Genomic DNA, 60,948 nt, shown 5'->3' with positions numbered 1-60,948 from the left:
CAACTTCATCTGAAAATCTTCCTCAGGGTGAGTACGGTGCTTAGGTCAAGTCAGTAAATTTATAAGTAGGTTATTTATATATTACTATTATTTGCAAAATATTGTGAAATTTGAAATTTAACGTTTATTATATTTTATTGATCCGGAATCAGTGCATATTTTAATCACAACCTTTGGTAAGCGATTACAAATCCTAGCGCCATCTATTGAAAGTGATCTGAAATAAGGATTCCCATACAAAATGATTTATTTTTATATTATCGATTTTTTAGCTGATGACAAAAAATAAATAGTCATAATCAGAAGTAAGAATGAAGTCAGGTCATTCATTCAATCGTGATTACTTCACTAGGAATTAACCACGATGCTTGCCGGGCACGATAGCTACGAGGAGGAACCACGTGGCGGTCGACCTAACATACCTAAAAGTCAATTAATGGGACCACTAATTATCATTACTAACAGTATTAACCTCTTCCGCTTCCCCCTTAATGCTACATATTGGTATTGGCTATGGTGCGATTACATCGTCAGAGTCAGTTGTTAATAATGGGGTAATTAATACCCATTGTTATCAACTGTCAGGTCGGCCTCCACGCGGTCACCCCCTAGTACCCGTCGTAGTCAAATTCTTATCCATTAAGTAACCGTTATTGGCACATATAACCTTCTTAAATTTGTATTGTTTAGCTCTGTGTATAAACAAATAAAACATAAATAATAAAAAATATATAAATAAAAATTAATCCACATTAATATAATATAGCGAGGTATCTGTTTGAACGCGCTAACGTCTATACCTACGGATTTGATATTTTTTTTTAGAAAGGTTATTCAATATCTCGATACTACCACGAGCGAAGCAGCTAGTACAAAATACGAAGTAAACTACGCACTTTTTCTGATCTGTTTTTTTAATTACACCGAAAATTCACGTCTCGATGACTTATGATGATTAGATTTACACGAGACATATATGATAGATCTATTCAAATAGTTTATCACAAAAATTCATATCTATAAAGTAACACCTAATTTATTATAATTTAATTCAAACTTAATTACCTGAGTCCCTTAATTTTAAGCTCTAAATACGTTTATTAGGTTACTAATTAATCTGTAAAGCCTTTAAGGGCTAAAACATTAAATATATACAGGATTTAATGGTTTAGTCCTTATGACGTTAATTTCTTATAATAAAAATATTATTAGTACTATTTATCGGATTATAATTAATCAAATCGATACATTTAATTCAACAAAACTACTAAACTAATTTCTCCGACAAACTTACGTTATCTTACAAATTTAATTAGCAACTTCAAAAGTTACTTACCATTTGAATTATTCGGGCGTTTGCTATCGGAGTGTCCGTTTTCATATATAGTTGAACAGTTAATTAAATTCTCATTTATAATATGTAAAATATAACAGTTTCAAAGGATTCACGATTTGGTTTTTTTTTTGTGCAATTTTCAACGTTTCACGTTTTTATTAGCAAGCAGGAGCGCGGCGCGACCGTGGTTGCTATGGTCATCGCGAGCGGCTTGTGTCGGTGGCTGACTGTAGACCAGCGGATTGTGAACTTTTTTATCACTGTTTTCCGCTACATTTTCTATCTTTCGTCAAGTTTTTAACTTAGTTTAAATTTAATTTTGCAAACAGTGTTAGTTGCTTCAGATATTCTTGGAATTTCGCATGTATTTATAGTTCTGGTAACAATATAGGTAATAGACAATATTGTAATATTTATTTAAAGGCCGTCGCCATAGGATAGTAGATGATGTATATTTAATCAATGCTGTTGAAATGGGTATTCAATTAAATAAGGTAACTACAAAATTTTACAATTTTAAAAATAACTGCAGCCACATAAAATCTTGTTGATAAAAATTTAAGATTTAGTTCCACAAAAAAAAAACTAAATGTAGAAAAAACAGTTATTTTCATTTAAAAACTAAACACTGAACCAATTGTGATAAAATTTCTATAAAACTAATCTGACAGTATATCCTTTTAGATAAAGAAAATATTTTTCTAATCGAATTATAAATAACGGAGTTATGAGATAACAAACGAAAAATACATCCGAATTGAGAACCTCCCTTATTGCAGTCGGTTAAAAATATTTCTAAACAAACCTGTTACAATTTAATTTCGTACTGAAATGTTAAATTGTAAACATTGAGATCTAACTTAATAACTTTTAAGCTATTTGCAGTGTAAATGGTATAAACATTTTTAGATTCCACTTATTTTTGAAATAATAATAATAATAATTTATTTGCTCGAAATTTGGTACAAAGGTCTTAAATGGTAATTGAGCCACACATTTCGCCTTATCTAAAGGCATGCAAATTTTGTCAAATGAAATGTTGTTGTTATATAAAATTATTTAAGTATTTGTTAATTAATTTTAAATGAGAAAGTGAATTTGTTTCATTTCACAGGGCTTTGACGTTTTAATCAATCGTTATGAAATTTGGTACATACATATATACGTATAATGTGGGATGCAGAAGGATATAGGCTACTTTTTAACCTGATTAGTAAACATCACGGTCATGCGGACGAAGTCGCTGGTAAAAGCTAATAATAATATTGAAATATAACATAAATACTGTATAATTATAGCTAAATAATATTTTTTACTTATTAAGATGCTATTTTTGAGTAGGCTATGGACACTAGCTCCTGGACCATAAACGCCCTATTGTATAGACATGCGTGATACAGTCGCGCTACGTCGAGACTGGACCTACAACAAGTACTGTTATCGTACAATAGTTAATGGAGTTATCAGTACGGGACACCATGAAATGTACTTCAGGGCTATATAATTTTCATAAATACATAAACAAAATAGATTCTTGTCTAGTAATAATGTACTAATGAATGGATTATTCAAGTTCTACGCTGAAGAGAAACAACAAAGTAAATTTAAAGAAGTATTTTTTTCCGAGACTGGAAATCGTGTATTGATATTCTGATTAGTATTTGTTTTTTTTTTTTATGCAACTTAAAATGGCAAACAAGCTTTTTGCCATTTTTAGTTGCATTGTTTTTTCATTGCTTTATGTAAACAAATATGAAAGGCCTCTTAATGTATATATTGGTTTTTAGAATTTTATTTTTTATTTATTTTTATACAACTTAGAATGGCAAACAAGCTGACGGCCCACCTGATGAAAAGTGGTAACCGTCGCCTACAGACATGTGAAGTACCATCGACATAACAGAGTATATTGTTTCGCCTACGATACCCCCCATGCGCAGCCATTCCTGAGGACTCAGGCGTTATTCCTCTGTACTCTGTTTATAATAAGATTCTATTAACTTACTTATGATTCGTCTTTTAAAGTCATTAAATACTAGCGAGCCCTCTCGGCTTCGCATGGGAAGATAGACAGAAATATAAATTATTATTTTAAATTAACACTTTATTTGGACAAATAGAAGATAACAATACTAAGCATAGTGCTGGTCATTCACACTGCAGCGTATTTCTTAATTTTAGCAATTTTCACCCGACTTCAAAAAAGGACATTTTCAATCCAATGGTATTTTTTCAAGTTTGTTACCTCTGATATGGTGCAGTAAAAACAAATAAAATTTCCATCAAGATCGCCTGAATTAATGACGGTACAATATTGAATGTTTCACGCGTCACTTCCTGCCACGTATTTTTAAAATGTGTAACAAATTACCTCAGCGGCACCTCCTAATAAATACGACGTGGGGACCTTTAAGAAAAATCATATCTTTTTAAAAGGCCGGCAACGCATTGGCGACCCCCTGGTATAGAGATAAGCAACTCGAGTCACTTGACTTAATTAAACTTCTCATACAGTCAAAGCGAATCGCGGGGGCGCTTCGCCGAGTCACCTCGGCGGGGGAGGGGGGGGGGAGAGATTGTTTCTAATGGGATCTAATTGACCTATTGTTAGCAATACATTCTTAATTCACCTTTCGTCGTGTGTGCCCTGGCATAGAATGGACCGCCCCTTCCTTTCCCGTAGCTTTCGTAAGAGACGACAAAGTGAGAGAGAAGGATGGGCAGCGTCCCTCTTAAAACATCTCTAAAAGCCTAACTGCGGTTGCCAACCCGCCTGCTAAGCGTGGCAACTACTAGCAAAAATCCCCCATATGGGGAAAATTTATGTCCAGCAATAGACAGTTAACGGTTGAAATAATAATAATAGCTATACGCCCTATCAGGTCGACCTCCACGCGGCCCGCCCTGGAAACCATTGTGGTTAATTCTAGCGGACTAGTCACGATGGGCTAACTGAATTGCTTTCATCGTTACCTATCATCCCTCACTGATGCCCCGCTAGCATATACTGATAGCGCAGGTGGGCTTACGATTTCATTATCACCCATTAAACAAAAGAGTCAATTCGGGCGTACGCAGTTTCAGCTCCATTATACTATGTTATGGGGAGGTTTATGTTTAGCATTGGATGATTAAAGACTGAAACGATGATGATGATGATACTATGGTACCGAGTTGACCGCCCGACTTGGTAGCTAGTAAATAAACTTGGTAGGTAGAAAAAAAAATAGCTATAAGACATGCAATTATCACACGAGTTTAACTCGATCGACTCGTGATATCTTGTTTCACATTATCGTTAAGTTAAATTACCTAATATTTTTTTTTAGTTTAGTTCTAACCAATGATTTGTAAAATTTATTGCCGATAAGTTATTTTATCCAACGATTTTTTCTTTCTAGCCAATTAGATAGCAGTATTGATATAAATGCCAATACTAAAGGAGACTGAAAGCAATATTTGACCAGAGTCATGTCTTTAAAAATATTTAAAAAAAAAACATATGCATACTCTCACAAATCGCATAGCCGTCTAAATTCTAATAATATAATAAATTTATAAGTAATAAGTACTTGCAATATTATTGTTAGGAACTCCAAACTCCGCACGCCGCTCCACAAGCCGCACTGCGCCGTATGCTCAGTAGACATAACAGCTGCCGGCGCGGCGCCTGATCTGAGTTCGATGTTACCCTGCGCACCTATGGTGATAGCGTTAAATCATAACAATAAATGGTAAAGCCATAATCATTTTGTATACAAATTATCATCAAATTTGATTAGCTACTACAAAATTGGCAAGTACTTTGATTTATATAGAGTGCACTCAAAGGTATCCCTAGTTGGGTATTTTTGTTTACAAGGCCCTTGCTTCTGAAGCGATTTAGCTTAAAAGTTACACTGTACATCACAGCCATATCATCTATCATTGGTGTAAATTTAAGCTATCTAACTGTTTCCGTTGGAGATGTACATTGTTTGAATCAACTGTCGAAAACTGTGTCGAAACTTGACTGGTATCAGTAAACAAATACATTAAATGAAAGAAAAATTATATTTAAATAACCCCTAACCCAAAAAAAAATGTATAAAGTGAAAAAAATAAAATATTTCTCACGGTCTTTTAACTTCATTAGCTTACCGCACTACAAAATTAATCTAGGACTGTATCAACCTCGAGCTTGGATTTGACATGCATAAAATTAATACCAAATTACCTGAAATTGATATTATGCATGGTAGTCTGAATTCCTATAGGAATAAATTGCTTAAACGCTTTGTACAATAATAAGTAATTCTAATTAGAATATATATATTTTAATACCTATATATTAATTTAATTCACTGGATAACCAGTTCTTACTGATATTATTCACAACTTCGGTTATATTTATATAGTTTTGTGAATGTACCCCAAAACTAATAATGTAAATTATAAAATAAGTATTTATAGCATATTATTACCGATTTTTTTAAAATAGTTTATTTCTTGTCATACTTTATAACTATGTTAATGTTGTAAATACCTTTAATAGGCACGTGCATTAATATTGTATTTAATATTAAATTGACATTCTCCGTCGGGTTCTTATCACTGCGGGTAGGCCTGCCATTCTAGCACCTCCTGGTTTCATACGCAACGACGGCAAGAAACCTAACGCGATATCTTTGGTACCTTGGAGAATGGGGCGTCTGCTTGTATGAGACATCACCTGCGTGGGGGGAAAGGGATTGTTGGCAATGGAGTTTGACAGCCCCATTGCCTGGAAACCATCGTGAACAATTCTTGTTCTCGTTGAATTCGTCACGCTGGGCTGACCTGCTTCATCCTCACATATCATCCTTCACTGGTGCACCGCCGGTATATATCGATACCATTCCATTATTACCCATTAAAAAAAACTTCTGCGTCGACACGGTGGCACCGTCTCACCTTCTAAGTCCATCAAAGAAGGCTGGTGCCGCCGTAACATACCAGAAGATTATCAAGCGCCGTAAATATTCACCTATTGAAAATTAATATATTTACGGCGTTTGGAGATGAAACTTTGGGTCCGGGGGGCCACGAGGCAATAAGTCTTTTCAAAGAGATATCACGCTGTTTGGTAGAAACCTGGCCTATACTTTGGTCAACACATCTCCATAGCTATTCAGCGTGGAAATGCAGCAAACTTCCTAGATAACCTACCAGTTGGCTGAAATAAACATAAACGTAACGTATTTTTTTTTATTAAACAACTTAGAACGGCAAACAATTTTAGGGTCCACCTGATGGAAAATGATAACCATCGCCTATAGATATGAGCAGTACCATCGACATAACAGAGTATACTGTTTCGCCCGTGATACTCCGCATGCATTGCCATTCCTGAGGACTTAGATGTTATTCCTCTATACCCTATAAATTCAGTGTCATTCAAACCGAAATACAGCCATGCAAACACAACTGCTTAAGTTAGAAACATGAATGATATATATCTTTTACATACCTAAAACCTAATAAAAATATATGCCATATTGCTAGCCGTATACATAAGTACAAAAATGTTTAGCGAGCTATAGAGAGGGCTATTCTCGGAGTATCGCTGCGTGATAGAATCCGGAATGGGTATATTCGTAGAAGAAACAAAATCTATATTTAATCTAAATAATAAACAAGCTGAAGTGGCAATGGGCCAGCCATATAACTCGATGAGCAAATAACCGATGGAGAAGAAAGGTTCTTGAGTGGCGATCTCGTGCAGGCAAATGAAGTGTAGGACGACCTCCCCCCCCTCCTTAGATGGAAAGACGACCATTCCATCAAATGCATTGCAGTGAGTCAGTGGATGCTGGTGGCTTATGTATTGGTAGCAATAAGACTGTCAAACTCCATTGCTAACAATGCCTCTCCCCCCCTCGCTCCAATTTCTCTTTTTGCACGTCATTACGCTTTAATCATTTATCTACATATATACGATACTCACTACAGAGCAATCAGAAATATTTTGTTCATGAATTGGTAAAAAAAAGCATATTTAATTTAACCCAAATAAAATTATAAATGTGCACGAATTGAAATTAAAGTTACAGCAAATACTAGCGGCCCGTCCCGGCTTCGCACGGGTGGACATTTCTACATTTTAATAAGTGAATATTAAGGCTGCACACGCGACGGAAGCTTAAAAATGGAGTAACTTCTCCCATTTTCCTAACATTTCCCTTCACTGCTCTGCTCCTATTAATCGTAGCGTGATAAAAAGTATACTATAACCAGCTTAGGAATATGAAGAATAATAGTACCAAGTTTCGTTAAAATCCGTCGAGTAGTTTTTGTTTCTATAACGAACATACAGACAGACAGACAAAAATTTTACTGATTGCATTTTTGGCATCAGTATCGATCACTAATCACCCCCTGATAGTTATTTTGGAAATATATTTCATGTACAGAATTGACCTCTCTACAGATTTATTATGCGTATAGAAGATAGATGTAACTTTTTGTTTTTATTAGAACTACCAGAGGGAGACTTTGTACAAAAGTCGATTGCTTGGGTACCTCTGTCCCATTCGTGTTTCTACCGTGAAGCAGTTGTGTTTGCATGGCTGTGTTTCGGTTTGAAGGGTGGGATATGGCGTGAATTTATAGGGTTCAGAGGAATAACACCTGAGTCCTCAGGAATGACAACGCATGGGGATATCATGGGCGAAACAGTATAGTCTGTTATGTCCATGGTACTGCTCATGTCTATAGGTGACGGTTACCACTTTCCATCAGGTGGGCCGTTAGCTTGTTTGCCATTCTAAGTTGTATAAAAAAAAATAGAAAAAATAAAACTTCAGTTGAATATAAATTCGAAACTGTTATATGTGCACATTTACATTATACACACACTAGAGTAACCATATTTTTGTCTCGTTGTTGTGATTACATGCCATTAAACATACGTCGTAATGTAAAAAATGTAAATGGGCTCCCATTTCAGTACTTAGTCTCCCATTTGAGATTACCATATCTATCTTTATAAATATATGTATATATATGTACAGAGAATTTATACACAGTAAATTCGAGAATTTTTTTTATACAACTTAGAATGGCAAACAAGCTGACGGCGAACCTGATGTAAAGTGGTAACCGTCGCCTATAGACATGAACAGTACTATGGACATAACAGTTTCTGACAATACTGTTTCGCCCATGATACCCCCCATGCGTTGCCATTCCTGAGAACTCAGGTGTTATTCCTCTGTACTATGTAAATTCACACCATATCCCACTCCTCAAACCGAAACACAGCCATGCAAACACAACTGTTTCACAAAATAATAAAACATAAAGTTACGCTTACTTATATAATTGACATATTGCAAACAAAAAAGAATTATCTACAAAAACGATGTTCTAGAATATAACGAAAGTTTGAAAATTTTTTTGAATTTTTTTTAATAAATGATAATAGAACACAGAAGGGGTGAATCTACCTTTACAAAACTAAATTATTACATCAATTTAGTGAATATAAAATTTTATTAACCAACTTTAAAATCTTACAAAAACATTGTAAAACTTATAAAATATCAGTGTACTGGGCGTAAAGTACGCTCGGATCTTACGTATGGGAGATATTGATCACCGCTGCTGTAAAAGAAAATAAAAAAAATAAATTTAAAATTATTCCTTACCACAAACCGTCTTGAAAGACATTAATTACATATTGGCCTGAATATGGGCCTGTCTGCTGATATCTAGCAGCAGAAATAAATAACCGATTAACTGATTAAACGTTTCCATTTATTACTAATTTTATTTATAGTGTACTTCTTTCTTTATTGTACACAAACAAAGTAATAACAACATTTCATTTAAAATGTAATGAACAGAGGTGAATTTATCTCTAATAAGAGATATCTTTCAGCAAACATTGTTGTTATAAAATAAAAATAGACAGTCATACAATTTGTGTACATTTTAATAAAAACACTTAAAAATATTAGCATAAACATATTTGTAAAATAAGTAAATACAAAGAATAATATAAACTACATATTAACTACATAAAATACATAAACCTTGTAAATAAATAATATTGGAATAAATAATAGATAAAAAAATATAAATATACACAAATACATATACATATACATATAATAATAAATATAAACATATAATAATAAATATCTATACAGTTAATAAAATTGTAGATTTCAAATGTCCGTACATAAAAAAATGCTAACAACCGAGTCAGGACGATGTTAGACTAATTTTTCTGCGGATACCCACGTAAGGAGATTAGACTACGCCGTGAAATTTTTAACATTATATAATATTTTTTGCCTTTTTCATGGCTTTTTTAGTGACTTAGAGCATCCACATATAGCTAGTAGTTTCTTAGTGTTACGAAAATAAAAATGGTCATATATAGTGCAATTTCAGAGGAGTTTTCTCCCTTGAACGTTCAGGCTGTGCAATAAGCTTCCTGCCAAGGTTTTTCCTAGAGATTCCAGTATGGGATTCTTATAGCATAAAGACTTAAAAGAAGGTTATATATTAAGATTTCTTTAGAATAGGCAATAGTGTTACAGGCGTCCATAGGCTACAACGACCACTTGCTATCAGACAGACTGTACTGTTTACCACTTTCGTGGTATAAAAAAATGTCTTACTAGCAAAACTATGGGAGATAAATTTAATACTTACTTAAAGAAACTTTTGAATAAGAGAACAGGAATATCGAAGTAGACAGCGGTAAGGGACAGCACCACCAATGAGCTGAGTACAGTTATCTTTAAACTCCGTTGATTGCAAACAGTGTGTTTGCTGAAGAGGTTTCCGATACTGGATCTAGCTTTAGAACGTCTGTAATGTAATAATACGAATTGAGGAGTTATAGAAGGAGAAATGTTTTTAGTATATTTCGGTATATCACTATATATATAATATAGCGATAATATAATTGCTACAATTGTTAAAATTATACATCATCTACTATATACTATATACTTTATAAAATGCAGAAAAATAGTTATATATATATCAATTCAAAACTGTGGAAGAAATCCAATAAAGGGACAGATATAAAATCGAGGTTAAATAAAAATGTATTCATTTTGATAATTATGTTTACAACCACAATGATATTATTGAAAATAGAACACTTTAAAAAAAAGAGCAATTGTGTCTCACAAAAAAAAAAAAAACTAAATTCAATTGCGTCAAAACCAGTTATTTATTTATCATAAAATTTCTATGGTACCAATTTATATATATAAATCCTTTTTGATAAAAACAAATATTTTTCAAGTTGACTTATAACTTAAAGAGTTATGAGATATAATTAAAAAAAAATACAACCGAATTAATAACCTCCTTCTTTTTGAAATCAGTTGAAAGTGTTTTCGCTTTGGTACTATGTTAATTTCTTAAGAACTGTTATTTTTATTTAGTGGTTAAAATTCGTTGCTGAGTAAAATCTACTTGATTTAAACTACACGATTCAGAGTTCTAAATTCAAATATTTACAACCGACTTCAGAATTAAGGAAGTTCTCAATTTCGTTTCATTTTTTCTATGTTTGTTACGTCATAACTCCGTCAATTGTAAACCGATTAAGATTTTATTTTATCTGAAAGAATATACGTGTCGTTATCGCTGGGTTTATTCAGAGACTACGAATCGATATTTATTATACACGATTAAAGTTTCTTTTAAAGTTAAAGTAGAGGAGACTTTGTACAAAAGTCGTTTGCTTGGGTACCTCTGTCTCATTCGTGTTTCAACCGTAAAGCAGTTGTGTTTGCATGGCTGTGTTTCGGCTTGAAGGGTGGGTGGGATATGGCGTGAATTTACAGGGTACAAAGAAATAACACCTGAGTCCTCAGTAATGGCAACGCATGGGTGGTAGTAAATTTATTCGTTTTTTTTTACATTTGATTTACTTATGTAAATAAAAACAAACAGCCAGAAGCTAGCGAAATATATAAATATAAATCTAAAATACATTTTTGATATTTAGTTACACAACATAACAATTCGACATAAGAATACGAAATTCATGGAATGTGTTATATTGTCCTTGACTTGAAGCCAGGGAATGTAATAAATGCTTAGGAAAAGTTCTGTTTAAGGAAAGTTAATCTCTTCTTTTTTGGAACACAAATGATGCAAAAGAGAGCCATTAAAAACGTATAAAATTTCGATTGAAATTAATGTCTGCGTGTTTTGTACGCTTTAATGACTAGATAGGTGTACCAATTTGCACAAAACTTGATTCAAATATAACTAAGAGCTAAACAACTTTTTTTTTATATAAATAGTCTTTAGCCACGACTTCGTTCACGTGAACATTGATCACCTTGTAAAAAAACTAGCTCATACACTTCTTTATTCCAAAGTTATAGTATGTATATTCGTAAATTTCGTAAGCTGTTTAAATAAAAGGTAACAAACAATTAAAAAATATTTCATAAAACTTTCACATTTATAACTTGAATAAGTATGAATGCCCCGTTTTCAAGAAAATCAGATATCGGTAGGTTTTGTAATAAAATGTAAATTTTTCAAAACATTAATATTAATATGTTATTATCTGACAACATAGCGGAAGCTGCATCGAGATTCTTGCTACAACCCATTATTATGCTGAGAGAGTATTCTTCAGAACTACTGTTACATAACTAGTAGGTACCTATAACAATGTTCGACAGTTTCTTATTCATATCTAATTATAAATGTCTGCGGAGAAAGTGATTGTTAGTAATGGAGACTAAGAATCTCATTGCTAGCAATATACCCAACCAGGTCGACCTCCTCGCGGTCCCCCCTGGAAACTATCATGGTTTTTTTTATGGTTTGCGGTACATTATTTAAGGCATCCCGTCCTCGCTATTGGATACGAGTGACGGAATTCATATAGAAGAGGGCATATGGTGGGCGCAGTTTAGACCCAATATTTGAGGAGCATTAAACTATCATGGTTAATTCCTGATGAATTCATCATGATGGGCTAACTGGCCTGTTTTCGTAATCATTGATCACCCTTCACTGGTGCTCCGCCAGCGTATCCCGTTAGCGTAGGCGGGGTTACCATACCATTTTCATCTATCAAAAAAAAAAATATAATGTCTAGTTTTTCGAGCAATAATTCAATATTACTTTTCATCATCATCATTATCAGCCAACCACAGTCTACTACTGGATGTAGGCCTCTCCTGAAGTGTACTTTGAACAGTCTTGTTTTTTACGCAACCAATAGTCCCTAACAATTTTACGCAAATCGTCACGCATTCTTGCTAGAGAGCATCCCATATTTCGCCTACCCAGAAACTGCCTACTAGAAGAAACAAGGAATAAATTCGACGTGACATCTATACAGATGTCACGTCCCAGACTCAGTGTATACTAAGTATTACCACTATTCTATTAATAAAATCGATGAATACTCTCTAATAAGAAGGGAGACTTTTTTATATAACTTAGAAAATGGCAAACTAGCTAATTGTCAACTGATTGAAATTGATAACATTTACCTATCGACTTAAAAAGCACCATGGAGACAATAAAGTAATATGTGATGCTCATGGTTTATCTCTAATCCGTTCCTATTTCTGAGGACTATGGTAGTATGGCTATGTTAGGTACATAGCCAACATAGAATTTCAACGTTATATCCTACTCTTCACAACGAAACAGCTATACAAACAAGCTACCCAAAAAAATGACTTTTATACAAAGTCTTCTTGTGTGTGAAGTTAAAAATAAAAAGTTTCTTATATAATTTTATATTTTTTTTTTATTTAGACTTATGGGAATTTAATGCCCCTTAGTGAATATACCATAACAGGCTGCTTTAAATTAAAAAAGAATCGAGTACATTGGTTCAGGTAAAGATGATGGAGGTCCACGCCCTAGTCCAACTGGCATCAAAACAGCCTTCTCTTTCGGTAGCAATATCAATTCAAGATCTATAGCTCCCTGAAAAAGTTAACACAAAATAAATATTATTTGTTTATTTTTACCCACGATCTGCAACAAATTGATTGTTTATATCGAAAAAAGTAGTATATGGTGTTTTTCATTCAAAATATTTCTTCTCGTTTTGGAAAAAGGTCGTGGTAGTTATTGTGCAACCCTTGTACTGTTGTTAAATGCTAAGGGGTTAGAAATAATAAGGGCTTTTTTTAACGCTTATTAACGCTGGCGGGACACCAGTGAGGGATGATAGGTGAGGTTGAAAGCAGATCAGTTAGCCTATCGTGACGAACTCCATTAGAATTAATTACGATGGTTTCCAGGGGGAACAGCGTGGAGGCTGACCTTATAGGGGATATTGCTAGCAATGGGTCAGTTAGATCCCATTACTAACAATCCCTTCCCCCATGAATAAGGGGGTTTGACTATTGTTTGAGTTATTAAAGTGCCAAGTTGTAACAAATCAACACATACCTTTGAATAATAAAGTAGATATGAAATGGAGGGCCAAATTAAAAGTACCCGAAACCGGCGAGCGTGTATGAAAAGACTGATGAATGTGGAAGATGCGAAAGAGGTTTGTTTGAATCGAAGCATTTGGCGTTCCATTGTTTCTGCCTACCCTAATGGGAGACAGAGGTGACTGTATGTATGTATGTAGTTCATGTACATAAATAATAATTTAATATCCATCGAGCAAGCCATCATGCCATAAAATAAGATTCTAAGTATAATTGTTACAAGATAAAATGTAAACTAACAGTTTGAAGATTAATTCCAGTATCTTTGTCAACAAATTGTAAAGGCCACCAAGCTCTGATTGATCTAGACGAGAACAAATTAACTTTTCTAGACTGTTCCAAATTGTCTAAAGTACATTGACGGGCTTGTTTTTCTCCCTTTGGCAGAGCATTCAAGTTAAGAATTACCGATCCTGTAATATTTAAAATAACCGTAAGTTATAAGTGAATGATGATGATAATATCAGCCTTTAACTGTCCATTGCTAAACATAAGCCTATGGGTTTTTTTTATGGGTGAAAATGGTATGGTAACTCCGCCTGCGCTAACGGGATACACTGGCGGAGCACCAGTGAAGGGTGATAGATGAGAATGAAAACAGGCCAGTTAGCCCATCATGATGATAATAGCATTTAGAAAATTAAAAACGACGAGACCTCTTTATTGTATTTTAATATGAAATATACAATTAATAATAACTATTATTGTTATTTCAATTAGAAAATCCGTATCTTCGACCGCAATTATGGCTAGAAACATATTACGCCGACCCCAAATAATAATTGGGATAAGGGTTGATTATGGCTCGAAACTTAATCCCAAAATTAAGTTTATTTTTGGAGATTTTTTTTTTATATAAACTCTCAAACTGCAATAGTAAAATTAATAAAACATTGTTTTATTTTTTTCTTTTAATATTCACGTAAATGAATGAATGAATGAATGAGTATACTTTATTTGCATTATACAATATAGGAAATAAACAAGACAATTTACAAACACAACGATACAATTGTATAAGTACAGTAAGGCGGTCCTTTCAAGACAACCTTAAGTAAATATATATAAATTGTTTTTATTACAAACTTTTCACTTCATAAACTTCGAATATAAGGGAGAGGGCAATGATTTTTCTGACATTTTATTACACAAAATGTATACAGCATAAAAATAAAGATTAAAAAAAAAGTTATATAAAAAAAGCCTTTTTATATTATACCCCGCTTGGACTAGTAAATCCATTTATAAATTTTAAGTACTATTTGTACCTATTTGTATCCCCTGGCAACGGAAATAAAATATTCATTTAGTTATTTCAATTACAATATATGTAAGCTAACAATATGTAAAACTATTCTAAATTTAAAATCGATAACATAAGTAGTTACTGAGATATAGCGCTGTGACAGACAGACGGAGAACGGATGGAGGAAGACTTTGTACAAAAGTCGATTGCTTGGGTACCTCTGTCCCATTCGTGTTTCTACCGAGTATCTGTATTTCGATTTGAAGGGTGAGATATGGCGTGAATTTACAGGGTACAAAGAAATAACACCTGAGTCCTCAGAAATGGCAACGCATGGGGGATATCATGGGCGTCAACTTGCTTGCTATTCTAAGTGGTTTAAAAAAAACGACCATAACGGTTCCTTTCTACCTTTAATCGACTGTTCAAATTGATAGTGTAATCGATAATACGCTATAATCGATTATAATTGAGAAATATTAAAAGCGAGTTTTTTTTTATAACACAGGGGGCAAACGAGCATGCGGCTCACCTGATGGTAAGTGATTACCGCCGCCCATTGTCACCCACAACACCTACGGCATTACAGGTGTGCTGCCGGCCTTTTAAAAAGGAATATGCTCTTTTCTTGAAGGTTATGTTGTTTGGTAAAGGCTATGGCAGAATATCAGAGTGAGTATTAGTAGAGTATTTTTTTATACGGGACCCTAAAACCCGTTCGTTTAATACAATAATAGTTTAAATTGATTCACAAAAGTCGATCATATTGCGTTACATACAAGAAATACAGTTAAAATAAGAACCTCAAAGAAAAACGTTGTTGCAATTAATTTTAATCTATTAATGTATGAAACGTGATGACGTGTATGAAAAATGAGAGAAAGTAAATGCAAAACAAAGCATTTCCTTTTTTGTACCGCACACACGTTTTGATAAAAATAACAATGTCGTTCAACAAGCCACCTCAAGCCTTGTGGAACACACGCCGTGCCACCGTAAGCAAAAACGCCGCGACTTACATACAGGGTTCAGGGCAATACAAATTTCTCCACCGTTTTCGCTGTGGGTGGTCGTCACACAATTGTCCAATGTTGTTATGTACAGCGCAGTACAAATAGTACTGCGCTGTACAAAAAAAGCGGAGTCTATACTTAAATGCTGGAGTTGGACACGTGTGCGAAGCGCCTTATTACTGCATACAACCCTTTTAAGACAAAATAATTAATTACCCAAATAGTCGTCTGGATTGACTGCATCATTGTCTACCACTTGGATCACTAGAATTGGTGGTAGCCGTTCTTCATGCTCCGTGAACGGTCCGCATTCTTTGAACACTAACTGTGAATTATTAACATTTATTTATACAAATATTTTAAAGAGGAAAGTTTTTGAGTGTTTGTTTGTAATGAATGAACTCAAAAACTACTCAACCAATTAAAAAAAATATTTCACTTATTGAATATATATCAGCGAATAACATAAGCTATATATTAATTTCCATTATTAGTATTCTATCTACCCATGGGAAGCCAGATCGGATCGCTAGTAATTTATATAAAACTAGCTATATCCTGCAGATTTGCATACGATCATTAGTGCATATAGTATAAGTATTAATACAGAAGAGATTTCTTACAAAAGTCATCTAAATGGTATCTTTGTCCCATTTGTGTTTTGGTCGAGAAGCAGCTGTACTCGCATCGTCATATTTTCGTTTCAAGGATGAAATATGACAGTGAAATTATAGGGTGCGGAGGAATTATATTATAGTTCTCAGAAATTGCAATAACATGGAAATCATAGTATAAATTAAGTTATGTAAATGGTAAGGCTTATATGCTATTTATGTTTATAGGATATATATATATATATATATATATATATATATATATATATATATATATATATATATATATTAACTATTTACTAGACATCTTATCACAGTAGCTATGTAAAAATTCTTAATCAGCTACTGACAATGTTACCGTTTCATTGGAAGGTAATTTAATCCACCGTATAGCTGAATCTACCTACCTTGTTCCTTCAAATCAGCGGTCAGTAATCAGCGATTTGTAAATGAAAGTTTTATAAACCTAAAATTTTAATTTACAAGAAGTTCATTTATGAAACTTATTATATTGATAACAAGTTCTTAAACAATAAATATTTTTTTTAATAAATATATTTGTGTTCTTTGAACGTCAGGGATGTCCTTCTCCAGAAATCTGTCCGACTCTATAATAATGGCATACGAGTATGCTACCCTGGCCTTCCGAGCCGCTGCAGTGTCTGTCTTTTTCACAACTGCAATGTCCCCCCTTTCCTTTCCCACATAAGTCCTTTATTCCTCTTATTTACCAATTCCCTGTACGCATTTCAAACGTTCCCTTCCTCAATCCTTTCCTCCATACCGTAGGTGGTGAAAACCACCAACAAATGCGTTCCCAACGAGGGTTGACGTCAGGCAGGCGGCTGGTCGTAAAACTATAAGCCAAAATTTTTGTAATATGGATGAATAACATATTACTAAGAGTAGGAAGATAATAATAGTCGTCTTCTTTGAAATTCTCCTATAAGTTTATAATTTATTTTTTCTCATTTTTCAAACAAAATGTTTTCGCATTTATATTACCACCAATATAGGGATCGATAATCAGATTTAAGGATAAATGCGGCCCGCTTTGCTTCACTTTGTCACTAAGCGGTTATTGTCTGCCAAAGGTTGTCGACCCCTGCAAATAACTTTGTAGGCTAAAGAAAAATTTTACAAACCATTCTTTCGGCATGTTGATAACAGAAGTGAAATATCATACGCCAATTAAATGTAACTACCCCATCTCTGCAGCAATGGACGTCTGTCAATTGAGATTGATTCACGGAGCCAATCCACCTGTTAGATTAATAACAACGGTTAAGATTTACCATTAACAAGTCTGTTTAAAGATATTTTTAAAAACAAGCATTAGGCTTCATGATTAAACTCTGAGCCCAAACAAGACAGTTAAACTATTTATATATTATTACCTATTTAGATATAAGTATATATATATATATATATATATATATATATATATATATATATATATATATATATATATATATATATATATATATATAATATATATATACATATTTAACCCTTAAAGAGTAGATTGTCCTACACTGCATTTATCGTATGAGGTCGCCACTCAAGAACCTTTCTCCCATCTTTTTGCTTCGCTTGTCAGTTTTTCAAGCTATATGACCAGCCCATTTTCACTGTTAACTTACTTATCTTTCAGGCTATGTCTGCCATATGATGATGATGCTTACATAATAAAGGAAGGTGAATAAAAGGTTGTAAAAGCGTGGCTGTCAGCGTGTTTGTTACAGACTAATAATATTCATATATTGAATTCATAAAACTTGATAATGTGATACAAAATCTAACTTCCAAAACTGGAGCTTCTCAATTCGTCTATACTTTTATATATATTACAAGATTTATATATATAAATCTCGTATCACGGTATTTATTGTCCCACTCTTCCGAAACGCTTGACTGATTTTTATAAAATTTTATATGTATATTTGGTAGGTATGAGAATAAATCGTACGTATATTTCATACCGCTAAATGATTAAAGTAACTCAATTCCTAATTTACATGGCAAAGCGTTTGCCGAGTTAACTAGTACACATATAATAAAATTAATTTACCCTCTCACAAATATGTCACAATTATTTCTTGAAACATCACCCAGTTTCAATCTACATACATCCCAAATGATAAGCCTCAGCTCATAATCTTCGACCTTCGGCAGCGATATGTCGACAGGTGGAGGAATAGCTAGATTGTTGTCAAGTGGAAATATATCTACCCACATTTGAATTTTACCCTGAAACGTAGCAATTACTGTTTATTTTATATTTATAAGATTTTTTTTTTTATTATGAATGATGAATGATCAGGCTCACCTGAGGAAAAAATTAATTACTAGTAATGGGAGCTAGTAACCACATTACGAGCAATATACCCTATCAGGTCGACCTACACACGGTCACCCTGGAAACAATCGCGATTAATTCTTGTGGAATTTGTCATGATGAGCAACTGTAGGATAGTTTTCATTCTCACCTCATTGATGCCCTGTCAGCGTATACCGATGGCACAGGCGGGGTTACCATTCCAGTCTCAACCATTAAAAAAAACGGTTCAGCTGATGGAAAGCGGCAACCACTGCTTATAGACATGAAAAGCCCCACACATTAAGTTTAACTGTAAGAATAATCAATTGACTTATTTAGGTTTTTATCAAAAATCTCGATTATGAGAATTCTTCGGGATCTTTAATCATGAGTAACAACAGAAAAAAAATTTAGGTTAACTTCTACCATTTAAGATAGCTTATTATCTATTTCAATCTGAACGAGAGGGAGGGAAGGGATTGTTAGTAATGAAGTCTGAAAGCCCCATTGCTAGCAATATGCCCTATCGGGTCAACCTCCACGTGGTTCCCCCTGGAAACCATCGTGAACAATTCTCGTTGAATTCGTCACGATGGGCTAACTGACCTGTTTCATCCTCGTCTATCATCCTTCACTAGTACTCCGCCGGTGTATACCGATAGCGCGGGTGGGGTTACTATTTCATTATCACCTATAAAAAAAAAATCTGAACGAGAGAGCTATCTGTTTTAGAATTTAAATTATGTTAAATATTTTTATACAATATTCCAAATATTACTTAAGTAAACAATATTGGTGTGATTTTTTATTAAATTAGCAGTTTAAAAATAAACAAATTACTTGATTTTGTTATATTGTATAATAAGATTTTTTATCATTTTTATAAATTACATATTTAAAAAATATTATTTATGTTACAAATATTTGAATACTATTAACAAATATAATAAAAAATCCACTGTATTACTGCATAAAAGTTGTAAGTAAAGAATTTACTATACTTTGAATTCCATCAATATTTTTACTCGTCATATCTCGCGGCTTTGCCCGCGTGAGTCAATATATATTAAATAATCCGTTACATCAGGAAATAATTCTAAGTTCTGGAAACGACATCATCATCATCATCATATCAGCCGTTGACTGTTCACTGCTAAACATAGGCCTCCCCTATAAGTGGCGTTTTGGCAACGGTAATTGGAAAATTTAGTAATGTTTAAAAAGAGACGTTGCTGCCCATCCCTCGACCTTTAAGTTCCCTTAGTCGCCTCTTACGACACCCACGGGAAAGTAACGGGTGGCTTATTCTATGCCGGGACCACACGACGACACAGTTATATAAATATTACATGTTCAAAAAATGATATTCACAACGATAGTCACTCTGTATTCATGACTAAATTAAAATGTTGATGTACCTCCCCATTACATTATATTTATTTATAATTTATAACAATTTAAATACAATTTCCATTATTTATATTATATTATTATTCATATTGTTAATATCTTTACTCATATAATGACATTTAATAATTTAATTATATTTTAATGTTTATCAAACACAAGGCATGCTGTGGTTGCCTATAATAAATGTAAGAACAGTAAGATCTAATCTACCAGTGTATTGTATTGAAATGTTTAGCTGTATCTTATGTTGGTAATCCTATAAATAAATAAATAAATAGAATTAACCTAAGTACGTACCTGGTCTACACCTGGTTTATCAGGATTATAAAGTGTTCTGGTCTCGACATGTTCTGGTACCAAATTATAGCCACACAGGGGTAACGTATGCCATTTACGTAATAAACTCAAGCAGATATTCTCTTTCCTTTCCGATGAAGAAATGTAATTTTTATCTGTGAAAAACGTGATGAGTGTAGGTTAGCGGCGGTGATTAAATACGATTATTATGCATGCATGAGCAAAAAAGGGGTAAAAAGGTTTCCTCAGGGTCACTCAAGTATTACCTGTTTTTTTTTTTTATAACATAGTGGCAAACGAACATTCAGCTCACCTGATAGTAAGTGACTACCGCCGCCCATAATCACCCGCAACACCAGAGGCATCGCAGGTGTGCTGCCGGCCTTTTAAAAAGGAATATGCTCTTTTCTAAATGGTTATGATTTTTGTAATGAGTTATGAGTTTAACCTATAGTAGAACTGAGTTGATATCTAATTATAATATAACAAATTCAGTGATGAGGGGGGAAAGGGATTGTTAGTAATGGAGACTGAGAACCCCATTGCTAGTAATATACCCAACCAGGTCGACATCCTCGCGGTTCTCCCTGGAAACTATCATGGTTAATTCCTGATGAATTCATCATGATGGGCTAACTGACCTGTTTTCATTCTCATCTATCACCCTTCACTGGTGCTCCGCCAGCGTATCCCGTTAGCGCAGGCGGGGTTACCATACCATTTACATCCATAAAAAAAAATTCAGTCATGAATTAAAATAATCAAAGATGTTTGGTTAATCTGTTATCATTTCTATTGTACCTATCGCTGGCATAAAATAACCATTACATTAAATCGCATAAAATATACTATACCTCTCTCACTTTCTTTGTATTCAACTCCGTTGACAATAACTGTACCATTATCAAGATATACAGGCGTTGCAAGATGATTTTTTGTACATATCTCTTCAAGAATTGCTGACGGTTTTGTTGAGTCGCGCCATTTTGTTGGACCTGTCCTATACGTCATAAATTTTATAATATAAATACATTATCAAACATTATACTAGTTGTTAAAAGTTTTGTAATTGTAAATTTATTTTATATTGTAATTGTAAAAAATGTAGATTTTATTATGAGTGATTTTTAAAAATAAATACAAATACTTTTTAGTAAACAATATTTTTATATATACAATAGAATTGGCCACTCCTTCCTTTCCCGCGGGTGTCATAAAAGGCGACAACGAACCTAACGATCGAGGAATAGACTAAAGTGTCCCTTTTAAAATATCATCAAAGGCTAACTGCGTTTGCGAGCCCGTCTGCCAAGTATGGCAGCTATTGGTAAAACTCCCCAATGGCAAATACCAATAAGAAATGGTCCCGATCCCGATGTAAGATAACCATGGAGCAAATGGATGCAGGTGGCTCGGCATCATTCTTTGGCAATGAAATGAAATAAAATGAATTTATTTTGCTAGAATGTAGGTAGTTTTCGATGAAAAGAGGTTTACATTTCCCATATACATTCTGCCTCTATGTCGGCGTGCAAATTATTTACAATTCATTAATTCTTGTTTTGTATGTTACTGTGTGAGACAGTTGATTCTTTGAATAAATTATTTTTTCTTTCTTTATTAAATGTGTTACATTGTAACCCACCATTATACCGTTTAAATTTTATTCAAATACGTTCAGTAGTTTATGCATGAAAAAGTAAACACAAATCCATCTTTAAAATATTTCGCATTTATAATATTAATAGGATTACAATTCGTGTCCCATGAATAAGTTTGCGATTTGGTTTTAGCCATAGTTGCGACAGTATACATTAAGGAGGTAATTTTATATCATACATTATTTAATCTACATTTTAAAATCTTTTAATAGTTTTTAGTGTTATATTTCCCCAATAGATGGCTTTGCTAAAAATTTAGATTGCAATATAATGTTCTCTTTGGAAAGAATAGATACATTATGAACAAATATTTTTCTTTACTCAGGCACAGTACACGTATCCATTATTAGGGATTACAAATATCACAGAGTAATTTTTGGAGACTCGATTTAATCGAGTCTAAAAAAAACGAATAATCCGATTTGACTCTACTCAATATCTATTTGGGGTAAACAGTCACCACTATGTCACATTCCTGAGAACATAGTTTTATGTCTCTGTACCCTGTAATTTAATTGCCACATCTCACTCTTCAAATCGAAACACAGTCATGCAAACAGAACCGCTTCACGGCAGAAACACGAATGGGACAGATGTACCTAAGCAGACGGCCTTTGTACAAAGTACAAAATTTATTTAAAACACTATCTAAACAATGCTTATTTAGGTAATCTAAACATATTTATAACTATATGTGACAAGATCTGTAAATTATTATAATAATATTTATTATTTTAAACGTCTTCCATTTTTTAATAACAAAACTTGTTTAGACTTAAACAGCTGTAAGAAACTAAATCTGATTTACTTTATTAATTTGTTATAACTATATGCTAACATTTTAAATTATGACCTGATACTGCTTGAACTTTTATATTCACATAAATTTATAATTTATATATTTCAACTTTTTGAAAAAAGCAACAGCAGCAATTTTGTTTCGAATAGATCCATATAAATTTATTGCCCTTATATTAGCTGTTTTGTCCAAAGCTGAACATAGGCATCCATAAGAAACAGCAGATTCCATTTCTTCCAGATATTTTCCAGTGGAAGATTTTTTTTTTTATTAAAATGATCATTCGAAAATTGAGGTTTACTTGAATAAATATATATTTATTTCTTTTTTTCAAACACTTATGCATTAATACATCATCTAAACATGTGTTGAAAAATAATGTTCAACATTTTTTTTGCGACTTAGGATGGCAAACAGCTGACGGCCCACCTGATGTATTGAGGTATTATGCCTTTGTACCATGTAAATTCATTGACATATCCCATCTCTCAAACTGAAACACAACTATGCTAACACAACCGCTTCACGATAGAAACACAAATGATACAGAGGTACCCAAACAAATGACTTTTGTACAAAGTCTCCCTCTGGTACATGTTATCGTTTAATGCAAGTCTAACTTTATAGCGGTAAAAGAGTAAGTTATTGAATATTTTTTAGGCAGTTATTTGTAATTTTATATACTAAAGTCTATGGATAACATTTATCACTTAAAACACTTTTTGTTTTTATTTTCTTTTGTCTTCCCTTGTTTGCATGATTTTTTTTATTGGTGAAATAAATCAAGGTAACATAGTTCATGTTTAAAATTAAAGAAAAACTGGTTAAAAAAATAAATTTGACAGCTATGTTTTTTTTTCTGCAATGGACATTAAGAAGGTATCCAGACACGATCAACTTAAAATAAAATTGTTTTTTTATATAATTTTTGGGCATTCAGTGTTATGATGAAATTTTTCACCATTATGCAAAAAAGGGTTAATATGTGTCTATAGCAAGATTAATGTATTTTTGAACTCATCTCTTTGAGAAAATTGTTTAGTTTAGTTGCTAGAACATTACCTAAAAGTATTCTATCGAGGTCAGTTTTATATTATTCATAAATTATTAAAACATACAAATTATATTCATTGGAGAGTCCAACTCGAGCTCGATGTTTGGTATAAATTCTATCTTCCAAATCAATAGACGTGGAGCCGATTAATTCATCTGGTGGCACTGACTCAAAGTTAAACAGAGAAACATTCAAAACGTAGTCCTCGGGTATAGTGCATCGGAATTCATACATCCTAAAATAATAAAATTTAGAGATTATTCTTAGCATACCTGAGAATATTGTCTAATAAATATATTTTTTAATGGGTGAAAATGGAATGGTAACCCCGCCTGCGCTATCGGTATACACCGACAAGGCACCAGTGGAAGATGATAGGTGAGAATGAATGCAGGTCAGTTGGCCCACCGTGATGAATTCGGCAAGAATTAACCATGATGGTTTCCAGGGGGAACCGCGTGAAGGTCGACCTGAGAGGATATATTACTAGCTTATTATAATGGGGTTATTAGACCACATTACTAACAAACCCTTTCCCCCCTCTTAGGTATGGTAGTAACGGTCAAGTGGGATGTCGAATCATAATTATATACTACAATATCTATATATCTTAATGGAATATATTTATGATGCTTTAGATACTCATTCCTACAGCTCACACCGGGTAAATCTGTCCATAAGCTTTCGATGTTACCCAACGCCGGGAGTGCCAAGTTCGATCCAATATTAGGTTCCCTTGGATCTATATTCGTTTCAATATTAATATACATAAATATAATATAATATCCAATATATAGATATTACATGTATGCTTGATATGTATCATCCACCAATGTTTTCAGTTGATTGCTAATTTAATACTAACGAGCATGTTTATTTATATTTTGTTGCATACAAAGTTTGCATAATTAATTATTTTTATTTGTTAAGCGAGCTAAACTCCGTAAAACCACAAATCCGTACATTAGCAGAAATGATAGTTTTGATGTTATTTAATTGTACCTATTATTTAACAAATAAATAACTTATCAAATATCATCACTGTCATTACTTCAGGCGTTAATTGTCCATTACTAGACATAGCGAAATTAAGGAATAGTAATCTTAAACTCTTTAATTAATACTCACTTTCCAAATATAGGATGAATGGTATTAGACACATAACAAGAACGATCTCCCAACCGTTTCTTTCCACAGCGTATTATTACATACGGATCACACTTGCCAGAGAAATCTTTCGCCATCAAGTTTGAGCTTTTAATTATGTAAACTCTCACCAAGTATTTGGTTGGATAGTTGCTAGGGTAATCATCAAAATATCTGGAAGAGTCAATTGAAATAAGTAGCAGGTATCGATCTGAACAATTCTTCAGAGCTCTCCCCATGATAAATTCGGTAGAAGATGCACAGATGTGGAAGAAATTATTTTAAATTGATCTCTGACAGTTGTCATTGATTCGTATTATTCAAAGTACATACCATATGCGTATGAATGTATATTATTATGCTATATAATAAACGCAATAAATGTAATGTATGTTAAATGCAATAAAATATGCACGCATATTATCGATAACTGAAACATATTGCATAATAAGTAACCATTGTTTTTTGTTCTTAGGAAGTCAAATGTTGATATTTCGCCCGATGGGAAGTGGCTATCATTTCCCATGAATACATGCAACATAATAGGGATTGCGGATGCGTTGCTGGCTTTCTAAGAAATTAAGACCATGGTTTTATTTGTATTGCACTTATCTATGCAACTAGAAAATAAAAATGCAACAAACTTTTGTTTGTTTCTCTTTGCAAGCAATACTGTCATTTGAAAAAAAAAATCTAAAAATCACTATGATTTTCCCGGGAATTACATTTACTTAACTTTATTCTTAAATCCATATTTTTAATCTACTACGTTATTTTTTGTACAACTTAGAATGGTAAACAAGCTGACGGTCCACCTGATGGAAAGTGGTAACCGTCGCCTATAGACATGAGCAGTACTATGGATATAACAGAGTATACTATTTCGTCCATGATGTTTCGCTTACAGAGATCGTGTCTCCACAACAATCATTTTCAAAACATATTATATTTTAATTAATATTATCTTTTTACTCACGACTTCTTCCACGTGTTCGGGATATGTGGATAATTTAGGATAAATACAAGACTATACCCTTCTCTATTCTACATAATACATATAAGTACATACCAAATTTCATGACATTTGGTTGAGCCATTGAGGCGTCAAAAGGAAATAAACAAATAAACTCACTCACACATATATAATATTAGTAAGGAAGTAAAGATTAATATTCTAGTACACTACCCATGTTTTAGATCTGCTCCGTTGGAACTAACAACGACAGTGTCTCCAGGAGGTGGCCATCTGTATATAACAATGCCGGCCTTCAGCATCCCGCAGTATAACTGCACATCTTTCTCGGGTATTCCTGTCTTTGTACCATTGTAGAATTTCAGCGTTGCACACCAGTCTTTGAATTTGGAAAATTCCGGTTGCAATTCCAGCTCGGAAGTGTATATCTGATTGTGAATGCATTTCGTATTAATTAGTATATAAATAAATATTATTAGAATGCTATCAGGATGGAAAACTACACAAATCTGAATTTAAAACGAGCGACGGAATAAGCATTAAAGAATATAATTATTATCGTAAAATAATTATCGTTTTTAATAATAAGAAAGAAATGAAAAATTATTATGTAACAATAGATATTATTATACATTTTCATTATAAACTACAATTACTAACTATAGTACTGGCGACTAGTATGTACAGGAATCGTAATAATATTGTTCAAAAAACAAAATAAAAGACGAAAAGTACTAACGTTAATTTTATCGCTAGTTGGATCATCGTCAACGCACTGTTTCTGTTTAAAATGATAATGGGCATAATTAAAATGTACATCATTTAGAAAAAATATTTAATGATTATTGTGAAATTTTGATTAACACTTCGAGATTTATAGTAATGAGAGCAAATATTTATCTAAACTAATAAAGAGAAAGGATATGCAATTATGTAAGTATATTTAAATTTATTAATATACTAAAATTGTATCTAGGCTATATCTGTACATGGGAGATATTTAAGCCTTCATGATAATCGTAGGGAGCTAGGGGGCAACAAGTATAATTTGTTAATTTACTTGTGTAATAAATCTCTCCAATAAAGTGTTTATCTATCTATCTATCTATCTATAATTACACAAGTTTTTTATTTATAACTTTTTTTATCAATTGTATTTCATTATTACTTTATAGTGCAATGCGAATAAAAATGTTAATTGCTGCAAATAGAAAAACTATTAAAGATAGTATGACATGCAAACAAAATTAAAGAGGTGTTACTCAAAAAGTAATCTGATTTGAGCACAGTACAGGTCATAGTCATCGACCATGATGTAGAAACTAAAATGTTGTGATTATAAATACATTAAGGATATATATAGATTAACTTATAGAGTGATCCTATAGAAATTTTATAAAAATTGATTCATTTATTTTTATTGTAAATTTAATAACATTCAACCTCATGACATTTTATCAATCCATGAATGTGTATTTAGTGCCGTCTAGCGGACAGTGGAGAGACTTCAAGAAGATAATTTTACTCGTAGCTAACGGTTATACGCAAACTCTGTAACTAACAAGTATTGAAATTCTGTCCGCTAGAGGGCACTAAATGTATAATTTCGTAAAATGAATTATTAATTCGATTAAAATTAATTCGATAAATATTAAATATTAATTCGATTGAGGGCGATATTGCCTCTGCCACTGATTTTAATATGCTTGGCGAATTTGAGCATACCGATATTAAGTTCAGTGTAATAGCCTCAGTCAAGTAATTATTCTGTCTATCCTATCAAGAATTATAACTTATAGAAAGAAAAGAAGAGTTTTCCAAATCGATTTACAATTAGTATATAATAATGCAAAGGTAATCGCACCTACGTTATCGGTATATACCGACGACATACTAGTGAGGGATCATAGGTGAGAATGATTTATAGGGAGAACGGCGTGGAGGTCGACCTAATAGAACAGATTGCTAGCAATGGAGCGGTTACACCACGTAGGTACTAACAATTCCCCTGTAGATTTCATATTTAGGAGTGCTTCGATTTTTGTTGGTATTTTAGTAGTGGTGTTATAACTTGTACGTCTGTAGTAAACTAGAAAATGAGACTATAATATGGGACCCCAGCGAGGAGAAATATGAATACATTATATATAATATACTCGTATTTTAAGCAAAACAAAGATTTCATCAAATTTAACATACATTATACAACCTCTGGAGTATGTGGAGAAGTACATATATCTTGGACTAATAATCTATCAAAAAAATTAAAAACAAAGTAGGCAATGGGTGGAAAAGATTTTGGTCATTAAAAAGATTATGAAAGTATCAGATTTCAGTAAAGTCTTAATTATTAATTAAATACAAGAGCTATGGAGAGAAGCATGCTGAGAATTAAGAAATTACACAGGCAAAGAAACACATGTAAGATCGAGAACAAGTGTGACTGATATTCTCACTAAGGTAGATCAAATTAAATTAAGATGTATGGGTTAAGTTATATGCTACGAATCCCCTCGAGACAAATGAATCAAAACCTAAAAAAGGTAAACTGAGAAAAAAGGCAATTAAATTAATAAATCTGCCTTTATTTAAGAAATGGGAGTGCAATTTATGTATAAAAGCTGGCTTGCTTAGGGTAGATATTAAGTTAAGAGGGAATGCGTTGCAGTTATTCGAATTGAATTGGATGTTATACATATATAATTATTTTATTCCTAATTACCGCATTACATTCAATTATAGAAATTATATAACATTAAAATATATTTTAATCCCTCATAATTTACATTACTGATATTTAAATGTTATAAATAATTAGGCACGTATGAAAACTAGAATTGCCTGTAGTGTGTTGGAGTTTAATCATCTGTAAACTGCAGGTAATAAATAAATAACATACATATAATACAGTAAATAACTAGACGATGTCTGTACACAAATGGGAGATAAGAAAAATATGAGGGTGTTAATAAGAGAAATAAACGTCCGCCCATTTGTCTATCACTGCACTTTATCTCATATCAACAACTACAAAGACTATAGAGTTAATATTTGGAAGTTTTACTATTGCCCCACATATATCTATTTCAAATGAAATAACTAGTTATATAAGTAATTTTATTTATATTTTCCTTGCTAGTCGAGTGATACTCAAAGTATATTTTAATCGTATCTTTTATGCACATATTTAATTATTATTTAACTTATAATTGATAAAGAAATAGACTGTTATTGGAAGTAGACAGAATCCGTATTAAGTTACCCTATGTTATGATATTCTGACCCCCACACTCGGCCGACGACTATACAAAGAACAGGAAAATTAACCATAATATAATATAAAAAGTAATTATAAAAGCAAAAATGCTTTTGCCAAAGGGCAAACTTTATACAAAATCATTGTAAACCGAAAAATTTGAAATATATAATTACAGTTAATAAAAGTAAATGTTAATATTGTAGAAATAATGTTAATTAAAAAGCACAATTTCTGATAATTTATAAAAAAACTTACATATAAAAGAAACTAGTCATGCGGTCAAGTTTTTAACCACAATATAATACCTAATTACCATTTTATATAAGAAACATTATAAATGTTTGTAAATGTATTTGACTTGCGCAGTGTTATCATTTTATTATACTTTGATAAAGAATTGTATTTTCCATCTTAATACATTGAGAAGAAGGTGAATAATAGAGTGAACAAAAGTATTTTTAAGATGCTTGTCGTTTATAGTATCCTGGTAAATGGTACGGACAAACAGTTACGTTCGACTGTAAAATGTAATGGTATTTTACAACAACCAAATCAGATGTTTATGCTCGACTTGTCGACGTGGCGATACCATGGATGCCATCTTTGCCTCGTTCTCAAAGCCATTCCATAACATTGTCGACCCCCTATAATTTCGTCGTAGATAAAGCAAGTTAATCATAACTAGTTATATTTTCGAATAATAAATATTCAGTTTAATAGTGTAGTTGCAAAACGGTTACAACTCTACGGTATTTTTAGCTAACACGCAAACTTGTAAAGCAAGGGAAAACTAAAAAAATTGCATAATTTCAGTTCCGTTTTTTCTAGATACTCGAATTAAATAAGTTACTTTTTAATTCTATATAAATATATGCACTTACAAAGTTACTTTGGTAGTACAGTTCATACAGCATTTTGTTGCGATGATATTGAGATCTTAGCGATCTTATAGGAGGCTAAATTAAGTTAGGTATTTATATTTCATAAACGAATGGTTTGTAAAATAATTTATTACCTACCTGCACTATCTTACGTTTAAATAGAAAAGAACTACGCACCTAGTGTTAGGTACACTAAGTGAGTAGTTTCTGTCCTATGGAGAGGACTATGCTCGGAGTTTCTTTGCGTGACAGAATCTGAAATGAGGATATCCGCAGAAGAACCAAAGTGACGGACATAGCGCGAAGAATAATTAAGCTGAAGTAGCAATGAGTTGGCCACATAAGTTGAAGAACCGACAGCCTGTGGGGAAGAAAGGTTAGAAACTAAATAGAGAGACGATCTCAAAAGCATAGCAGGGAGTCAATGAATGCAGGTGGCTCAGGCCCCTTCCTTATGGGTAGTCTGTGGGGAAGGCCTTTGTTCAGCAGTAAACGGAAAATGATATGATATCAATCATCATATCAGAGTAAATTTTGTTTCGGGCATACATCATCATCATCATCAGATGATGATATATACCCGAACCAATTTACTAGGCTATTATAAACGTAAGAAGTATCTTAAAAATAAAGTTATTACTTTTGTCTACTTTCATATTTACCTTCTTCTCAATGCATTAAGATTGAAAATTCAATTTTGCCCTCTACTCAGGGATAAGAAGATGTTTAAACAGTACTGCGCATGTTCAACAATAAGGACAAAGATATGCTATCGACTTCAAATTTGGAATGATTTTAGATATTATAGGCCCAAACATTGAACTGAATTGACATCTATGAACTGATAGAGTTATGAGGTAACAAAATGATTGTTCACTATATATAAATAGACAGTCATCTTAATATTATAAGAGTATGTGACAATTTAATTTTATACCACGAAGGTGGCAAACAAGCATACATCCCGTCTGATAGACGCCTGCAACACTACGTGTGACACATGCACGTTGTCGATGTTGAAGAAACCTAATGCACCTCTTTAAGAACCCTAAAATGTAGTATCTAGGAAAAATCTTGGCAAGAAGTTCATTTCACAGCCTAAGCGTTCACGGGAAAAAACTCCTTTGAAACCGCTCTGTGTGTGACTGTTTAGGTTCAAGCGTGTGAGGATGAATTCTCTATCGATGAGAGGTACAATAATAAAAAATGGCTATGGGTATCATATCAATTACTTAAAATACAATTAAGAATATACACGCGGTAGAACACACAAGTCTCGCCTTAGATTTAAGGGATCATCTTTATTATATTTACATTTATTAAAAAAAAATGCGCGGATTAATATTTAATTACATTTTTAATAATTAATGAAGGTATATTTATTGCCCTCTAGCGGAAAGCAAAGAAACTTACATAACGTGAACGTTTTAGCATTGGTGCAAAACCGTTGTCTATGAAATAAAACTAAATAAATATCAGATGTCTCTGTTCATGAAAAAGTAAAAATAAATAATTAAAAAAAAAATTATGAATATGTTTTAAATAAAACAATTACATGAGATATTTTCCTTGTGAGTGATTTTATTTATTTTATTATTGTTGTGATGTTATTTTTTATTTAAATATTAAATATTATATTATCAGCGCTTAACGTGGACTGCATTTAAGTTTTAAAAAATCCTATCTAAAAATAGATAATAATAAAAAAACTAATCCTACCCGTACGAAGCCATTACTAGTGCAAGATAAATCAACAATACCACAGATAATATAATACTATACTGGACAATACTAACATCGTGTGAGTTAAAGAATCTCATCCACCAATTCTCCTGCTCAGAATATTCGGGTAGCTTCTTGACTACTCTTATTTGATCTGTTTCTTTTTTAAACATCGGGAGTAATATATATTCCTCTTCATTTGGTTCTTTTCTGGTAAAAAACTTACGCCATATTGACATTTTGGCTTTCGTCTTAAAATTCCTTGCAGTTGAAGTACTCCAGGTATCTTCACTGTTTGGTGGATTACTTTTCATATTGTGCAACGTATTCGTAGCTGGAATATTATAACTGTTTAGTATAAATACAAGAGCAGTTGAATACGCGACTTCACCTTTCGATGGTCGCGGGTTTGATATGCGCACAATACATATATTTAAATTTGTGAGTTTGTATTCGCCTGAGTATTTTTATGTATAATTTGTAAGTTAATTTATCATATTAAATTTCACCATATTAAACTAGTAATGAAACATTATATTATATAAATTTATTATCCTAGTATCCTGTATATAAAGACCTTGGCGTGAATTTACTGGGTACGGAGGAATAACACCTGAGTCCTCAGGAATGGCAACGCATGGGGGGTATCATGGGCGAAACATTATACTCTATTATGTCCATGGTACTGCTCATGTCTATAGGCGACGGTTATCACTTCCCATCAGGTGGGCCGTCAGCTTGTTTGCCATTCTAAGTTGTATAAAAAAAAACCTTATATCTTAAGTTAGTTGACTACTTACTCAGGTATCCAATTGCATTCAAATCCTTTCAACCATTTAAATATGATTCAATAAAACACATCCAAAATATTTACAATATTTTATATTTATATCAGTAGGATTACCTTGAAAGAAATTTGTTGACATTATTGATGCTGACCTGATGGAAGCTTCTCTTTCATTATTCGGTAACCAGTTGATTATATATTTATTAGGATTCTTAACAATATTAGTACCTAGGAACAATGTTCTGCCAAAGGTACTGCTGTCATACATTTTTATGGTCAGAGGTGGACAATAAGATTCGTTGAGTGGTGCCTCGAAAATCTGAGAAATTTTTCCGTTAGGGAAGTTGCAGTTGGCTTTTTTATCAACAATGATGTCAGATTTAACAGTGAGCTCATCTATTTCTAGAACTACACATGGTTTTCTAGCGATATTGACCTCTCGCAGACCCCACCAGTACACATCGATCCTGGAAATAATGCTTAATTGGGTATTAGTTGTATTGCTCGATAGGAAAATATTTAAGATTAAGCAATAGAGGGCCCATGACTTCACGACACAGGAATTTCTAGTGTAAAGTCTTGAGAACAAAATGTATAATTGTTACATTTTTTTGGTATCAATAAATATTATTATATTATATTAAACAAAAGAAATTCAGAGGGAAAGGGATTCATTTCAATGGTGGTGTAACAGCTTCATTGTTTGCAATATCCATTTTTTTTTAATGGATGATACCTAATAGAATGATGACCCCGCCTGCGCTATCAATATACACTGGCGAGGCACCAGTGACAGATGATTGGTGAAGATGAAAAAGCAGGTCAGTTAGCCAATCGATGACGAATTCAAAGATGAATTAGTCACGATGGTTTCCAGGGGGAACTGCGTGGAGGTCGACCTGGTAGGGTATATTGATAGCAATGAGGATTAACCTCCCCATTACTAACAATCCATTCCCCCTACAATATTCTATTAGGTCGATCTTACACGGTTCTTCCTGAAAGTCATTGTACTTATTGAACTTGTTTCGATGAGCTAACTGACCTGCTTTCATCATCCATCTACCATAAGCTGCTGGTATCCTGCCAGCGTATACCGATAGCGAAGGTGGGGCTTCCACTCCATTTTCCCCCATTAAAACAAAACAAGAAAAATTAAGAAATTTAAGACTATAAAGATATAAGCAGCAGTAAGAGTGAATACAAACAGCAAAAACCTAGCAGAAGGCATAAACAGGTTTTTATAAACAACATCTGTAATAAAAAGTAATAAATGTCTTGTTCTTATAGCAAATTCTTTTTACTTGTAAGTAGTCGACAGTGGTATCAGATTTGGCGGTAAGTGTTCCACTTCTTTATCATTAAGGCTAAGATCCTTCATATCAGGTTCGCAAAAAGACTCTTCGACAGGACTGTAAACTGTAGTTTTCATTAGTTTTTCTGGAATCTGAAAAAGACGAGTATTGTTATAAAAATTTATATATTTACAATTTTATCCCTTTATTCATGAAATCTAAAACCTTTAAATCTATTTTAACTATTAAATTGTTAAGTAATTTTCTTTAAAAACGAGAATTTAGTATAAATATTCAAAATTTATAAAAATCTATTCAACAAAAAATCAAATATCTATGAAAATTACGAGTATATTATTTTTTTATCCTATTTTTGAACTGAGCAAGTAAAATTTTTAAATGCATCATGAATTATATAAAAACAGCGATTCATCACGCTGCCGATGGCGCTGATATTTCGCGGCGCCTGTTTGTTTTACAAACGTTGCAGTAAGCAAGTCTGTTGATGAGTCTCGAATTATTTGATTTGTTATTTACAGTATTTTCCACCGCTGGAATATTAGACAAGTATTTAACTTCACAAAAATGTCTGATGTTGACCAGATTCGAAACGAATGAGAACTATAATAGTATGTAATAAGTACTACACATTTGCGCCGATTTTCTGATTCTCAAGTGTTTTTTTTTTTTATGCAGCTTGGAACGGCGAGCAAGCTAACGGCCCACCTGATGGAAAGTAGTGACCGTCGCCTATAAACATGAGCAGTACCATAGACATAACAGAGAATGGGACAGTGGTGCCCAAGCAAACTACTTTAGTACAAAGTCTCCCTCTGTTGTGAGATAGACAACGTTAAATCGGAGACATAGACTATAAATACTGGAACTCGATCCAATTTAGACAAGTTTAGTTCAGTTTCCAAATAGGCCCAATCGAGAATTGAACCCGAAGTCCTCATATATGTTACAAAGCGATATGCTCACCACTACGCGCCGAAGATCAATAAACTATATAACTTTTGGCTTACAAATATATCATATATGACAATGCAGTTACCTGCAGTAGCTGAGCGGACATGAGCACCTGACCCGTAGTGTCCGCCCCTTTTTGTAGTTCGTGCCATTGCAATTTGGGGGCGTACTCGTAGCTTTGTCTATCGTCCACCGTTGGGGATACGGAGAAGCGACCAACTAAATCCGTTCTTCCCTAAGTGACAATTCCAAAGTCAGTTTTATTTATTAAATGATACTATAAATAATATTGGAATGGAAGATAAAGGGGAAAGGTTTTTATTGTTTGTAATGGATAAACTCAAAAACTATTAAAGCGATTTTGAAAATTCTTTCACGTATAGATAGCTACATTATCTGCGAGTAACATAGGCTATATTTTAATACCAAAAACTCTGTCTATCCGTGTGAAGCCAGATTGGATCGATAATTATAAATAAGTACCTACAATTATATGGCCATATATTACATTATATTTATTATTATTGTTATTTCAGCCGTTAACTGTCCACTGCTGAACATAAGTCATTCCCATAAGCAGAGTTTTGCCAGTAGTTGCCAGTAGTTTGCCGCTTGGCAGGCGGGTTTGCACCGCTGTTAGATTTTTAGAGATGTTTTAAGAGGGATGCTGCCCATCCCTAGTTGCTGCCATCCCAATGCTCTATTATGCATACTTTTTTTACTGGGTGAAAATGGCATGGTAACTCCGCCTGCGCTATCGGTATACACTGGCGGAGTACCAGTGAGAGGTGATAGGTGAGGATGAGAAGTCAGGTCAGTTAGCCCATAGTGACGAATTCAACGAATTCAATTAGTCACGATAGTTTTCAGGGGAAACCGCCTGTAGATCGACCTGATAGAGTATATTGATAGCAATGGGGACTAACCTCCCCATTACTAACGATCCTTTCCCCCTTATTATACATACTAGTGCACAATGTTTCATTTAACAATTTCAGTAAGAGTACAAACACTGCTATAGTTGTAAAGAAGTGTTGCAATTGAATTAGATTTAATTTTCAATTGGAGCTGATTTTAGCCATCATTAAAAAAAAAGTAACAAATGTGATTTATAATAGAGAAAACTGTATTAAAAGCCAACCATAATACGAGTAATACACATTTACTCACCGTTAAATCACATTCAAACACTTCAACCAGTACCAAGGGCGGGTTCGTCATCAATCTCTCTTGTGTAGTGAACATCATTCTTTGGATTTTCAATACCTGGTTCCATACTGGTGTTGCAGTCTTCTGTTTTACCTGGGAATATTTTTTTTTTATACAACTTAGAATGGCAAACAAGCTGACGGCCCACCTGATGGAAAGTGGTAACCGTCGCCTATAGACATGAGTAGTACCATGGACATAACAGAGTATACTGTTTCGCCCATGATACCCCCCATGCGTTGCCATTCCTGAGGACTGAGATATTATTCTTCTGTACCCTGTAAATTCACGCCATATCCCACCCTTCAAACCGAAACACAGCTATGCAAACACAACTGCTTTACAGTAGAAACACGAAAGGAATCGACTTTTTACAAAGTCTCCCTCTGATAAAAATATTTATTAATGAATAATGATATAGCAATACTAGCAAGGCTTTGTATGAGTTCTTTACAGATAATATAAAATAGGGTATGTTACTCCGAAGAGATGTAGCTTTCGGTAATTTTGGCTGCACCTATTATATTTTATAATTTCTACTATTTACTAAAATTTGTAGGAAATTTAAAACTTACTTTTGTTTCCTTTACTGTATTCATTGTATTAACTCGAACAAAAGCATACGCGAAATTTGAACCATCGATGGAACTAATAAGCTTAGCACGGTAAACAAATACTCGACATTCCAGCATCTGAAATGTACTTTTATTTGAAGGTAGCTATTACCCGCGACTTTAACTGCAGGGATTGTCAGTAATAGGAAGTTTAGTCCTCATTGCTACCAATATACCCTATCAGGTCGACGCGGTTCCCTCTGGAAATCATCGTAACTAATTTATCATTTAATTCGTCACGATGGGCCTCGCGTCACACTCACCAATCATTCCTTACTGGTGCCCCGCCAGTGTATACCGATAGCGCAGGCAGGGTTACCATTCCATTATAATTCATTAAAAAAAAACCTGCATAATCAGAATATGTTGATTAAGCGGAATAAATAGTGGCTAATGCTTCTCCATCCCTAATAGGACGTGTACGCCAAATTACATAACGAATGATTGACCAGTTAAGGATTGGCAACTAGGAACAGTTTGTATGAGAAAATTGAGAAGAAAAGATTTTACGTTTTTTTAAGAAACTGTTTTATCTTTTTACATAAATGTTCCTAATCTTTAACGAATCAATCATTTTTATTTATAATAGAAAATAAATATACTGTAAGAATTATTTCTAACAGAACTGAAATTATACTACATATTAAATAGCCAAAGTCACTAGAAAGATAAGTTATAAGTACAAATTATGGAAACTCTAATGGTAGTGTTATTTCCTTTGGATTTATACCAAATATAAAGTAGCAAATTTTACGAAGTACAATTACTAGAGCATTGGACTTGAGGCACATTGCATAGTTTCTTGTTTTAATTTTGTAACCACTCGGAAAGTAGCTCCCAAAAGCAGAGATTTGACTATAAAGACCCATCCAAAGCAAAAGTTCGATCTTGCCAGCGATACAGCAGCAACCGGATGCTGAAGTGGTTAAATGTTTCGGACATTTTAAAGGCTGAAAAGACAAACGTAAGGTTAATTCTACTAAATATGAAATTTTAAGAAATGTTTGGATATTTAGATGTTTATATCTTTGTTAGTAATTAATGAATATTTGTTACTCTTTGGCACAAACACCACTCAACAGATTTGAATAAAATTTGGTGTATGAATGAAGTAGTATGTATGAAGTTAGATTATAACCTATCCGTAGGTTATAATCTAACTTCATACATAGGTATATAATTTTTTTATTTATATACGAGCAAAGCCGTGGGAAAAAGCTAGAATTATTAAGTCTATAATTATTGGTGTACTAGTTACTAGATTTATATGCAACTTAGAATGGCAAACAAACTGACGGTCCACTTGATTGGAAGGGGTTATCGCCCACAGGCATGAACAGTACAATGAACATAGCAGATTAAACTGTTTCGTCCATGATACCCCCAAGCGTTGCCATTCCTGAGGACTTAGGTGTTATTCCTCTGTACCCTGTAAATTCACTGCCATATCCCACTCTTCAAACCGAAGTTTAGCCATGCAAACACAACTGCTTCACGGTAGAAACACGAATGGGACAGAAGTAGTGGAATAAATAATTTAAATAAAAAGATGACAAGTAAATTTATTATTGATTACTAAACTGTAATAAAAATACTAGTAATAGTAATAAAGAAAATAAGTATAGCGATACCTTCAAATACACTGTTTGTATTCGTCCACAATTCCTTCCATTCTGTTCGGGTATTACGGAATAAATGATATCAGCTGCAGAAATTCTTGCGTATGCCGTCCTTGACCCTCCATTCAGGAGCCAGATAACAATATCTGGCCATCCTTCATATGCCTGCAAGTAGTATTGTCGGGGTGTATATTTAAGTAATCCTTTAAAACAGAAATATGCTGCAGTACTACAAATTTTGGTTGTTATTTTGGGTTACGATTTTCACAAAACAAAGAAGACCTTTTTGATTTGGCACTTAACATTTATCGTGAACTAGAAAATTGGTCTACGAGTATTCAATAACTATCTACTCTAGAAGATTCATCAATAGAAACTATGAACATTTTTACTGCCATATTGAAAAGTAATATTTTATGTGAACCTTGTAAATAAGATCCTTTAAACTACTTGTGAGTATTTTTGTATTGGCCAAATGTATTTTAACACTTTTTCTAGAAGCAGTTATACTTTCGTGGGTACGTTTACTCGTGGACTTTTTAAGTTTTAAAGTCGAACATCCTTTATCTCTTGTGATTATTTGTTGGTAAATTTTTTCCTGTAAAATGCAAAATGTATCTACATTTTATATTCTCTAATTACTGTATCAAGTCAATATCGTTACATAGCATAAAAAAAGTATTTTATTGAAGAAACAGATAGATATTTATATGAGAGGAAAACTAGTTTTTGTCCGCGACTCTGTCCGCGAAGATTTGATAAAAATGGCCTAACAAATCAATTTAAAAGTGAATTTCACTATTTCTTTGTTATCTCTTAGTGCCTTAACGACATAACTCGTCATACAGTTTTATGCACACTTACTATTTAAAAAGGAAAACACAGACTAAAATGTTGGGACAGTTGATAAGACACGACGACCTTATGAACAGTATAAAAGAAAGTAAGATAGAAGGAAGGAGGGAGAGAGGAAGACCAAGGCATAGTTACATCAGGCAGATTAAGGAAGCAGTTGGTGTCGTGTCGTGTCTAGAGATGAAGAGACTCGCTGAAAATCGTAGTGAGTGACAAGAGCTCCACCGACAAGAGCGCAGCTTTTAAATAGGATAGATAGACTGAATATTATCCCAGTTAATAAACTTATCTCGGCTACGCTATAGTTACAGATAAAAATACGTGTTATAAAAAAAAAATAAGGAATAAAAGAGTAAAAAAGTGGAGTCAAGGTAACCAGAAGGTTGTTTATGCTATGCCTCGGGGTCGAGCTCACTCGTTCATTTGGACTATTTGAAGATCTAAATTTTTTTATGCAACTCAATGTGGCAAACAAACTGACGGCCCAGTCGAAGTTAACCCTACTTCGGATTATTTAGACCAGCTTAACACTGCAACTGACTTCCCTCGAGACAGCGGAATGTGAAAATATGAAAGTAAGTTTGTTGCCTCTTAGTGCTATAATGTCTCCTACAGTCTTCATTATATATATATATATATATATATATATATGTGTGTGTGTGTGTGTGTGGGTGTGTGTGTGTGTGTGTGTGTGTGTGTGTGTGTGTGTGTGTGTGTGTGTGTGTGTGTATATATATATATGATATATATATATATATATGATGAAATTTACAAACATACATAGATATAGACAGAGAGACATTTTTTTTAAATTATTGTTTATACTATTAAATATAAGAAAAAAATAGTATATAATATTATTTTTTTTTACTTAAATCTCCCAAATTAAGATAGATATAATAGATAACTGTAATTACATAATAATTATAATATTACGTATAATAATAATTACAAGTAGGATTACAATTATAAAACCGACTTCAAAAATTTTATATTTGTTACCTCATAACCATCAGTTCTAAACCGATTTGGAAAATTCTTTTGATCTGAAATAATATACTTACAGAATGATGCCATAGGCTTTTTACCGAAATCAGTTCAGTAGTTTAGTTCTGAAATCAAAATAAATGGTTGTTTTAGTGGCACATAATCTTATATTACAATAAACAGTATTTGAACGGTGGGATATGGCGTGAATTTACTGGGTACAGAGGAATAACACCTGAATCCTCAGGAATGGCAACGCATGGGGAGTATCATGGGCGAAACAGTATACTCTGTTATGTCCATGGTACTGCTCATGTCTATAGGCGACGGTTACCACTTTCCATCAGGTGGGCCGTCAGCTTGTTTGCCATTCTAAGTTGTATAAAAATGAATAAAAAATAAAATTCTAAAAAACTATAATATCCATTAAGAGGCCTTTTATATTTGTTTACATAAAGCAATGAAAAAACAGAGTTGTTAAGATTCTGATTCTACACAATTAAGAGTTTGATATATATTTTAATTCCTGAATTGTGTTGATGGTTACTTGTCTTAAAAAGAGCGTCTTTCAATTTTTACTACGCTCATTATTATGTGCTAGTTTCTTTCTAATTTTCAAAGCTGTGCTGTCAAATTCAAGTGGTTATTCATTAATTATAATTATTTTTTTTAAATTAAGACTGATTTGTAATTTTTTATATTTTCAATTAAATACCTCAGTAAATTGTTCTTTATTTTAATCAAAGTTTCTACTAAGTATTGCCGAAATGTTTCTAATTCTTTTATAATAATTAAAAATATAAACATTATTAATATGTAAATTTATATAAATTTTGTTGCGCAACTCAATGCACATACTCGTAACTGAAACTTGATAATCGTCTTCTTGAGTGTTGGACGACAATGTGAGCTCCTTTAAATTTATTACAACCTGGTATTTTGTCGATATTTACTCCTTGTCCTTATGTTTGAACATGCGCATTGCAACATTTACACCACTTACATTTCCTTATAAAAAAAAATTGTAATCGTCATAGACTCTTGAGTACTGATCAAAATTGTATTTTCAATCTTAATACATTAAAAGGAAGGTAAATATTAAAGTACACAAAAGTAGTAGCTGTATTTTTAAAACACCTTAGCCGTTTATAATAGCCTGGTAAATTTTACGGGCAATAAGTTGCATTTAGTAATATTTTACATTTAATTTAAAATATTTTTTATTTATTTCTATATTATGTAATAATTTTTACACGAAAATAGATTAATTTTGTCTCTCTTAATTGAAAAATATTTCAATGCGCAAGAATACTTGAAAATCACCGCGGGCCATAATGTCGGTACGCGAAATGCAATTTACCTATCGAAATCAAGTTACCTTTCTATTCCATTTACCTGTTAGACAAGTTTTCGTATTATTATAATATTTATTATATAGATAACTGATAATATAATATTTTATTTTTACCTTATTCCTTTTGGCTACTACAGAATTTTAGAGGTTTGCTCTTTTGAGGACAAAGTAAAACTAAGTTATGATCATTTTGTATTGTCATGGCACATTTTATTTTTCTCTTAAAAAAATATGTTTCTCTTTTCTCTTTTATGTTTTTTTTTTTTGTATATGTATTTCTTTCATCTCGTTTTTTGTGTAAATCTACTACGTCAGTTGTTTATCTTTATTTAAATTACCTCGAGTTACATTATTATAATAAATTTAATTAATTTTAAAAGAAATCTATAAACATTTTATTTTTATTCTCCAGATGATGTGTAACCTACGATACTCGCTGATAATGTATTCTTTAAGTGAAACAATTTTTGAAATCGATTAAGTCAATATTAAATTTATCCATTACAAACAAATAGTATTATTACATAAAATACCCTGTGATTTTATTCACAATATGATATATTGTTATATTAGTATTATATTATCTGTGGTTATACTAAATTACATTCGATCCATTCAACCGTTCAAATAAATTAACAAGCAACTATATACGTAAACAACATACAAACACCCAATAATATTACAAATTATTCTATTTATAATGCGAGTATGATAAAAGAATTCTATACTGACAGTACTGCTTATGTCTATAGGCGACGGTTACCACTTTCCATCAGGTGGGCCGTCAGCTTGTTTGCCATTCTAAGTTGTATAAAAAAAATCAACTATATTTGCCATTTCAACAAAGCGCATCGTGCTGAATGACTCGCTTAGATATTTTTATGTACACAGTGAGCATTGCGGGGGTACTTACATACGTGCGTTGCAAGACGTTCAAACTGTACAGTATTTCAATTATGTGGGTATTATCTGAATAATATATTACGGGGGGAAAGGGATTGTTAGTAATGGGCTCTTATGAACCCATTGCTAGCAATACACCCACACGATGGACTAACGGATCTGCTTTCATCGTCACCTATTTATTACCCGCAAGCGGGGTTATCATTTTATTATCTCTCAGTAAAAAAAAAAAAAACTTTGTCATAAACGTCAGTTATGAAAGTAGACTACTGATGATTGATTTCATTTAATTGTTTCAGTTTTACAATCAAATTTTGTGTCATTCGATTTTCAAAATGGAATAACACAAATTATAAATTCTTTTATCAGGTGGGCTATAAGCTTGTTTGCCATTTCAACTTATAACAATACAAAATTACTTTCATATTCTTACAATTTCTTCCTTTTGAAGCGTTAACTGCCTCTGATCCAGCTCCGTGCTGTACTGACGTAGCATATTTTCACTACTACTATTTACATTCGAGTATTGGATAATGTCCAGAAACTTGAGGATGTTAGCAGCTGCGTCATCAACGGCTCTGTTCAGCTCATCTATCAGTTCATTTGGAGTGGCATACTCCAAGTTCTTTAGACGACGTTCAATGTCTACTAACGTTGACTCCTTCAAAAAATTATTTTCAATTAATGTAGTGCCCATAACAAATTAGTTTTTACACTGCAGTCTATTTTAATTGAACTTCATAAAAATAGCAATCAAGTTTCGTTGAAATTAATACAAAAATATTTTCTAAATAAAATTAGTGACATATCGAAATATATATTATAACATATCAATAAATCGATTTCTGATCAGCCGACTGTCTTATGGGCGGATCAATTGTTCGTCTGTTTACATTCTCATTAAGTCCTAGTGAAACAGACTATGCTACCGAATGTTGCTTCTGCAAGCATTTGTTGTATTATGTATGCTGTATGTTGTAATATATATATATATATATATATATATATATATATATATATATATATATATATATATAACAGGTACACAGTTTCTGTTCTGGTATAAATTGTTTCAATTACAAACAATTGAAATAGTGCGTGACAAGCAAGTCGAATATACTAACCAGAGCAACAACGATCCTATACAGCATATTATTTCTGTACATCCTAAACCTGAAATCTGGTAGTCTGGTAGCAAGTTGTAATATAGGAAATGCATTTGGGAAGTCCAAATAACCATATGCTGGTCGAGTCTTCATTACTTCTAATGAACCAGTGTAGTGAAGTTTTCGTGATTCTAATGAAGGAGCAAGAAGTTTGGAGATTTTTTAACTTCAAATTGCAAACAACTTAACAACTCATATACTAACTGATAAACAACGGTAATCGTTAAACAATATTTTGGTCTATTCTGTTACAATCATGGTAATACACATGCGTTGCTTTTTCTGAGGACTGTTGACTTTTAAGTGGAACCGGGTCAGAGCTTTTTTTTTGATGGGTGAAAATGGAATAGTATATAATAGTAATAGAATAGCCTGCGGTTATAGGATACGCTGACGGAGCACCAGTGAAGGGTGATAGATGAGAATGAAAACAGGCCAGTTAGCCTATCATGATGAATTCATCAGGAATTAACCATGGTTGTTTCCAGGAGGAGCCACGAGGAGGTCGATCTGGTTTGGGGTATATTGCTAGCAATGGGATTATTAGTCTCCATTACTAACAATCGCTCCCCCCCGGTTCAGAGCTTTAGCAAAATGGGTATTTTATAAAGAAATATAGTTGCCTATTTATAACTACTCAATTTGATAAATATCTATAAATAAAATTGTATTAAACTAAAATTCCACTTCGATTAAGGTAAAACCAGTTATTTTGATTTAAAAACTAAACTGCTGAACCGATTTTCGTAAAATTTCAATGAAACCAATTTGTAAGTATACCTATGCTACAACAGAACAATTTTTCAAAAAACGAATTTTGTTTATTAATTAGTACATCTTCAAGAAATTACGACACGAATAAGGAATTATATTATTTATTGTAACTAACACTATTAAGAAACTCAACCTGTAATTTAAAAATGGCACAACACTTTTGTTGAACTCAGGATTGATTTTGTAGTAGTTAGAACCAGAGTTAGTTAAATTATTTTTTATTCTCATTACACAGTAAACTTTATTATGTTTTCAATACCTGCACACAACACTAACAAAGCGAGTTTGGGATTAGCAGAGGCAGTAAATTTACGTACAGTTGCAAATCTTATTAGGGATTCGTACTCACTGATTTCATTCATCATAGCTGCGAACTCTGTAACAATAATTATTATCTGACTTAGCAGTTCTACAATATTGCAATGGTTACTATATGTAGCTACCTGTTTTTAATGATGAAATCGAGCATAACAATAGATTATTTATTTATTTTAATATTAATTTATTTATTGTTATAACCCACATCCCTCAGTAGTACCTATAAAGCAATAACCCATATAATCACAGAAGGAATTACCATTTAATTATCTTTAATTCTCAACTAATAAATGTAAAGTAAAAAGAAACAAATAAATAGGCGATTTAGCAGTTTAACTGATCGTCCAGTAATTTGCATACTGTATGCAGAATAGGGAATATAGGCCACTTGTTCGTCGTATATAAAAGCTAATCATCCATTAAAAAATATCACAGTAAAATAAATCACAGTATATATTTTTTTATTCTGCATTACCACCCTCTCTCAACCTATGCTCGTCCCCTAGGAGGGAAGGGATTATTAGTAATCCGGAGTACCACTCCCATTGCAATCAATATACTCTGTCAGGTGTACCTCTACGTGGCTTCCCCTGAAAACCGTCTTGATGAATTCCAGATGTATTCATCACGATGGGCTAACTGACCTGCCTTTTCATTGTCCCCTATCATCCCTCATTGGTGCGTAGCCAGCGTATACCATTAGCACAGGCGGAGTTACCATTTCACTATCATCTATTAAAAAAACCTCGTCACAATGAAGGGTCATTGTGACTCGAAATTGTTGATGTGAAAAAGAACGCAGTATGGTTACATTAGCAACATTAAAATTGAATATCTAAAAGAAATCTATAAAATTGTAAAAACAATAATCTTAAAAAACCATTAGGTACCTTCATCAGCTTTATTGTCGTTACACATGTCGCCAATTGTCAAGGCAACTCCACAAAATCTCCCAGCTATCTTACGATCCAACATCGAAACTTCCAGAATAGGACAAAATATACAAAAGTCTTCGAGCGACCATAAATTTTCCTGAGACAATAAACACGTTTTTCTAATATGAGAAAATATTAACAGTGATTTTATGAAACCTCCCTGCAGGATTTGTCTATTTTATTTGTCTTAAGTGAACTTAAAAATTATTAATTAAATTTAATATATAATAATGAATTAAATTTAATAGTATTTTATTTAATAAAATTAAGTCTATCGGCATAATTGAAAATTTATAATACACAACACAAACTAATAAAAATTATATGATCAATCAATCTATACATATAATAAATTCATAACTGGTCGCTGTCTGTACATAGAAGATATATAAGCAATACTATTATAGAGAGGCTATTATGATCGCAATAGGACCCCAAATAATTATTTTTATAATTTTTGTCTGTTTGCTTATTTGTCTGTACGTTTGTGCACGCCAATCTCAAAAATGGCTTAACGATTCGAATGCGATTTTTACCGCTGCGCTGCAGTTTGCTCCACGTAATATTTAGTGTTTGTTTTATTTCAATCGGTTCACAAATAAAAAAGTTATATCAATCTAAAGAATCACATATAACTGACCTGTCTTGTCAGTCTCACTTATCATCTCTCACTGGTGTCCCGCCAGTGTATACCGTTAGCATGGGCGGTGTTTACCATTTCAATGTCATCCATTAAAAAAATCATTGAGCAAATGAACAAATAAAAAATGTACACGTATTTATTCACGACGAATAATAATAATATAGCTATTGAAATTAAACGGGTAATGTTAAAATAATACTTAACAGCCATAAAGTAAAATAAATTTTTATCAACCTACGATCAAAATTTATAGAGATACCATGTATTTTTTTAAGGTGTAATTGGTTCCCAGTTTTGAAGCAAATTTTACATGTCAACACTGCGTTCTAAATTCAAACATTTTCTATTTAATGCCTGTAAAAAATATATCAAACTTACCGGTTTGATAGGAGTGACGGGTTCAACATTGGTAGTTCTAACACTTTGTTGATAGAACGGCACTACAGTTTTCAGAGAGACCAGTAGTGCTCCTTTGTGGTATGGCCCCTCCTCACAAGTAGACCCTAAGGCACCTGCACAGGAACTGCCATACATGTGCAGCAACGACGGCCCGAAGGTTGGTAAGAAACCTACGGATTTGCAAGCAGTTTATTTCTCCATTTTATTTTTTTATTTTATTTTATTTTATCTTTATTTGTTACACTGACACCATTTAATAATAAGATTACTCTTTATTATTTTATTTATTTATTTACACTTTATTGCACCAAGTGAAAAGAGAAATAACAAATACAGTAAATACTAATGAGAAGTGATACAAAAAGCGGCCTTGTTGCTAAGCAATCTCTTCCAGACAACCTTTGGGTAGAGGACATTGAGAAAAAGACAAAGAGTAGGTGGCGTACTATTATATAAATATTATCATATACAAACATATATAGATACATACATACATATATACACATACATATATACACATACATATATAATATATACACAATTAAATATATACATAACATACACATACTTAACAACACACATACAACAGAAAAAAAAATGACAAAGGAAAACGAAGAGAGAACACAGGAAAATAGTACTAAAGTGATTTTTGTTATTTGTAGACTTTATTTGTAGATAGTATACAATCATTTTACAGGAAACACAGCACGCATCATCGTGTATTCCCGGCATAGAATAAGACACCAGGGGGCCTACCATGAAATGTTTTCCGAAATTTCGAAGCCAAACGAAACAGAAATTTGATGTTAAAATTACATAATACATCTCGTTCGGAAATATTAAAAATGTTAAAATATTGTTTGTTTGGAATTTTATTATAGGATGTAACGAACGAAATGTTAAACTTCATTTATTGGTCCGATTTTGGTATAAATAAAAACACGAAATTGAGTCCGAAATATCGGAATTTCATTTCATGGTAGACCCATAGTTCCTTTCCCGTGGGAGTCGTAAGACGCGACTAAGGGAGGGTAAGGGACGAGCAGCATCGCCATACGTTAATTTTAATATTTTTCTTTTGACACTTGCTACTGCACATTATAATTTTATTTAATTCTATGATTTTATTAATATTGTTCTCATCTTACAGTAATATTAAAAGTGTTTAGCTTGTATTTAATTGACACAAAACATTAATATATTTTCCCACAGTCTTTAGAAGAACGTTTTGCATGATAATGTTAGCAAAACATGTAAACAGAACAAGCGATTATCTTTTTTATACCAAGGATCTCGTAAGTATACATTTATACTTTTTTTTTAAATGGGTGATAATAGAAAGGTAACCCCACCCGCGCTATTGGTATACACCGACGGGGCACCAGTGAAGGATTATAAGTGAGGATGAAGCAGGTCAGTTAGCCCATCGCGACGAATTCAACAAGAATTGTATACGATGGTTTCCGGGGGGAATCGCGTGGACGTCGACCTAAGCAAGCTACCAATGGGGCTGTCAAACTCCATTGCTAACAATCCCTTTCCCCCTACATTTATACTAGCACTATCGAAAAGTAAGAAAAGTCCCCTTCTAGTAAAGATATTTAAATATAATTGTTTTACCGTTCTCCCCGTCGTGGGAGATCAGTCCCAACTTCAAGTGAGTGCTCCCCAATACTCTGTTGAAGCAACCTTCAGCAGTACAAACTTCCAATCGGATCATCTGATTCATGTTAGGAAACATCTCCACAATTGATACCTGCTCGCTGTACATTGGGTTGTTATTTCGGTGCTGTACTGCTGTTTTCACCTGAAGACATTAATGGATCATGGTTACAACGAAAGTATATCTTAGTACTAACGTAAGAGATACAAACTGTAATCTGCGGCTTCTACCGTGTTAATCAGTAACTGCTCAATTCACATTATAATTTTTAATATTATAAGCTTATAAATATACCACTTTATTAACTATTTTCATACAAATACATTGTTGCTTTAATATTATTTGAAGACTTATAGTACGATTTTCTAAAGGCTATAAAATATTTCAATCTCTCTAGAATTTGACTTTGACATAACAAGCTTGTACAAATAATTACATGAAAAATTACGCATTATTAGGAGCAGCAACAAAATACTTATACTAGTTTTTTTTTATTGATGATAATGGAATTGTAACCCCGTCTGTGCTAAGGGTATATATCACTATGGAGTATCAGTGAGGTATGATAGGTGAGAATGAAAAAGCAGCTCTTTCTGTATAATCTAAGGTTACAAGTTAAGGTTTTAAATAATATATACCAACAGTCCACAGAAGGAAACCCGGACAAACGTGTTCGGTAGTTTCCCGTATCTCCTATCGCCGTGACAGTGAGATCCAGTGGGTAGACCAAACGCACCGTATACTGTTATGATGTAATTAGCAAGCTGTTGTTCCGATCCTGAAGGCAGGACGAGGTTGCTGAGAACAAAACATTATACACCTTTTGAACTGTTGGGTAAAGACAGCTATGCTCAATAGATTTTAAAAATTCTATCACTAATAAATAACTACAGTATTAGCGAGTAATATAGGGTATATATTATTTTTGAAAACTTTGTCTGTCCGTCTGAAGTCGGGTCGAATCGCTATTCTATACATATAAAACTGTAAAGGTCAAATATCTGTACATAAAAAAATGCTAAGAACTGAGTCAGGGGGATAATAGAAATGAAATGGATCACATCAAAATTTTTTCAATTTTTTGTTTATATGTCTTTTTGTCGGTTTGTACGAGCTAATCTACGAAACTGTTGGACCGATTTAAATTAAATTTTGCATGGCGGTACCTTACATCCCCGGTCAACATTTTAGATACTTTTTATCACAGAAAATTAAAGAGTTCCCGTGGAATAGTTAAAGAACTATAGTAACTTATACAGCTTAGTACACAACCTACTTAAGTAAAGTCATTTTGACCTAAGGCAAAGAGTAAGAATGAGACGTCATTTATTAATTTTGGTCCAGTATTCCCAGACATAATACATATTAAACACGAATAACAAATATCATGGGGGGAAAGGGGTTGTTAGCAATGGAGTTTGACAGCCCAATTGCTAGCAATATGCCCTATTAAGTCAACCTCCACGTGGTTCCCCCTGAAAGCCATCGTGAATAATTCTTATTGAATTCGTCACGATGGGCTAACTAACCTGCTTTATCCTCATCTATCATCAGTCACTGGTGTTCCGCCGGTGTATACCGATAGGGCGGGTGGGGTTACATTTCATTATCATGTATTTAAAAAAAAAAACAAATACCACGCGGACAAAATCGGGTGCATCAGCTAGTCGAAAATAAAATAGAAGAAAAATACTAAAACACCACATATAAATACTATGTTAGTAAGTAGCGAATAAGTTAACATTCTAATTTTAAATAGCTATTGGTCTACAAACTATGCTAAGTATAGAAAAAGGGAACATATTTACTCTTCGACTGTTTCTTCGTTTACCATTGCAGGTACCACCTGTAACATATCCCCTCTGAATATAATGGATATGTCTACTTTAAGGAATCCAACTGGACCCGCTGTTGGGTCCCGAGGAAGGCTAAGCTGTGCCCATTTATGAAATATCTGATGATCTGAAATTATATTACCATTTTTTTTAATGGATGATAATGGAATGGCACCCCGACCGCGCTAACGGTATACACTGGCGGGACACCAATGAGAAATGAAAGGTGAGAATGAAAAGGCAGGTTAGTTAGCTCATCGTGATGAATACATCTGGGATTCATCACTATAGTTTCCAGAGGGGACCACATGGAAGTCGACCTGACAGGGCATTTTGCTAGCAATGGGACTGATAATTCGCATTGTTAACATTCCCTCCCCTCCCCCTATTATATTACCATTAGGTTTACAAAGTGTTCATGCCCATTTATAAGAATTTGGCTTATTACTTGTCAGTTACCTAGTACCTAGAACGACGTTCGCCGTGTCGGTCCCAGCATAGAATAGACTGTGGGTCATAAGAGGTGAGTAAGGGAGGTCGAGAGATGGGCAACAGCATCCCTCTTAAAATATCTCCAAAGGCTAACTGCGGTTGCCAATCTGTCTGCCAAGCGCGGCAACTACTGGCAACCCCCCCCCCCCCCCTCCCCATGGAGGAAACTTATGTTCAGCAGTGGATTGTTAAAGGTTGATATGTCATCATTAGATAATACCTAATACCTACATAGGTATTTAAAAATTATCTACTGTTACAAAAAAATATAACAAATTATAAATGTGTTTTTTTTTCCTGACATTCATTAATATTGCGCGATACGTGTTATATCGAAAAAATTTTTTTCAAGATCCAAAAATTTGAAAGTTCAATCTTTAAATTGCTTTTTTATTTACTCGAATACGACCATTTTTATCAAAGACACAGGCATTTGAAAAATCGCTAAAATTTAGGTTTTTTTTATCTCTTCATTTTTCCCGCTAGTGTATATACTTGCAGGACATGTTCAAATAATTCATTAGAAGGGAAATTATTTGAATAGAATTATCCGCAGTCCATATAGAATAGATAGAAAATTAACCACATTGCAAAATAAAATATTCATCAAGGTCTCATGCACTAAAAACAGCACGTAAACTTAATATTTGACACGTATATATTTAAGATATTTAAATGCAATTTGACACGATCTGCGCTAACGGTACACACTGGAAGCTAAAATGCAATCGAATGTATTGATAGAACCTTTACTAACTTTTTTGTCAAAAGGATTAAAACAGGATGATTTTTAGGTGGATCGCTCGAATGTACGACATAACAGATATATTGCTAGCAATAAAGCCACCAAGTCCTAACCACCGACCAAACAATCTCGATTTTAAAAGAGACTGCGTAGAGATCGATCTAAACAGGTATATCGCTAGTAATGGAGCCGCTAAATTCTATTACAAACGATCTCTCCCGGGGGGAAAGGGATTGTTAGTAATGGAGACTGAGAATCCCATTGCTAGCAATATACCCAACCAGGTCGACCTCCTTGCGGTTCTCCCTGGAAACTATCATGGTTAATTTCTGATGAATTCATCATGATGGGCTAACTGGCATGTTTTCATTCTCATCTATCACCCTTCACTGGTGCTCCGCAAGCGTATACCGTTAGCGCAGGCGGGGTTACCATACCACACTCACCCATAAAAAAAAACAATCTCTCCCTTTCATTTAACACATCCATGTGTTTATTGCATACTTACAGGGTTGCGTCCAAATAGTCCCGAGATTGATGTTGGTTTCGCCTAAAAGCCGTGGCGGGGCACAGCATCGGGGCTCCATCACCGCTAGCCAAATACTGGACCTCTGAACATCTCGAATGCTCGCGAAAATTTCAAACACGAAGTACTAAAAAAAATGTTATTAAACTTTGTATCCAAACAATGTTTTTGTCTACATAATTTAGATCCATCAATCCATAGGCATACTAACGGCTATATTACCTGTTGGGGTAGTTAGAGGTATTTGTTGAGTATTAAGATACCATGGTATTGAATATAGTATAGAACACATGCTAGTCTATCGGCAAAATGCAAATAGTTTTTAAGAAATACTGCACTCAAAAATATTTATTTATTTAACGAGCATATTGGAAATAAATATAGCAGAACGCAAATTTACGTTGTATAGTTTAAATTAATACAATTTGACTACTATTTAGGTATTATGGTGATACAACACTAGATTTCCTTGTATTTTTTTTTACAACACAGGGGGCAAACGAGCATGCGGCTCACCTGATGGTAATGACCGATTCTAGCAAATAAACGAACATATATGTAATTTGGATTAATTTGGATGAGATAATTAGAGCTACCTCATCTGAGATTATAGTCGTGAGCATATTTATACAGTATTTTTTATTCCGCTATCGACCACAAGAAATAGTGCACTTGATCAGCTACCGTGGCAGGTTGAAGCAGTTATGGGTGGTCTTTTCCCAACAGTGGGACGTCACAGGTTGTGAATGAGTTTGGAACAAGATAATAAATACGGTAAATAATAGGTAACCTCTCTATAATAAGGCTCTTCCATATTTCTTCTGGTACTAGTTCTCCGTTTTTTCTTTCCAAGAACTATTATCACGTAAGAATTAGCCGAGTGAGAGTTGCTCCAAGCCAATTTCCTTGCTTCTAGCACGTTGATGGAAATCTAGAGATTTTACAATAGATATAATAGGTAGCCTACAAAAGTACCTATATTTTATATAGGGAGGGAGACTTTGTATAAAAGTCGATTGCTTGGGTACCTCTGTCCCATTCGTGTTTCAACCGTGAAGCAGTTGTGTTTGCATGGCTGTGTTTCGGTTTGAAGGGTGGGATATGGCGTGAATTTCTGGGTACAGAGGAATAACACCCAAGTCCTCAGGAATGGCAACGCATGGGGGGTATCATGGGCGGAACTGTATACTCTATTATGTTCATAGTGCTGCTTATGTATATAAGCAACGGTTACCACTTTTCATCAGGTGGGCCGTCAGCTTGATTGCCATTCTAAGTTGTATACAAAAAAATATATATATAAAAACTGAGGTACTGGTCCTGATTGACCAAAAACTGTATTTGACCATAAACTCAGCCGCACTAAACCGATTGGAAAATACCATTTACATTTACATTTACAAAATGTGATGAGCAAAATGTTTATGGAGCTAACACAGGAAAAACTGCATCTGCAAACTGCAAGTCATTGGAATATACACAAAAAAATATACATTTTAATTGAGAGTCACCCATTTTTAAGTTTTTTTAATATTACCTACGTTGTGTATTTAGTAAACAAGTACTTGTACTCATAATTTAAACATATTTACTGGTAAAATCTCATGTTCAATACAAAAATAAATTAATTTTAAAATCCATCTATAAATAATACTATTAAAATATGAACGATATATGTAATAATCATTATTTTATTACTATTCCAGCTACTGTCTACCGCTGAACAACATAAGCCTTTCCCGTAAGAAGAATTTTGTCAGTAGATGTCACGCTTGGCAGGCGGGTTGGCAACGCAGTTAGACTTTTACAGTGTTTTAAGAAAGAAGGAATGAGCAGTACCCATCCCTCCACCATAAGTTTCCTTAGTCGCCTTTTACGACTCCCACGGGAGGAAGGAGTGGTACATTTTTTGCCGGTACCTACACGGTGAATAATATATACATATACCAATAATTATTAAGTGATTAAAAAATTATAAAGTATAAGTATCCGTAAAAACAGGTCTAAAACTAAGATCTAAATATAAATATAACTTAATGTTAGCTGCTTTTCATATAACAGTCTGATTGTCCGCTTCCAATTTCAAACCGTCCCTCATGTATTGTCTAAATTTAGACATTATACCTGATGTTTAAGAAACCTTATTGTGAATGTTATAGCTTTCAGAATAGAACTCAAAATCGAATGAGCTCATCTGATTTTGAGAGACCGAACAAGCATTGTATGATAAAAAAGGCCAATAAGGAATGCTTTTATAAATTATTCATTTTAGCAGGTCCGACTATCTTTTTGTAGTAAGTAGAAAAAGATGTAGATATAAATGGGGTCATTGTCCTCTCACAAATACGTGTGTCATGATCAATGTTTGTTTTTTTTTTAATGGATAATAATAGAATGGTAACGCCGCCGGCGCAATCGGTATTCGCTGGCAGGGCACCAATGAGGGGTTCCAGTAGAATTAACCACGATAATTTCAAGGGGGAATCGCGTGGAGGTCGACCTGATAGGGTGTATTGCTAGTAATGGGGAAATTAGACCCCATTACTAACAATCCCTTTCCCCCCTCCTTCTGGTATTAGGTAGGTATTCTTTAATACTCCAGTTCAAGTTTAATATTATACCTAATTAGTAACCCGCCCCGGCTACGCATGGATTCTTTTTAGAAAATATAAAATAGTCTATTTTACTCTGAGGAAAAGTAGCTTTCGGTAAAATTGGTTGAGTAGTTTTTGAGTTAAATCGTAACTTTCCTCGTTATACATGATATTAATTTACATTGATACACTACCGTAATTCGGATCTCGTCGGTTCGGACGCGAGGCGAGGGCTACGGGACGCCGGCGTAGCCCAATCGAATTACGGCGACACGAAATTAATTTCGTTACGCATTATTTTCATTTTGCTATATCTCCTAAGGTATTCGATTAATTTGCATAGTGTAAAGAGAAAAAATGATCTTCATAAAATATTCAAGCCAACTAACGTATTTAAAATGATAAGAATTCATACTATATTTGTGTAAATAGCTTTCCAACTACCGCTTTATAATTGGCCATTTTTTTATGTATTAAAATGGATATAGTATGTTATCCTTAAGAGATAAACATATGCCATCGCGGACTTTTCTGTAGAACTATATAAGATACATAATTCCACCATACAATATTTTGTTATATCTCAAAGGGTTAAGGCAGCGTTTTCGTTCAAAGCTTCCAGACGGCTTATTTTTTTCCGACACCTCCAACAAATATCGTTATATTATAGTCAATGTATACAAAAACTTAACAAATTATATACTAAAACCTTTCCTGAGAGTCACTTTATCCATTAGTGAAAACAGCATGAAAATCGGTGCAGTTAGTTATTGAGTTTATGGCGACAGACAGACGCGACGGAGTACTTTGTTTTATAATATGTAGTAAAGTGATAATGGGGAGAGAAGAGTGCCGGCAACCGTAGCGCCTGTTAGCTATATATCATGTAAGACCTACATCCACGTGGATCCCTCTGAAAACTATCCATGATATTTTTTTAATGAAATACTACCGCCATCTGCGCTATCGATATACGCTGACACACCAGAGATGATAGATGTGGATGAAATAGGTCAGTTGGCCCATTATGTCGAATTCATAAATAATTAACCGAGATAGTTCGAGGGGGAACCGCGTGAAAGTCGACCTGGTAATGATTTCCCCAGCTATATCATGTTAGGTCTAACTCCACATGGACCATTTTAGAAAACTATCCACGTTGGTTACTGGTGAATCCGTCACGTTGGGCTAATCTAATTTCATTTTTATTTTATACTTTCTCAAGGGCTTCCTATTTTAATATAAACTTACCAAGCCGCCTATTCTAAAAATTAGGTCCAGCAGTGGGATATAAAATTTTTGTTACGGTACGGTAATATGTAGGTTGTAAATATTTGATTTTTTCTTCATATTTTATAAGGTACCTGGTGTAAATATATAGACGAATGTTTCCCTCTCATTTTAAAACTCATTCATAGTTACTCAATCATTTATTGGAATATAATTAAATATGATAATATAATAGATAATATATATGATAGTTTTACGACAAGAAAAATTGGACCCGGTAGGTTGTGGTAGAAGGCAAAATAACGTCTGCTGGATCAGCTTGTAAACACCTAAAAATGTAATTTTTTATTTGTAACGGATAAACTCAAAAAATTCTTACCACATTTTAAAAATATCCTCACCTATATAAACTATGCATTATCAGCGAATAAAATGGGCTATATTTTATTTTCTAAGACATCGTGCGAGGCTGGTTCGAATCGCTAGTATTTCTATAAATTACCTGAAAATAATGAGCAGTATCTTCAGCATTCTGATCATTATTAACACTAGCTGCTCGTTTGTGGCGTCTGCTTGGTGATCGGCGCATTGATTATTTGTAAATTTTCAAAATTAAATATGTATACTTTGACAAAATTCTTTCACTTTAAGACTGAAACATTTTTAACTTTATATGTCATTTGATTTTGACATATTACAAAGTTTTTAGTTAGATTAAGAATAAGACAGTTTTTTTTAATATAATTTTTCTTAATCTGAAGGTACTAACAATATAAATAAATAAACCCCGCCTGCGCTAAAGGGATACGCTGGCGGAGCACCAGTGAAGGATGATAGATGAGAATGAAAACAGGCCAGTTAGCCTATTACGATGAATTCATCAGGAAATAACCATGATAGTTTACAGGGGGAACCGCGAGGAGGTCGACCTGGTTGGGTATATTGCTAGCAATGGGATTCTCAATCTCCATTACTAACAATCCCTTTCGCCCCAGAATGGGTTAATTAGACCCCATTATAAACAATCCCTTTCCCCCCTTTCACATACAGTTTAAATGACAATCGGTCATCGTTGTATATAATTTGTCGCTAAATCTCACATATACACACACACACATATATAGCTATTATGTTAGCAATAAAAGACGAAAAATTTATTCCGAAACCATCTCAAACGTGATTTAATTTCAATCCAAATAAATTTATTAATAAGAGAAATGATGATGCAAGATATTGTGATCATAATAGAAAACAAGGTCAAACGCAAAGTTATAATTATAATACGTACAGTTAGTTAAAATCGAAATATGAAGTTCGTACAATTAATAAAGAGAACTATATGAATTACGTCGAAGCATCAGCTGATAAAACAGCAAGAAAATATTTACAAGAAATTTATGTCATAAGAATACGTATATAGAGTCTTTAATACTAATAATATTGCGAGATATAATTGTTTAAACAGGGATATATAGCTAGGATATATAACTTTTTTTTATACAACTTAGAATGGCAAACAAGCTGACGGCCCACCTGATGGAAAGTGGTAACCGTCGCCTATAGACATGAGCAGTACCATGGACATAACAGAGTATACTGTTTCGCCCATGATACCCCCATGCGTTGCCATTCCTGATGACTCAGGTGTTATTCCTCTGTACCCTGTAAATTCACTGCATAATTATATTTCATACATATATCGATATAACTTGCCAATCAGATACTAGTTGTCATTATTTAAAAAAATTACGACTTCTACAATATTATATTTCCAGTGAGCGTGCTGTCACACATATTTCATATATCTTTTAATTTTTCAAATGTCTTTTTATGAAATGTATTTAATTCCACACAACATTATGTTTTTTAGGGAGTTTTTTTGATGGCAACGCATAGAGGTACCATGGGCGAAACAGTATTCTCTGATATATTCATGGTACTGCTCATGTCTATAGGCGACGGTTACCTCTTTCCATCACGTGAACTTGTTTGCCATTCTAAGTTACATAACAAAAATATAAAAAGATAAATATTACATTGACGTAAATAATTGTAAAGGTTCTTAAAATAATTGTAAATAATTGTAAATTTCTAGAATTATCCGTATCCGTATTAGTATAAAATGATGAAATTGAGTTAATAATTTAAAACATGAATGATTGTAATATTTTATTACAATACGTATATGTAACGTTTAGTTCCAAGTAGAAAAGTAATGTTATCGAGAGTTAAATATTGAATAAATTATATATAATGTAGAATATTATTTATATTAATTATGTATAATGTAGAAGCAAATTTTTAATTAATTATTAAGTAAATGTCTTTTTTTATACTTTTACTATTAAAAAAAAAATTACTTCATATATTAGTTAATGTAAATAAACGTGATGGTTGCAAACCACATTATCAGAAACAGGGAATACTCACTTTGGCCTGTATGTATATCCTAGAAATTTGTAAATTTGTACTCAAGTATCCTAATTTCTTTAAATCACGCGAAAAAAAATGCACAAAATATGTATTCCGCGAGTCCTTTTATGTCATCAATAAAAATATTTAACAAATTGCAAAAAAATGAAGAAAATGGCAATATTTTTGTAAGAAATCTTAAAAAGTTATTAAGTATTAAATGTTACTATACTATTGACGAATACTTGAATGACAAACAAAATTTATCTTATTATTTTCAAACAAATAACTAATTGTAAATTTATAATGATTTAAGATTGTGTTTCGGTTTGAAGGGTGGGATATGGCGTGAATTTACTGGGTACAGAGGAATAACACCTGAGTCCTCAGGAATTGCAACGCATGGGAGGTATCATGGGTGAAACAGTTATCTATATGCTATGTATGGTACTGCTCATGTCTATAGGCGACGGTTACCACTTTCCATCAGGTGGACCGTTAGCTTGTTTGCCGTTCTAAGTTGTATAAAAAAAACATAGCTAAAACTGACATTGCTGAAATTTTATTATTTAACTATTTATTAATTACTTCTATAATATGAACATGAATAATTACAAACTAAAGAATATATTAAATAACTATATAATATTAATTACAATTACAATATGTATATGACACACATAAATACTTAAATAATGAATAATAATACAGAAAATACGTACGTACCTATTGTGAAATAATTTCAATGACTGGATAATATTGTCACAAACACTTAAACTATCTCTATAGTTAAAAAAAGAGTTGTCCTCTTCTCTCCTACTTGCTGTGTCCAACAGGGTCCCTAACTGAAGTTGAAATGTTATCTACTAATCACATTATGGAATGCAATAAGAAATAAATAAATAAAAATAAATAAAACATTGTTATTTAATAAAAATTAATTAAAAATAAATTCAAAGGATTAAAATGTACGAATTGCGTTAAAAATGTGGTCATTTTTAATGAAAAATAAGTTGTAACAGTACATAAAGTTAGGACTAAGTTATTATAATTATTTATAATCAAGATTTATTTTAAAATTGTTTTTATTTTTGAAAATTCAGAAGGAGAACATGGTAACGCTAACGCCCTACTTTTTCAGCGGAGATGTGACAATTATGATAATGTGACTTATAACACGTTCCGTGAACAAGTCAGAATATACGGATTAATATTTGAAACAATTTCTTTGAGATTCTAATGTTTTATCGCATATTAGCACGTAGTAATTAGTATAAAAAGAGATTGTAACTTCCACGGATCAGAATATTCACCGTGTAAATCTTAAGAACAAGTGTGGTGTACTCTGTACCAAGCTCCCTCATTGCAGCACATTCATGCCTATTAGACGCTCAGTCAAGTCGAGGTACAGTATAAAATATTATCTATTTATATTATAGCCAATGTTTTGTAAATAAACACTAATTGTGTTCTGGTTCCTCAAGGCGTTTATAGTGTTTTCTGAGACATTTTAGGTGCATTGTTATGGCGTTTGTGCAAAAATTGGGGCACGTGGTCAAATATATAGTGAAATGGCTGTATTTGAAGAGGCCGCGCCAGAACCGCTCATAATAAATCCAAGACTACATAGTGGAGCCTTCCACAATATGCAGATCTATTTAATGGTAAGCAAGCATCCCTGTTTAATTAAAATATTCTTGTAAGTAAATATTTATATTGTCTTCAATACCAGACATTGATTGAGATTGTGTTCCACGTTGTTCTAAGTTGTGTATAAAAAAAAACTTGGATAAAAAAGGAATTGTATTGTAACCTCTAACCTACAATATTGGTAAGTCTGTAGGTTTTGGAAATCCTTAATTGAATTATACATGTTATAAATATGAATTAAAGTCAGGATATAAGTATAGACGGATAGTTTCAGTTGGCACATTCTAAATTAAAAAAAAACATATTTGTTTGTTTGTTTATTTATCTAAATTATTTATCTCCGAATAATATAATTAGTAAAAAGTGAACCATAATGTCATAACTAACTTGTATTATATAAGTTTGTTTTCATAATATGTAACCTAGTTAGAATTTTGTCAAATATTTTCAGGATATAAAATGTAAAAAGCGACTCTGGCAAGAATACAAGGATCATCGTCTCACATTTTTACATCAACCATCTTATATAAAAAAAGTAAAAAGCATAAAAATATTTAGAAAGTTTAATGGTCTCACGTTTCATTAAATATACTCGTATAAATATATATAGTATGTAACGTGATTTATAAAAAAAAAACACAACTATGTTAGTTTCATATCGAAGTGTTTTATTTAATATCCCTTAATAATAACTAATTTATCTCATGGATTAGATTCATTAGCGTTACTCGCGTAAAAACAATAATTATTCACAAAGCATAATTTAT

At 33.0% G+C, this 60,948-nt stretch overlaps 1 protein-coding gene across 1 annotated transcript; it reads right to left on the bottom strand.

Annotated features, from left to right (window-relative positions):
• Positions 1–12,468: 12,468 nt before the first annotated feature.
• LOC113509187 (otoferlin-like) lies at positions 12,469–50,604 on the bottom strand. The gene is made up of 29 exons (XM_052895469.1): positions 50,506–50,604; positions 49,336–49,495; positions 48,655–48,841; positions 47,014–47,204; positions 45,948–46,089; positions 45,089–45,115; positions 43,924–44,096; positions 43,233–43,460; positions 39,125–39,298; positions 38,713–38,865; positions 37,849–38,031; positions 37,043–37,159; positions 36,429–36,560; positions 35,344–35,493; positions 34,296–34,438; positions 33,073–33,458; positions 32,279–32,559; positions 27,082–27,123; positions 26,556–26,770; positions 25,352–25,543; positions 24,288–24,458; positions 21,564–21,709; positions 20,710–20,864; positions 18,754–18,932; positions 17,828–17,945; positions 16,285–16,393; positions 14,050–14,222; positions 13,191–13,291; positions 12,469–12,538 (listed from the first exon to the last, which is right to left on the bottom strand). Exons 1-29 carry the CDS (start codon positions 50,550–50,552, stop codon positions 12,469–12,471), a joined length of 4,545 nt encoding a protein of 1,514 aa, XP_052751429.1. The 5' UTR covers positions 50,553–50,604.
• Between the last annotated feature and the right edge of the window lie 10,344 nt (positions 50,605–60,948).

The sequence above is a fragment of the Galleria mellonella genome, unplaced genomic scaffold (assembly GCF_026898425.1).
Source record: "Galleria mellonella isolate WM207_F2 unplaced genomic scaffold, CSIRO_AGI_GalMel_v1 utg28, whole genome shotgun sequence".
NCBI classification, from domain to species: domain Eukaryota; kingdom Metazoa; phylum Arthropoda; class Insecta; order Lepidoptera; family Pyralidae; genus Galleria; species Galleria mellonella.
This window is presented reverse-complemented; position numbering and strand designations above follow the sequence as displayed.

Bases quoted from the DNA above. Each gene is read 5' to 3' on its own strand.
- LOC113509187 (XM_052895469.1), bottom strand. From the start codon at position 50,552: ATGTTACAGGTGGTACCTGCAATGGTAAACGAAGAAACAGTCGAAGA. The intron at 38,866-39,124 runs GTTCACATAAAA...TACTACTTGCAG, and splicing joins TAAAGGATCTTATTTACAAG to GCATATGAAGGATGGCCAGA. The intron at 13,292-14,049 runs GTTAGTTTACAT...TAACTTTTTCAG, and splicing joins CTGGAATTAATCTTCAAACT to GGAGCTATAGATCTTGAATT.